Source organism: Zea mays, chromosome 2 (genome assembly GCF_902167145.1).
Source record: "Zea mays cultivar B73 chromosome 2, Zm-B73-REFERENCE-NAM-5.0, whole genome shotgun sequence".
Lineage (NCBI taxonomy): Eukaryota > Viridiplantae > Streptophyta > Magnoliopsida > Poales > Poaceae > Zea > Zea mays.
In genome coordinates, this window is record NC_050097.1 from 82935340 (window position 1) to 83007428 (window position 72089).

The window sequence follows — 72089 nt, forward strand, 5'->3', positions numbered from 1 at the left end:
AATCTCCGTTCGAGCCCTGCTTAGCTCGTCCAGAGAGTGATCCAGCTCAGTGTTAAGCACCGCGACTAGGTTGACTGTGCTGCTCAACCTAGGGTTAGCCTCACCAACAGGCGAGACAACCACACTCTCCGTGCTGCCAGTAGGGCGGCGGGGGTAGTACCGAAGGTTAAGACCATCGGCCACCCCACCGAACAAAGAGCAGTACTGGGAGAGTGCACGCCGTGCTGCATCCTGCATAGCCGCCTCTGCAGTGTCCCTCTCGGAGATGGAATAGTGCTCCGAAACGGCCTCCGCACCCCGGAGGTCATCCTCCGGACGGCGAACTAGGCAGGTAGCCTCCCAGCGGTCCGGGTACCTCCCGCGACTGTGCTGGTAGACTACACAACGATACTCGATCGACCAGGTGTGCCGGTCGAAAGCCTGGCGCAGCAGGGTGTCGAGTGCGTCGTGGAAGTGACAACCGCGAGCGGCGTCACGGGTGATGGGTCGGGCGACCCATCCTTCCGCCTCCTGCGGCTCAGAAGACTCCGTGCTGTGGTCTGAGTCGTCGTCGTCGGGGTCTCCTCCAGGATCTCCTCCAGTAGCTCCTCCAACAGCCGGGACGTCCCGCGGCGGTGCAGGGGGCGCCTCCAGCTGGGCCACAGAGGAACGGGGCCTCACAGATTCCACCTCTTGCTGGGGTGGGGAGGAAGAGCCCTGCTGCTCTCTGTGCTGGCGCCGGCGTTCCTGCTCCTCACGCAGGCGGTGGTGCAGTCTCTCCAGGTGACTCGACTGACCGGACACGGTGCGGTGCAGAGGACGCTCCGCAAGTCGAGACGGCAGGAAAGGAATCACCGACTTACGTGCAGTGTGTCTAAGACGAGCCATCAACAAAAGACACCGTAAGCATAAGAGTAAGAGCAGAACTAATATGACAAGTGAATGAACCATAAACAGAACCAGATAAAAATTTTAACAAGGTATAGTATAGTATATATATGTAGTAAAACATAGGGTTGGTCGAGGTGACCGACTTTTGAAGTAACATCAGAGGTCAAGGTGGGAGGGAAGGTCAATAGTCCTTAGTACGACCAGTGCTACTCTAGGTCAGCGGTCCTACAGTCAGCACGGCTTTGATACCACTTATGTCACACCCGGTTTTGGAAGGCAAACCGAATGCGAACTATGTACGTGCCAGGATCAGAACTCACGTACACAGCGATTACATAAATGAACATCATCACACAATGCTCGAGTAATATCATAAAAGAGTACTTATTACATCATAGAGTCATAGACATCCACATAGTCATTGTCTTAACAAGTAAATCAAAGTACTAGCGAAACGCTATAAAGATAAGGCCTTCACAGGCAGCTGACTGGGGGTTGCCGCCAACCCACACCTAGAATTCGTCGTAGTCTTGGAACTCCTGGAAGTCTCCTTCCACGGCTTCACCTTCTCCTGAGCAGTGGTTACAATGCGGACAACCTGGTGTTTTGTGGTAAAGCAAGGATGAGTACACATCAACGTACTCAGCAAATGTCTCGTTTGGCTGAAGTGGACTAGCTTTATGTGGGGTTAGGCTCAAGCAGTTGCTTTTAGTTGGTCAGGTATTTATCATTAGTAGAAGCCAGATTTTAGCATTGACCAACCCGTAAACCATTTCCTCATCGAGGAAACAACATCATCATAGTCGAACCAAAACCATAACATAATCCTTGTATCTCGAACCATCTGTATCTCTAATCAAAGAGGATCCCAAGGCTGCTCTTAACCGTGAGCACGGCTGATATATCAGTTTTCACTACCCTCTGCAGAGGTTGCACACTTTACCCATGAGTCATGATTCCCTTTCTACCCGGGGAGAGCTAATCCCCATTGACCACTACCTAGGTGGTCCGGCAGGGCATCACTACGTAGCCTTTACAAAGATTCCCTAGAGATCATAGCTGCCCGTTAGGTTTCTCCAGTTTGATAAACACAGTACCCCTCCCCGCAGGAGAGTGACTAACAAAGAGCAAAACGAAAGAACCTCGGCACTCAGCCTCGGCAGAGCAAGCACTGTGCCTGGACCCCATTGACGGCACGACGGCTAAGCAACTACACCTCCAGTTCATCTAATTAATCAGCTAAGTGCATCCCATTTCACCCTCATGGTTGTACTGTTATCCCGGGTGGTCTCTCAACGAACAAGTCCTTACGGAGAGGTACTCAGGAAACAGCCTGAGCCCCCTAGAGTATCACAAGATCATCAACATCATCAAGATAACAGTATCATAAATAGTCACATCATGTTCATTGATTAAGTTAAGGCAATAGCAGAGTGCTAACCATAACAACCCATAAGGTCATCAAGGATAAAGTAAAGTGTAAAGCTAGTCAATCCTTAGGTTTCAAGTAAGTAATGCGGGATGGTAAGTTATAAGTAGATAGGACATAATGGGTCAGAGGACACTTGCCTTCACCAAACTGCTGATCAGGGACTTCCTCTGCAACTTCCTCGGGAAACACAGACTGCTCGTTGTCTACGTAAAGTAATCATTCACACTATGCACTTGGGAGGATAACAAACAAAAGCAACATACCAAACATATGCAGCAAAGAGATCACAAGTTCATAGTAGAAAAGGGATAGGCACTCTGGTGTTCCCTAGGTCTGGGTAGAGGACTATACAAAGTGATTCATTATCCCCTAATCAGGTTTAAGTCAGTGGTGGGATTAAATCACTACATGGTTTTAAGTTCCTAAACTTAGGTGTTTAAGTCCATAAACTTAAGTATTCTAACTTTTATTAAAGTCTACCAACTTCTAATTATTTCAAATAGGGTTCCAATAGCCTTAATCCTATCCTAGTGATTAACTATTAATTGGTACATGGAAACAGCAGGGAAACATTGTTTAAATAGATAGACAAAAACATCATGAGCATTTTGCAATTTGAAGCACCTAATTTGGAGTTCATATGACAAAGTTATGAATTTTACAAGTTTAGGGGTTAAAAATATACCCTAAATACCTATTTTGAATTAAATAAAAGGTCCACGGGCCTAACTGAGAGAAACCAGGGACGGCGGGTTCAAATTCTAGAAAACCGGGGGTCTCTTTAAGAAAATGCGCAGGCGAAGGGGTATCGGGCTACTACGGCCGTCGGATCTAAGGCGAACGGCCAGGATTAGATCCTGCGGGCGGGCGCGCGAGCGCGCGGCGGCCTGGGCGGCTGACAGGCGGGGCCGGCGGGCAGAGCGGGGCGCGGGCAGGCTGACAGGCGGGGCCGGCGGGCAGCGCGGGGCGCGGGCAGGCTGACAGGCGGGGCCAGCGGGCAGAGCGAGCGCGCGGGCGGGCTGACAGGCGGGGCCCAAACGGCAGGGAGACGGGGTGCGGGGGAAGTGGGCCTGGGCCGCTGGATCTCCGGCGGACGGCCAGGATTAGGCTTGACCTAATTAAAACGGGACCGCCCGATCTGGGACGGACGGTGGGGATCGGGTGGCCGGCCTGGGCTTCTCCTACGGCTAGCTGGGGCGGCGGCGCTCGTCCCCGCGGCGGAGGACTCGCCGGAGACGAGGGGCGCTGGCGTTTGGCGGGCCTCCGAGGCGACCTGAGCGGCCGGGAAGGTTGGGGAGGGCACGGGGAGTCCTCTGGTGGGGTCTGGGTCGGGGCAGGGGCACCGGAGGGGGGTGGTTCACGGCGGAGCGGCTCGGCGGCGGCATAAATCTACTCCGGCGAGGAATTAAACATGGCAGAAGGCAATACACGGGTCGATAGGGGTCGGGAGAGGTTCCTTACCTCAAGGCGGGCTCCGGGGACTCCTCGGCGGCGGCAATGGCTCGACGGTGCCCCGGGGCGACGGTGGCGGACCTCCGCGGCTGCACGGGGAACGGCGGGTGAGCGCGGGCAGAGAGAAATAGGGAGGGGGAGAGGGAATTGGGGCGCGTCCCGGGTTGCGGACGCCGGGGCGAAGCTCACCGTGGCAACGGGCACGGCGGAGCTCCAACGGCGGCCGGGAAACGGGCTCGGGACGGCGGGGGTTTGTGGCGGCGGTGCTCTGGCGTGCGCGCAGCGAGGGAGAGGTGGAAGAGGGGTCTGCTGGAGCGCAAATGGGGGAGGGGGAGAGGGCGAGTGGGGCTCGGGGCTCAAGTGGCCAGGGGCGGGGCGGTTGCGAGCTCCACGCGCGACGTGGGCGCGGAGAAGGCGGCCGCGCGCAGCTCGGGCGGCGGTTACGCGAGGACGACGGGGCTGACAAGCCGGGCCCGCGAGCAGAGAGAGAGGGTAAAGCGGGGGCGGGCACGCGGAAGGCGGCCGCGCTGACGGGCGGGCCCGCCAGGGCAGAGAGAGCGGGGGGGGAGAGAGGCGCGCGCGGGGGATGGGCTTAGTGGGCCGAAAGGCCGAGGGGGCGGCGGGGTTGGGCTTCTTTCCTCTTTTCTTTTATTCTGGAATTGTTTTCTCTTTTCTTTTTATTTTCTCTATTTGATTCAAATCCAAGTGAGCCACAAATTCAAATTAGACTTTCCAAGAATTATGCACCAAGCAAAAGTGAAATCTAGGGTTCAACATGATGCAACAATTCATACCCCCTAAGGGTTTAACCTATTAAACTATAATTACAAATAAAATAAGCACTTTTCTCCTATAGAAATGAAAAAGAAAAGAATAAGGAAGGATGAGAAAAGGGAAGTAACACCTGAATTTGTGAATATGAGCAAAGAAATTTTATACCCCCAAATTCAGGGTGTTACATTATCCATAGCCTACCTTGTTAACTTTGCATTATTCCTCCCGCTTGCTGAGCCCCGACCATAAGTGAGCTCACCCCTAGCTAATATTTTGATCAGAGGGCGATGATGAAGAAATTGCAGATGACGTTGATGAATATTGAGTCTAACGGCGCCAGTCATCTTCCTATGGAAGAGTGTCCATGTTTAATTCTGTTGTACTTTGATAATGATACTTTTTAAGATACTATGATCTGAATGATGTAATAAAGTTACTCTACTCTCTTTTACACCTTTATTGCATTGTCTTTTGATATATACACTTGTGACGTCAACATATGTGTGGAAAATGGATCCTGGCACACATATGCTATGCATTCGGTTTTGCCCCTAAAACCGGGTGTGACAGAAGTGGTATCAAAGCTATGTTGACTCTAGGTCGTTAGACTAGTTAGAAATGGAAACCCTAGTCTGTTCAAAATATGCCTATTTTGCTCTTACAAATTTATTTTATTAATCTGACCTCTTTAAAATTCAACTAAGTTAATATTTTCTCTTGTAGATGCTGCGTACAATCCAAATCACCCGAGTCAACACCAACTACATCCCTCTGCCACGGCAGGCTCCCATCTACCCAGTGGTAGTCGAGGAAGTCCCTGTGGATCTCCCTCGCCTTCATGTGGAGAACGGAGTTGTTCTGGAGGACAGCTCAAATGAGTTTCTGCGACGCCCACCCCGTTGGCAGAATCACTAGCCTTCGCAGCTGGTTCGTCATCTTCAGCTCCACCAGCACCAGCAGTCCAAGCACCTGCTCGTGGAGGCGACGATCTGGATGACTCTGATGACGATGATAAAGACGATGAAGAAGAAGAAGAGGAGGAGAACGTCAATGAGGAAGCCAACGGTGAGCAGCAGGACCACTTCATGGCGATATGGCCTGTCACCGAACATTATACTTCAATGTTCGAGACGGGGCACTTCCCTAACCTGCTGCAGGAGGTTCTGCATGCTTTGGGAACATATGTTCGACCCCTGTATGAGACTAGGCAAGTGTCAGAGCCCCCACGGGCTTGCTACTACATCACTCACATTCATGTCAGGGTGATGGATGCAGGGGATAGAGGGTTCAGGACTCTATCAGCTCATGAGTCTCTGATGCCGATATCCACCTACAATGCTTCGGTCAGCGATGTTGCTAGGCGAGCTCTATGGCCTCTCAGCCACACTTACCAGCAGCAACTGCATGACACGAAGTACAGGCATCTTCCTCTACATGTTCGTGGAGAAAGCCAGACCAGCATTATTCTAGGTGGAGCCGGAGAAGATCGCCTCAACACCCTTGTTGGTGTGGTGGCAGGTCTTAACACCGACCTGGACAGTGCTACCCTGGACCTCTCCTGGGTACATTTGGAGCTGGAGGATGCACATGCAAGGATTGCAGCCCTGGAAGCTCAACTAGAAGGAAGGGATCCTCTGAAGCTCAAGTCCCTGCCATGGCTTTGTCCCCTCCTCGCAAGAGGATCTTCTATGGAGAACCAGGATCCATCACCATGCTGCTATAAATTTTTCAATTATATTGTAATATGTTAGTTTTCATGTTAGACGACGAACATTTTCCTTTTTATAACCTTATTCTTATAATAATAACAACCATTTGATGGTGTTGTTTGCAATGTTTGATTTGGATTTTTGCTTGAGTGCAATGGTCTTATGGAATGATGGCCATAAGAACACTTAAAAATAACAAATAAACTTAACTTTAATAATAAGCTATTCCCCCTAGAATCTTTCTCTAATTCTCACTTACCTAAGAATTGCACTTTCTAACCAACCATATGGTGAACGCTCGTTTAGGTCCCACGAACAACAGAAACCAGCGTGTTGGTCAGCAGTTGCCACCACCGCCACCAAATCCCCACATGGAACAATTCATCGCAGCGCAAATGCAGCTTCTGCAAGGACTCACTACTTCTGTGCAACAAATACAACAAAATTAGCAGAACCAGTAGAACCAGCATCAATAGCAGAATGCACCTCAAGCTAGAGACAAGCACCAGGATTTCATGAGCCACCACCCGCCTGCTTTCTCTCATGCGGTTGACCCCTTGGATGCCGATGACTGGCTTAAGGTCATTGGGAAGAAACTGGACATTACCCAATGCATTGACCGGGAGAAGGACTGTACGCTTCTAGAAGACTCGAAGGTGCCACGTCTGATTGGTGGAATGCCTTCACCGCGGCACATGCTAATGCTGACACCATAACTTGGCAGGAATTTCAGGAGAACTTCTATGCTCATCATATTCCCTCAGGAATAATGAAGCTTAAGAAGGAGTTCTTATCCCTCACGCAAGGGAATATGTCCTTTAGTGGGTACCATGATCGCTTCACCCAGCTTTCATGCTACGCCCCAAAAGAAGTGGACACTGACGAGAAGCGCCAAGAACGCTTCTTGGAAGGCTTGATTGGGCCTTTAAACTATCAGCTGCAAAGCCATAGCTTTCCTAACTTCCAGGCTTTGCTTAACAAGGCAATTGGCCTTGAAAGCAAAAGAAAAGAATTGTTTGATCATAAGAGAAAGTTCCAAGGGCAGTCCAATAGGAATACCCGTCCAAACAACTCGTAGGGTTCTCAATTCCGCTCTAGAAATCAGAGTGGGAACAACAACTACCAAGTACAATGCTCTGAACAACATGGTCAGAGGAGCAACCAATATCAGAACCAGCAGAGGAACAACACTCAGACCGGTCAAAGGTCTAGTGGTTATCAACAAAAGAATCAAAGAAGCACTGTGAACACACCGACAAAAAAAAACAGCACAACTACTCCAGTCCAACCCAATGGTTGTTTCAAGTGTGGCGAACTTGGCCACTATGCTAACAACTACCCAAGGCGCAATCAACAGACACCCTAGAGGAATAGGAACCAAAGAGCTGATCAGAATACACCTGCTCATGGATCTGCATAGAACAAGACTCTGCAGAACCAGAGTAACGGAAGAGTTAATCATGTGATAGTAGAATAAGTTCTTAAGGATGCCGACATGGTGTATGGTATGTTTCTTATTAATTCCATACCTGCATCAGTTTTATTTGATTCTGGAGCATCTCACTCTTTCGTAACAAAATCATTTGTGGAAAAGCATAATATATAAAACTATCTTTTGAAGAGGAAACTATTAATTCGATCACCAGGAGGTGAACTTAGAGCCACTCACTCATGCCCTCAGACTAAGATTGAAATTAGAGAATAAGCTTTCTAGTAGAGCTGATAATCTTGGAATTGATGTGATACTTGGAATAAACTACTTAACCAAGTATGATGGAGTAATATCTTGTGCTAAGAGGATGGTTACATTATCCAGTCCACAAGGAGAAAGAATTGAAGTCAATGTCAGTATGCCAGCAACAGTAGAAGCCATGGTAAATCAATTGGAGGAGAAATCTTTAGAACACATCAGAATAGTGTGTGAATACCCAGACGTATTTTCGGAAGAATTACCAGGTATGCCACCTGATTGTGATATAGAGTTTATTATTGAATTATTACCCGGAACTACACCGATTTCAAAAAGAGCTTACCGAATGGATGTCAAAGATTTAATTGAACTGAAGAAACAAATAGAAGAATTACTAGAAAAAGGTTTTATTCGCCCCAGTTCATCTCCATGGGGATCCCCAGTTCTATTTGTGAACAAGAAAGCTGGTTCAAGGAGAATGTGTGTCGACTATAGAAGCTTGAACGAAGTAACAATTAAGAACAAATACCCATTACCTCGGATTGAAGATTTGTTTGATCAGATGAGAGGAGCTAAAGTATTCTCAAAAATAGATCTAAGATAAGGCTATCATCAATTGAAGATTCGGACTGAAGATGTACCTAAAACAGCCTTCACAACAAGATATGGACTATATGAGTTTTTGGTTATGTCATTTGGATTAACCAATGCATTAACATACTTTATGAACCTGATGAATAAAGTATTCATGGAATATCTTAACCAGTTTGTTGTGGTACTCATCGACGACATACTTGTATATTCTCAAAATGAAGAAGCACATGAAAATCATCTGAGATTAGTTCTACAGAAGCTTCGTGACAACCAATTGTATGTGAAAATTTTGAAGTGTGATTTTTGGCTGAAGGAAGTTGCTTTCCTAGGTCATATCATCACCGATGGAGGAATCAAAGTAGACCCCGGTAAAATAAGTGAAATACTAAATTGGAAACAACCCACAAATGTGTCCAAGATCAGGTGTTTTCTTGGATTAGCAAGATACTATAGAAGATTCATTGACGGCATCTCCAAAATAGTGAAACCCCTTACTTCACTGTTGGAGAAAGTTAAAGAGTTTAAGTGGGATAAAGCATGTCATAAATGTTTTGATGAGTTAAAGGAAAGGCTAACCACTGCACCAGTGTTGATTATGCCTGATATTCACAAAGGATTTGATGTGTATTGAGATGCATCACATCTAGGACATGGATGTGTGTTAATGCAAGAAGAAAAAGTAATTGCTTATGCCTCAAGGCAGTTACAGAAACATGAAAAGAATTATCCTACGCATGATTTGGAATTAGCTGTCGTAGTGCACGCTTTGAAGATTTGGAGGCACTACATGATTGGAAACAAGTGTAAAATCTTCACGGATCACAAAAGCTTGAAATATATCTTCACGCAGAACGAACTCAACCTAAGACATCGAAGATGGCTTGAGTTAATTAAGGACTATGATTTGGAAATACATTATCACCCAAGAAAAGCAAATGTAGTGGCAGATGCTTTGAGCCGTAAAGGTCAAGTAAACTGTATCACTACTCATTTGATGCCACAGGAATTGTGCTGGGAAATGGAACAACTCAACCTTGGTATGCTCAATAATATGGAAGCAACAATTATGGAAGTGGAATCTACTTTGGAACAGGAGATTCGTAAAGGACAAGAATTCGATGAGAAAATCAAGGAAATTAAGGCACATGTTAATTTGTGAAAGACCTCGAATTTCACCAAAGGCGAACAAGGCACAGTATGGTTTAAAAAGAGAATTTGTGTACTAGAAATCGAGCACCTACACCAACTTATCTTGAGAGAAGCTCATGATTCGGCTTATTCTATTCACCCTGGAAGTACTAAGATGTACCAGGACCTGAAGGAAAAGTATTGGTGGTACGGTTTGAAAAGGGATGGTGCTACTTACGTTGCACTATGTGATGTGTGTCAACGAGTTAAAGTCGAACACCAAAGACCAGGAGGATTGCTACAACCTCTCAAAGTACTGGAATGAAAATGGGAAGAAATCAGTATGGATTTCATAGTTGGACTACCCCGTACTTATGATGGCTATGATTCCATATGGGTTATAGTAGACAGGTTGACTAAAGTGGCACACTTTATACCTGTAAAGACAATGTACTCGGGAGCCCAGTTAGCAGAGTTATACATGTCAAGGATTGTTTGTCTGCATGGAGTACCGAAGAAGATCGTATCAGATCGAGGAACCCAATTTACCTCGCGCTTTTGGAAAAGACTACATGAGTCCATGGATACCAAGCTAAACTTCAGCTCAGCCTATCTTCCGCAAACAGATGGACAAACGGAAAGAACAAACCAAGTGTTGAAAGATATGTTAAGAGCTTGTGCTTTAAAGCATGGTAGAAATTGGGATAAGAGTTTGCCTTATGCAGAATTCTCGTATAACAATAGTTACCAAGCAAGTCTAAAAATGGCACAGTTTGAGGCACTTTATGGACGGAAATGTAGAACATCGCTTTATTGGAATCAGACCGGTGAAAGTCAAGTATTTGGTCCAGAAATTCTCCAAGAAGCAGAAAAGCAAGTACAGATTGTCAGAGAGAACATGAAAACAACACAATCGAGATAGAAAAGATATGCTGACAATAGAAGCAGAGAGTTGATCTTTGAAGTTGGAGACTTCGTATACCTTAAGGTTTCACCAATGAGAGGAATGAAAAGATTTAAGGTTAAGGGTAAACTATCTCCCCGCTACATTGGCCCATTCAAAATTTTGGAAAGAAAGGTGAAGTAGTGTATCAATTAGAGCTACCCGATAGTTTATCGGACGTGCATGACGTATTTCATGTGTCACAACTTAAGAAATGCTTAAGAGTGCCTAAGGAACAATTACCTATGGAAGAACTCAATGTTAATGAGGATTTGACTTATTCGTAGTATCCTATCAGAATTTAGGAAACGTCCCACAGAATTACCTAGAGTAAAGTAATCAACATGTGTAAAGTTCAGTGGAGTCATCATTCGGAAGATGAAGTCACTTGGGAAAGAGAAGATGAACTCAGAGCAGAATTTTCCCAGTTACTGTCAGAAGTTCCTTAATCTTGAGGACGAGATTCTTTTTAGGGGGTAGGTTTGTAACACCTTAAAACCATCAACTAAAAATAATACATTTAGAATATTAGTAGTAATAATAGTAAAGAATTTTTATTCAAGTGTTTGATTTTATTTGCCTTTAGAATAATTTTTGTTTGCTCATATTTAATTTATGGTTGTTTTGTAGAATTTATTTTATATTAAAAGCACAAGTAATTAATATGAAAACATTGGTCCAAAAATTAGTATTTTAATTGTAAATAATTTTGGTATAATTATTATTATTTTTAAATATAATTAAAAATGTATTTATTTATATTTTTAATGGAAAAAAAGACAAACCCTAGCCGGATCGGTTGAACCGGCCCAATAAGGCAGTTGAACGGGCCCAGCCCAGCAGTCTTTTCCCTCTCCCTCTCACTTGCCCGTGGGCCCCACCCACAGGGGGGCCTTCTTCCATCTATGGCCGCTCCGCCACGTGCCTTAGGTACGCGCCCGCGCCGTGCCCCCGGCCGAGCCCGACCCCGCGCCCCTAGCTGAACTAGACCGTGTCCCCTCATCTCCCTCACGCGCCTGAAACTGCCATCTCCTCCCCTTCCTCTCCCCCTCATAACCTCCCTCAATCAAAGGTGTAACCAGCGCCATTAATGGCTGATTGATAGAGCCGTCGACGCCCCTTTACCTCCCCTGGCGTCTCTCTCTCCCCTCCCCTCTCTATAAGTAGACCGGCCAAGATCTGCTCCCTCCCTGCCAGATTCGCTCAAGCTCTCCCTCTCCTCTCTCCCTCTGCCCGCGCTCGCGCTCTGCTCATCAAAGTTCCTGCGCGCCTCGCCATAACCGCCGGAGCCGCGCCCTGCTCGTCGAGCCGCCACGCCGGAGCCCCGCCCGATGCCGAGACCCCATGTCCCGCTCCCTGCTCGGCCGAACCCCCCTGCCGCCGTCGAACCTCCCTGTCCGTCGAGCTCCCTGCACACGAGCACGAGGTCAAGGTAGAAGAAAGCCATTTTTCATTTTGCCCTCCGGTTTTCTGTAAAATATTCCTATATTTTCTGCAGTACAAATGTTTTTAAAAGAAGTCCAAAAATCTTATGTACTACTCCTCGAAGTATACGTGTAATTGTGAATCAACACCGGAAATAGTATTTTGGATATGGACATTATTTTTATAATTCGAAAAATAAATAGGTTATGTCACGATTCTTTAATTTTGTGATGTAGAACTAGAAACGCATGCGACTAACTTCTCATGTTAGCACATAAAACGATATTATGTTAATAGTGGTTTAAGTAAAATTTTACTGATATAAGAAAATGAAAGAGTTACTAGCCACTTCTTGTCGGTCAGGTTAAAATATAGACTTTCACTAATTAGGATATAAGTATTCGTACGTATATCGATTAATCACTTAGAATTAGTAAAATATCTATTCATGACGAAATAACTACGATTATGCTACTAAAGTCCAAAATTAGTAATTTACATTAATTCTTAGAATATTAATGTTATGTGATTTATAAATAAACATTTTAGCAATGCGTATAATTTCTATTTAGAAAGGAAAGGATAAAACCGAAAAGACTATTATTAGTCATAAAGAAAAATAATTAATTAGTATTTATTTTCTGTAAAATTTGTAAATCATTTTATCTATGTTATGTTAGATAAAATAGCTTCGTAGTCACATGCCCATATAATTTTCACCCATCATAACTCAAAGTGGAAAATTTAGTGGATTAATAAAATAGTTTTGATTTAGACATTATTTATAAGTATAATTGCGTGATATGTGATTGTTTATGTAATGGTGAATGCTACCCATGTAATGGTGTATGTTTATTTATTTGGCGTATGTATTCTTTTGTATGTACGATATGTGAATTGATGTTAGAAGCTGAATGTGAGGTAGATGAACCAAACTCATTCGAGGACGACCCGCAAGACACGTTCGAGCAAGGCAAGTGGATTCTCCCTCTGCATTTATTTTTGTACCCATGTAATGCATATAATAATGTTTACTTTTCGGATGTTGCATAATTTGCTGGGATTTTCCTAAATAGGATTTTCCTAGAATTACCAACCCTATTCCTTGATTACCCTGGGATAAATACTATGCTTAACAATTTTTGCTATTGCTCAACTTGACAATTAAGATGTCACTCTTTTAATGATACTATGTTTTGGAAATGAAGTTTATATTATGATGTTAACCCGATGGTTAAACAAGATCATTTCGTATTAAATGGAACATGGAGTGACCACCTAGGATAATCGTGCAACCACGAGTGCTATAATGGCTCTGGCTTTGGTCATTAGCTCTATAGACTTAGTGCTTAGAAACCATACATGAAAGATGGGCAAGCGGGGGCGGCAGTGGTTTGGTGGCAGCTCATGTTAACATGGGGTGATAGTCTTGGCTAAGTTACCTCACCAAGAGGGCCATCAATACTGACGTGGAAACCTTAGCGGGTGGCTTTGTACTAAGGATATTTTGTGAAAGCCTCATAGTGGATCCCTAGACATTCACCTAGGAAGTGTTTATGGGTCCGATCAACCTAGGCTAGATGGGATACACGGCTTGTGGGTAAAGTTGTACCACCTCTGCAGAGTGTAAAACCGACATGTCAGTCGTGCTCACGGTTAAGAGCACCTTGGACCCTCACATGATAATTGAACTTAAAGATGGAAAATAAATTGTGATTCGATGATCCACAAGTGCTTTGCTTAAGTGATTTCACTTAAGTGTTTAGAGATATAATCATGTACTTATGTTTAATTGGGAATTTTTGGATACACTTACAACTAGTAAGTCAGGTGTTGTTAATAAAATATTGACCAACTAAAATGCTTACCGCTTATCCATAGCCTACCTTGTTAACTTTGCATTATTCCTCCCACTTGTTGAGCCCCGACCATAAGTGAGCTCACCCCTTGCTAATAGTTTGATCAGAGGGCGATGCTGAAGAAATTGCAGATGACGTTGATGAATATTGAGTCTAACGATGCGCCAGTCACCTTCCTGTGGAAGAGTGTCCATGTTTAATTCTGTTGTACTTTGATAATGATACTTTTTAAGATACTATGATCTGAATGATGTAATAAAGTTACTCTACTCTCTTTTACGCCTTTATTGCATTGTCTTTTGATATATACACTTGTGACGTCAACATATGTGTGGAAAATGGATCCTGGCACACATATACTATGCATTCGGTTTTGCCCCCAAAACTGGGTGTGACAATCGGACACTCTATTGTTCACTGTCCGATGAGTGCCACGTCAGCTGACCGTTGGGGTTTGGAGCTATTGCTCGTTATAGTCTTATGTCCTTGTGGTGCACTAGACAGCCCGGTGGCACACAAGACAGTTCGGTGCGACCTATCGTCACAAACTATCATCTGACTTCTGAAGTTGTAGACTGCTCAGCAGTCCACGGCAGTCGACCGTTGGGCGAAGATGACCATTGCTCGTGGTCACACCGGACAGTCCGGTGGCACACCGGACAATTTGGTGATCTTTAGTGGATGAGCACTGAGAATTCTCGAGAGCGGCTAGTTGACGGAGTGCTCCAGCCAGGGCACCGGACAGTCTGGTGCGCCACTGGTTGCAACAAGTCTGTTTTGCTCCAAACTTGTAGAATTGCCCCAAAGTCATTTTCTTTGTATGTGTATATGAACTTTATGCACTTGAGAAAAATATCAACTAGGAAAACTAGTTAGTCCATACGGTTTTTGATGGACGTCAAACACCAAAATCGATTATAGGAAATGTTTAGGATATTTCCCTTTCACAGTGTTTTATAACAATTCGTGAAATATCAAATTCATAGCCCTATGATAAGTGGCACCAACATTTTTCTAAACCGAATGTCATGACAACCCATTCAGCTAAACTAATGAAGCCTGGGCATATAAATACCGTTTTAGACGCATCTTCTTCGGCCATGAAAATTTGATTATATCCGGCATTACCATTAAGAAAGCTAATAACTCTATATCCTAATTCGTTATTAATTAACATGTCGGCTACAAGCATAGGATATTCATCTTTAAGAGTTGCTCTATTTAAATTGCGAAAATCAATACACACTCTGAGCTTACTAGACTCCTTCACTGACACAATATTAGAGACCCACTCTACGTATCTGCAAGGCCTAAAAATTAGCTTCTAAGAGTCGGTGAATTTCATCCTTAATCCTTAGGAGTAAGTCTCGACGAAATGATCTCGGTACCTGCTTAAAGGACCTGAAATCGGACTTAATAGGCAACCGATGCTCCACTAGCTCTCAGCTTAATCCTGGCATCTCATTGTAACTCCAAGCAAAGCAATCAGAGTATTCTTTTAATAAGTCAATCATTTCATTCCTAGGATCGTCTTTCAGGGCCGTGTTCACAAAAGTCGACCTTGGAGTTCTACCATCTCCTATGTCAATCTCCTCCAAAGGATCAGTCGATGTAAATCATTGTCCTAACTTGTCGAGATCCCTAAACTCACTATTGTGGTAACTTCAGAGGACTTGGATGCTTATAAAGCTCTACCTTAGGGGCTGAACTGTCCACGGGAGGGGCTGAGCTCAGCGGCTGTCTCTGTTCCACCTCGGACTGTTTGGCCTTAGGGGTCGGACTGTCCGTGACATAGGATATGTTCTCTTTGAGTGTATTCATCATTTATCCTTTACATGGGATTTAGCCGATTCTCCATCGACTCTAGCATTACAGGAATGAAGCCTTTCCTATCTATACTTATGAACTGATAGTCAGAAAAATCAACCCCTATGAGACATGTGGCGGTATCACATGTTGTCAAACCCGGGTTTCAGGGGCAACAAGACCCGGGCGTGAGATAATCACCAAGTGTGATGGGACCAAGTCTCACACATATGATAGCTCATGGTATAGAAATGAATGTCACATCTTTACTATATAATAGGAGTTCTGTATAAAATAGATAAATAATTACATCATATGAAGACAACGATCCAGCAACCCAAAGTTGACTGGAGACGACAGCCTAGACCTCTCACGATCTCATACAGCGTCCTTCTTGCGTCTCATCCTAGGGTACCTATTTTTGACCTGGGGGATGTGAGTACAACAAGGGTGAGCTCACATACGTTCATCGCTCAACAAGTTGTGGGGAATAATGTGCATGAACTCACCAAAAGTGGGAGCCCATGTGAAGTGTAAGGCTTACCAAAGAGGATGGTTAAAGCTGAGCATTGCTTTTTAAAGTTGGTCAAAATTTTATTAGCAGTTACTAGGTATAAGTAGATATCAACCCAATTAAATAAGAGATCAAGATTAATAACAACACCCACAATGCAATGCAAATGACAAATTGAGTTTAATTCCATAAGTTAATCATGTGAGGGTCCGAGCTGCTCATGACCGTGAGCACAACTGGTATACTAGTTTTACCGTCTGCAGAGGTTGCACATCTTTACCCATAAGTCGTGTTACCCATTTGCCACGGAGTTAATCAGACCCCATACACCTCTACCAAGGAAGCAAGGCAGGGTACCACTACGAGGCCTTTACAAAGTTCCACTAGCTTCAGAAAACCCGCTACAGTTTCTAGGAAGCGCAGTATAGGAATCCCCCATCTGAAAAGCCATCGCAACAAAATCAGCCTAAGAACCTCCCTATACGGACCACTCCCCTACTGCCCTTTCCCCTTTCGGGTAAGGTAGTCCTCCACTAGCTTTCCTAATTAGTCAGCCAAGGGCGTCCTGTCACACCCGGTTTTAGAAGGCAAACCGAATGCGAACCATGTACGTGCCAGGATCAGTTATTCACGTACACAGCAGTTACATAACATGGACATCATCACACAGTGCTCAAAATAGTATTAAAGGGGAATAATAGTCGATTACATCATACGTCTGAGACGTCCATATAGTCCTTACAATAAATCAAAGTGCGAAAACGAAACGTAGATAACACGGCCTTCACAGGCAGCCGACTGGGGGTTGCCGCTAACCCACACCTAGAACTCGTCGTAGTCTTGGAACTCCTGGAAGTCTCCTTCCACAGCTTCATCTTCTCCTGAGCAGTGGTTGCAATGCTGACAACCTGGGGGGGGTTTGGTGTGTAGAGCAAGGGTGAGTACACATCAACATACTCAGCAAGTATCCTGTTTGGCTGTAGTGGACTAGCTTTATGTGGGGATAAGTCAAGCAGTTGCTTTTAGTTGGTCAGGTTATTACTTACTAGTAGAAAGCCAGGTTTTAACATTAACCCAAGTTATTAACCCAATGTATCCTTTCCAAACGGAAAGAATACCACTTACCAATACCATAATCATAACCAGAACCATCAATCTCATTGCCACCTGTACCAAAATATCTCTGATCAAGTATCACTAATCTCTGGAGCTCCCTTGGCCGCTCATAACCGTGAGCACGGCTGATATATCAGTTTCATAACACTCTGCAGAGGTTGTGCACTTTACCCACAAGCCGTGATTCCCTCTTGCCTCGGGCCGATCAAACCCTTAAACACTACCAAGGTGAATAGGCAGGGTTTCACTACGTAGCCTTTACAAAGATTCCCCGGGGCTGTAGCCACCCGTTAGGTTTCCTAAATGCACCGCACTCCTCCCCAAGGGGCGAACCCAAACTTGGCAGAGCGAGCCGCATACACCGAGCCCCATTGACGGCACGACGGCTAAGTGAACTACACCCCGGATCCTCTAATTATTCAGCTAAGGGCACCCCATTCCACCCTCATGGTTGCACTGTTTTCCCGGGCGGTCATCCATAGAACAGGTCCTTACGGAGAGGCACTCGAGAAACCGCTCGAGTCCCCTTGAAAACCACAAGTATAATCATAAAGAAGAACGGGAAAACAGCGTATCATAGATAATCACATCATGTTCATTGATTAGAGTTGAGCAATAGCATCAGACTAAGTAGTAATAATCCGACCCAAATAGGTAAACAAGGACATGGATAACAAAAGCTAGTCAATCCTTAGGTATAAATGTGTAATGCGGGAGGTGAATTAAAGAATGAATAGGACAGAGATAGGTCAAAGGACACTTGCCTCCACCAACCGACTGCTGCTCAGGGGCTTCTCCTGCGAATTCCTCGGGCTCTTCGACCGGATCGTTCTCTATGCGAGCGCAAACATACATACATCCATCCACATATTTAATACAAAAGAACAGTACACCATACAAGATAACAAATAAAGTGAATATGCACCAAGTATGACATTCGATAACGCATTTGTTATGGTTAGAAAGAAACGGGAAAGGTCTCGCAGGGGGTTAAATCTTATGCACTAATGACACAATTGGTTTTTAACAAAATAATTCTGTTATATATATTTATATATACTAATGGAAACCTAATCACTTTTAGTTGATCAACATTGCACAGGGTAAACAATTAACTACGTGAATCAATAACATAACGGAATTTTAAATTAAACTTCCTATTTTCCCATAGCATGAACAGTGATTAGCCTACTTAAAATACAGTAATTATGATCACAGAAAGTAAATAAAATAAAATAAAATAAAATAAAAAAATAAAAAAACAGAGGGGGGCGGTTGAACCGGCCCTAGGCGGGGCGCGCAGGGGCGGCCGAGCCGGGGCGGCTGAGCCGGCGGCGGGCGGCCGGGCTGGCAAGGGCGGGCGGCGCAGGGGGCGGCCGAGCCGGCCGAGCAGGGGGGCGGGGCGGCCGAGCCGCTGGGCGCGCAGGGGCGCGGGGCAGGGCGCGGGGCGGCCGAGCGGCCGAGCCGGGGGCGCGCTGGGGGGGCGGCCGGGCTGGCCAGGCGGCCGAGCCGGGGGCGCGCTGGGGGGCCGGGGGCGCGGCCAAGGGGCCGAGCGGGCGGGGTGGGGCGGGCGGCCGAACCGGCCATGGGGCCGAGCGGCGAGGGGAAGGGGAGGGAGGAGAGGGGGAGGGAGGAGAGGGGGAGGGGCCTCACCGGGGACGGGGACGGGGCGGCCGAGCGGGGCGGCCGATCGGCGACGGGGAGGGGCGGCGGCCTAGGCAGGGGCGGCGGCTAGGGCAGGGGTAGGGGCGGCGGCTTAGGGAGAGAGAGGGAAAATGAGAGGGAGAGGGAGAGGGTTTTGGGAAAAAGGGAGATGGGGGGCGGCATGGGCCAATTGGGCCCAAAAGGGGGGCGCCAGGGGCGGCTGGGCCGGCCGGGGTCGGCCCACGGCGCGGGAGAGAGAGAAAAAGAGGAGAGAGAAAGAGAGAGAAAAAGAAAGAAAAGATCTTCTCCTCATTTTCGAAATCCGATCTTTCTACATGCATGCATTTGCACTTTCAAAGCAATCAAAAGAAATGCAAGGTTCGGCATGGTGCATCAAACAACATAAGGTATTTAGGGTTTTTCCTACACGGGAGATCCAAACCGAATCCCGCTAAACTTTGAAAAAGGTCAAGGTTTAGCGAGGGGAAAAAGAAAAGGGAAAGGTAACGCCCGAATTTTGGCGAGTAAAGAAAAGAAAAAATTCAACTGCAAAATTCGGGGCGTTACAAACCTATCCCCCTTAAAAGAATCTCGCCCTCGAGATTCAGGGCTGGCTAGCAAAGAGCTCCGGGTACTTGGCCATCAGATCATCTTCACGCTCCCAGGTTGCTTCTTCTTCAGAGTGGTGATTCCATCTGACTTTGCACATTCTGATGGTCTTCCTTCGGGTGACTCTATCTGCAACCTCAAGGATCTGAGCTGGCTTCTCAATATAGGTCAAGTCCTCCTGGACTTCAAGACCTTCCACTGGCAACTGCTCTTCTGGCACACGCAAACACTTCTTCAATTGAGACACATGAAAGACATCATGCACAGCAGACAAATTCTCTGGCAGGCTGAGCTGATAAGCCACTTCTCCACGCTTTGAGAGAATTTGATACGGACCAATGTAGCGGGGTGCCAGCTTGCCTTTGACTCCGAATCTTCTGACTCCTCTGATCGGTGACACTTTCAGATAGACAAAGTCTCCGACTTCGAAACTCAGCTCTCTTCTTCTTGTGTCTGCATAGCTTCGCTGCCTTGATTGCGCTATCTTCAGATTCTCTCGGACCATCTTGATGTTCTCTTCGGCTTCAAGCAAAATATCTGGCCCAAACACCTGCTTCTCTCCAGGCTGATCCCATTGCAACGGAGTTCTGCAACTCCTTCCATACAGCGCTTGAAACGGTGACATCTTCAAACTGGCCTGGTAACTGTTGTTATAGGAAAACTCCGCATAAGGCAATCGCTTGTCCCATCCGGACTGATCTTGCAACGCACAGGCTCTCAACATATCTTCAAGGATTTGATTGGTTCTTTCAGTCTGACCATCTGTCTGCGGGTGATAAGCTGAACTGAAATTCAGATGCGTGCCCAAGGCTTCATGCAACTGCTGCCAGAAATGAGAGGTGAACTGCGTTCCTCTGTCTGACACTATCTTCTTTGGCACACCATGAAGACAAACGATCCGAGACATATACAATTCTGCCAATACTGCACTGTTGTAGTTGGTCTTGACAGGTATGAAGTGGGCTGACTTGGTCAAGCGGTCCACTACTACCCAAATGGAATCGTAGCCGGCTCGAGTGCGAGGCAATCCGACTATGAAATCCATACCAATTTCATCCCATTTCCACTGAGGGATCTGCAACGGTTGCAACAATCCAGCTGGTCTCTGGTGTTCTGCCTTAATTCTTCGACAACTATCGCACATAGCCACATGCTCTGCGATTTCTCTTTTCATTCCGTACCACCAGAATTTCTTCTTCAGATCCTGATACATCTTCTCACTGCCAGGGTGAATCGAATAAGCTGTCTCATGAGCTTCCTTAAGAATCAACTCCCGAATAGACTGGACATTGGGAACACACAAGCGGTCTTTGAACCATACCACACCTTCTGCATCTTCTCGAAAGTCTTTGCCTCTGCCATCTAGAATCAATCGCCGAATCTCACTGATCTTCTCATCATTTTTCTGCGCTTCTTTGATTTCGCGCTCCAAGGTAGGTTCCAATTCAACTGTGACTCCTCGCGAATTGTTCAGAAACCCGAGACTCAACCTGTCAAACTCTTTGGCCAACTCATAAGGCATCGGACGAGCGACCATCAGATTGACTTGACTCTTTCTGCTCAAAGCATCTGCCACTACGTTCGCTTTTCCTGGATGGTAATGAATCTCCAACTCATAGTCTTTGATCAATTCTAACCATCTTCGTTGCCTCATGTTCAATTCTGACTGAGTGAATATGTACTTCAGACTCTTGTGGTCTGTGTAAACATCGCATTTCTGTCCATACAGATAGTGCCTCCATGTCTTCAGTGCGTGAACCACTGCTGCCAACTCTAGATCATGGATTGGGTAGTTCTTCTCATGAACCTTCAGCTGTCGGGACGAGTAAGCCACAACTCTTCCCTCTTGCATCAACACACATCCCAAACCTGTGTAACAAGCATCGCAATACACCGAGAAGGGCTTGTGCACATCAGGCAAGACTAGGACAGGCGCTGTTGTCAACTTCTCTTTCAGCGCTTCAAAGGCCTCTTGGCATTTCTGGGTCCACTTGAACTCAACCTTGTTGCCTAGCAACGCTGTCATTGGCTTCGCAATCTTCGAAAACCCTTCAATGAATCGCCGATAATATCCGGCCATTCCAATGAAGCTCTTGATTCCTCGAGCATCCGTTGGCGCTTTCCAGTTTAGAATGTCTGCCACTTTCTTCGGATCCACAGCCAATCCTTCTTTGTTGATTATGTGACCCAAGAACAGGACTTCACTGATCCAGAACTCACACTTGCTCAACTTTGCATACAACTGGTGCTCTCGCAATCTCTGCAATACCATCCTCAAATGATCTGCATGCTCTTCTTCACTTTGAGAATAAACCAGAATGTCATCAATGAATACCACCACGAACTTATCAAGATAATCCATGAATACACTGTTCATCAAGTTCATAAAGAATGCTGGCGCATTGGTCAAACCAAAAGACATCACTGTGAACTCATATAAACCATACTTGGTAATGAATGCCGTCTTCGGAATGTCCGAAGGTCGGATCCTGAGCTGATGATAACCTGACCTCAGATCGATCTTGGAGAACACACTGGCTCCTCTCAACTGGTCGAACAGATCTTCTATTCTGGGCAAAGGATACTTGTTCTTGATCGTGACTTCATTCAAAGCTCGATAATCGATACACATCCTCTTGGTGCCATCTTTCTTCTCCACAAACAAGGCAGGGGCGGCCCAAGGCGAGGTGCTTGGCCGGATGTAACCTTTCTCTGACAGCTCATCAATCTGCTTCTTAAGCTCAACCAACTCTGGTCCAGATATTCTGTAAGCTCTCTTAGAGATGGGGGCGGTTCCAGGAAGAAGCTCTATAGCAAATTCAACTTTCCGCTCTGGTGGCATACCCGGTAAATCCTTTGGAAACACATCTGGGAATTCAGACACAACCTTGATACTCTCAATTGGGTCTGCTTCACTGCTATCGACAGCCATCTGATAACAACTTCCTTTCTTTGGCTCAGGCGGGACTAACTCGGTCACCACTTCCTCTCCTAGTGGGGACACCAACTTGATTGTCCTTTTATCACAACTGATAACTGCCTGATACTTATCTAACCAATTCATCCCTAGGATGACATCTATTCCCTGAGTACCCATTACTATAAGGTTGGCGGGAAACGCTATCCCCCTTATTTCCACACTTACATTTAAACAAATGCTATCAGCTCGAATTCTACCACCAGCTGAGTCAATTTGAATAGGGGTTGACATGGTAGTAATTGGAAGATTATGTGCTTCTACCCATGATGCAGTAATGAAAGAATGTGTTGCTCCAGTATCAAATAACACTTCTGCAATATGGGAGTCGACTGGGAACATACCTACTATCACGTCGGGGGTCTCCTGAACTGCTTCAGCCTCCAAGTGGTTCAGCCTTCCATGATTATAGCGCGGCTGAGGGCGATTGCCTGCTCCAGGCTGAGACACATTCTGCTTTGCTGGGGCATTGGGGCCTGACTGCTGCTGGGCTGCCTTCTTCGGACATTGCATCACCCAATGGCCTTGCTCTCCACAGTGGAAACATGCCCTGTTTCCAACCTGAGCTGGTGCTGCCTGACTGTTCTGCTGATTTGCTGGGGCAGTAAGACGAGGTGCTTGCTGATTCTGCTTCTGAAACTGACCTCCTGACTGATTGCTCTGACGGTTCTGGTACTGATGCTGAGGATACTGCCTTTGGAACTGCTGATACTGCTGACGCTGCTGATGCTGCTGAGGTGGACGCTGGTTCTGCCTGAACTGCTGAGGTTGATTGCCTGAGAAACGGGGACGGCTGCTGCTTCCAGGCTGGGGTCCACTGATCTTGCGCTTATGATCTTCCATCTCCTTACGCTTCCTTTCTGTCATGATCGCTCTATCAATCAGGTGCTGGAATGTCGGGAAGGTGTGATTCATCAGTTGATACTGCAGGGGGTCGACCAAGCCTCTCAGAAAACGGTATTGTCGCTTGGCGTCAGTGTTGACATCCTCAGGAGCATAGCGAGACAATTGCAGAAACCTGTCTCGGTACTCACTGACAGACGATGACCCTTGCTTGAGAGCCAGGAACTCCTCCTTCTTCACTGTCATCAGACCTGCAGGAACATGGTACTGACGAAAGCTACTTCTGAACTCTTCCCAGGTGATGGCGTCGGGGTTGGCATGGGTGGCGAGGTAAGACTCCCACCATGATTGGGCTGCTCCTCTCAACAGACGGGGACCATACAAGACTTTCTCCCTGTCATCACACTGAGCGGTATGCAACTCCCGCTCCACAGTGCGCAGCCAATCTTCAGCATCCATGGGGTCAGAAGAGTGAGCGAACGTTGGGGGATGACCTCTCATGAATTCAGCACGCTTGTCTCTAGGCATCTGAGGCATCTGAGGCTGGGGTGGTGCTTGCTGCTGCTGCTGCTGCTGAATGGCGGCCAGAGTCTGACCGATGGCTTGAACTGCCTGAGTCTGCATCAGAAACATCTGCTCAATCGACATCAGGGGCGGGGGCGGCAGCTGCTGCTGCTGGGGCGCCTCATCTTGCTGACCGGCTTGCTCCTGCTGAGCACGCCTTCCTCCTCTACGCCTGTTCTCTGACATCTGCAGAACGCAACCACACATCAGAACTGATCTGGCAAAGCTTGCAGCATAAGAAAAGAGTATAGAATTCTCCAACAGCACTGAACAGATGAGCATCTTCACTGATCTCCAACACAGACCACACAGCTTCTCAGATAAAGAGGAAAGTAGAATAAAGGTTTTCCCAACTATATAACTAACTTTATTGACATAGTATGTAAACCAAAATGCAGGGGATACCCACACTCTGGTGACAATCATTACAAAGATCCAAACCAAACATAGTTCATCATGACAAACATAAATGCACAGGATATAGCAAACTGCCATGTCTAACTAAAACTAACTAAGACCGAGACTAACGCTAAGACTGAAGCTTCCATGTATATATTTATTTCGTATTAATTACAAGATCCAACTCTAACGATCTATGGTTCTAGGTTTATCTTGGTCTTGCAGGCGGGATTGCCATAAGACTGGTGTCCACGCTGAGGTGAGCGGTACGGGTGCTGAGTCCCAACGGGAGCGGGGGAACCACCGTCCAGGTGACGACGTTCCGCGCGCTCAGCCCGCAGCAGGGCGATCTCAGCACGAGCCCTACTCAGCTCGTCTAATGCATGGTCCAGCTCCGTGTTTAGCACGGCGGCTAGGTTGACTGTGCTGCTCAACCTAGGATTGCCCTCACCGACAGGTGAGACAATCACGCCTCCTGTGCTGCCAGATGGACGGCGGGGGTAATACTTCAGGTCAAGACCGTCAGCTGCCCCACCGAAAACCGAGCAGTAGTGCGAAAGCGCACGCCGTGCAGCATCTTGCATGGCTGCCTCAGCTGAGTCCCGCTCAGAGATAGAATAGTGCTCTGAGCAGGCCTCCGCACCCTGGAGACTGTTCTCCGGGCAGCGCACCAAGCAAGTTGCCTCCCAGCGGTCCGGGTAGACCCCGCGACTGTGCTGGTAGACCACACAGCGATACTCGACGGACCAAGTATGTCGGTCAAATGCCCGACGTAGCAGGGTGTCGAGCGCATCGTGGAAGTGACACCCGCGAGCAGCGTCGCGAGTGATGGGTCGAGCAACCCATCCTTCCGGCTCAGGGTTAGCAGAGAAGTCGGTGTCGTGGCTCGAGCTGTCGTCGCCACCTCCGTCGTCTGGGTCTCCTCCAGCAGCTACTCCAGAAGCTGGGACGCCCAGTGGTGGTGCAGGGGGCGCCTCCAGAGGAAGCACAGGGGAGCAGCTCCTCACAGACTCTATCTCCTGGTGGAGCGAGAAGGAAGAGCTCTGCTGCTCCTGTCGTCGACGTTCCTGCTCCTCACGCAGGCGGTGGTGTAGTCTCTCCAAGTGGCTGGACTGTCCGGCCACAGGACGGCGAAGCGGACGCTCAGCAAGGCGGGAGGGTAAGAAGGGGATGACTGACTTTCGTGCAGTGTGTCTAAGTCGAGCCATCTACAAAAGACATCGCAAGCAAAAGGGTAAGAATAGAATTAATATGACCAGCAAGTAATGAATCATAAATAAATGAAGGATCAGAATAAAACATAATTTTCAGCAAGGTATAATATGTAGTAGAACATAGGTTTGGTCAGTAGGACCAACTTTTGAAGGGATATCAAAGTCAAGGCAGGGACAGAGGTCTATAGTCCTTAGAACGACCATTCTACTCTAGGTTAGCGGTCCTACAGTCAGCACGGCTTTGATACCACTTATGTCACACCCGGTTTTAGAAGGCAAACCGAATGCGAACCATGTACGTGCCAGGATCAGTTATTCACGTACACAGCAGTTACATAACATGGACATCATCACACAGTGCTCAAAATAGTATTAAAAGGGAATAATAGTCGATTACATCATACGTCTGAGACGTCCATATAGTCCTTGCAATAAATCAAAGTGCGAAAACGAAACGTAGATAACACGGCCTTCACAGGCAGCCGACTGGGGGTTGCCGCTAACCCACACCTAGAACTCGTCGTAGTCTTGGAACTCCTGGAAGTCTCCTTCCACAGCTTCATCTTCTCCTGAGCAGTGGTTGCAATGCTGACAACCTGGGGGGGGGGGGGGGGGTTTGGTGTGTAGAGCAAGGGTGAGTACACATCAACATACTCAGCAAGTATCCTGTTTGGCTGTAGTGGACTAGCTTTATGTGGGGATAAGTCAAGCAGTTGCTTTTAGTTGGTCAGGTTATTACTTACTAGTAGAAAGCCAGGTTTTAACATTAACCCAAGTTATTAACCCAATGTATCCTTTCCAAACGGAAAGAATACCACTTACCAATACCATAATCATAACCAGAACCATCAATCTCATTGCCACCTGTACCAAAATATCTCTGATCAAGTATCACTAATCTCTGGAGCTCCCTTGGCCGCTCATAACCGTGAGCACGGCTGATATATCAGTTTCATAACACTCTGCAGAGGTTGTGCACTTTACCCACAAGCCGTGATTCCCTCTTGCCTCGGGCCGATCAAACCCTTAAACACTACCAAGGTGAATAGGCAGGGTTTCACTACGTAGCCTTTACAAAGATTCCCCGGGGCTGTAGCCACCCGTTAGGTTTCCTAAATGCACCGCACTCCTCCCCAAGGGGCGAACCCAAACTTGGCAGAGCGAGCCGCATACACCGAGCCCCATTGACGGCACGACGGCTAAGTGAACTACACCCCAGATCCTCTAATTATTCAGCTAAGGGCACCCCATTCCACCCTCATGGTTGCACTGTTTTCCCGGGCGGTCATCCATAGAACAGGTCCTTACGGAGAGGCACTCGAGAAACCGCTCGAGTCCCCTTGAAAACCACAAGTATAATCATAAAGAAGAACGGGAAAACAGCGTATCATAGATAATCACATCATGTTCATTGATTAGAGTTGAGCAATAGCATCAGACTAAGTAGTAATAATCCGACCCAAATAGGTAAACAAGGACATGGATAACAAAAGCTAGTCAATCCTTAGGTATAAATGTGTAATGCGGGAGGTGAATTAAAGAATGAATAGGACAGAGATAGGTCAAAGGACACTTGCCTCCACCAACCGACTGCTGCTCAGGGGCTTCTCCTGCGAATTCCTCGGGCTCTTCGACCGGATCGTTCTCTATGCGAGCGCAAACATACATACATCCATCCACATATTTAATACAAAAGAACAGTACACCATACAAGATAACAAATAAAGTGAATATGCACCAAGTATGACATTCGATAACGCATTTGTTATGGTTAGAAAGAAACGGGAAAGGTCTCGCAGGGGGTTAAATCTTATGCACTAATGACACAATTGGTTTTTAACAAAATAATTCTGTTATATATATTTATATATACTAATGGAAACCTAATCACTTTTAGTTGATCAACATTGCACAGGGTAAACAATTAACTACGTGAATCAATAACATAACGGAATTTTAAATTAAACTTCCTATTTTCCCATAGCATGAACAGTGATTAGCCTACTTAAAATACAGTAATTATGATCACAGAAAGTAAATAAAATAAAATAAAATAAAAAAAAACAGAGGGGGGGGCGGTTGAACCGGCCCTAGGGGCGGTTGAACCGGCCCTAGGCGGGGCGCGCAGGGGCGGCCGAGCCGGGGCGGCTGAGCCGGCGGCGGGCGGCCGGGCTGGCAAGGGCGGGCGGCGCAGGGGGCGGCCGAGCCGCTGGGCGCGCAGGGGCGCGGGGCAGGGCGTGGGGCGGCCGAGCGGCCGAGCCGGGGGCGCGCTGGGGGGGCGGCCGGGCTGGCCAGGCGGCCGAGCCGGGGGCGCGCTGGGGGGCCGGGGGCGCGGCCAAGGGGCCGAGCGGGCGGGGTGGGGCGGGCGGCCGAACCGGCCATGGGGCCGAGCGGCGAGGGGAAGGGGAGGGAGGAGAGGGGGAGGGAGGAGAGGGGGAGGGAGGAGAGGGGGAGGGGCCTCACCGGGGACGGGGACGGGGCGGCCGAGCGGGGCGGCCGATCGGCGACGGGGAGGGGCGGCGGCCTAGGCAGGGGCGGCGGCTAGGGCAGGGGTAGGGGCGGCGGCTTAGGGAGAGAGAGGGAAAATGAGAGGGAGAGGGAGAGGGTTTTGGGAAAAAGGGAGATGGGGGGCGGCATGGGCCAATTGGGCCCAAAAGGGGGGCGCCAGGGGCGGCTGGGCCGGCCGGGGTCGGCCCACGGCGCGGGAGAGAGAGAAAAAGAGGAGAGAGAAAGAGAGAGAAAAAGAAAGAAAAGATCTTCTCCTCATTTTCGAAATCCGATCTTTCTACATGCATGCATTTGCACTTTCAAAGCAATCAAAAGAAATGCAAGGTTCGGCATGGTGCATCAAACAACATAAGGTATTTAGGGTTTTTCCTACACGGGAGATCCAAACCGAATCCCGCTAAACTTTGAAAAAGGTCAAGGTTTAGCGAGGGGAAAAAGAAAAGGGAAAGGTAACGCCCGAATTTTGGCGAGTAAAGAAAAGAAAAAATTCAACTGCAAAATTCGGGGCGTTACACGTCCCATACCACCCTTATGGTAGCACTGTTTTCCCGGGTGGTTCTCCATGTTCCAATTAACAATATTATCTTATCATGAACAATAATTAAACAACGACATAATTGGAACATGACCATAATAAAACATTAGTTTCCCAAAACCACGTAGAGCAATAGCAAATCTACCCAATAATTCATCTATTTACAAGGTGAAGGATAAACAATGCTAGGGGAAACCTATTAGGTCCCATCAAATTAACATGAGCATGTCACAATGATTAACAGGAACATTTTTAGGTAAAAGGAGTGATCAAGGGCACAACTTGCCTGGGACTCGAGATTTCAAGTACCAAGATGATCTTCATATTCTCGCAGCCTCAATACTATTCGTAGCAATACAAACAAACACGGTATAGGCAAAATCAACATCACATCAAACATAAGCCCAAACTTCATAATAATATTCTATGCGATGCTCTAGGATTGTGGGTTCGATAATCACTAAATTTGGAGTTACGGTTGAAAAGATATGGTTTTTTAAAGATTTAGCAGTCAGGTACGAAAGAAATTAAGCACATAATTTTAATTTAGGTTTCATAACAGAATAAAGTTACCAGGGGATAAACAATATTATTATGGATTTACTGCAACTGGAATGGATCAATTTGGAGTTAAAATGAATTAACTATGAATTAAACAAGTTTCTAGATTTATTTTTATACTAAAAACCCATTTTCTTATTTAGATCTGAGTATTCCTAATAATTCTGGACTGCGCACATAATTACCAGAGAGCTCGGGGTCAAAACTATAAATTCTAGGACCTACTTGTAATTACTTTCGGCTTGAGGTGGACGGCGGTTTGATTCTAACTAAACCCAGGGGCTCTTTTGTGAATCTAGCTCGTCGAAGGGGTATGGGATGTCTAGAGCCGCACGATCCAATTTGGACGTGCAAGATTAGATCTAGTACTTTATGAATCTGGTATGGGACGGAGATCGTCAATCTAGAGATCGACAACTGAGAGGCAGCCACGATTTGAAACCATTCTGCACCCTCCATCCTCGATCCTATGGCCCAGATCAAAACCTACATGAATTGAACCTGTATCCATCGCAGACCATCAGATCTCGATCCTACGACGCACAGGGATGGACCCGAACTGTTATTGCCTGCTCTAATCTGGGCCGCACTGTAACGATCCAACAGCCCAGGGCCCCCGTCCCCGACCGAACAAACACCCACGACGGCGCAGAACAAGGCCACCGCTGTGGCGTACTCTTCCATGCGGCGGCGCCATGGCCCTGAGGCGCCCAAGCTCGCCAGCGAGCATGAACTCATGCCCAGACAGATCCACTTAATCGAGGATAGGCTAAGCACCCAGCGGATGATAAGGTGAATTCAACGGGGGAGGTTTTCACCCAGGATAGCGGCATAAAATCTTACCTCCACGGCGAGCAGTGGCTCGACGACGTTGATGGTCGACGACGTGAAATCACGCTACCTCGCCACGCAATCATCGCCCAAAGGTAGCACCCCCCCCCCCCCGACCTGCTCCGATAGCCCGTGTGGCTGATTCGTCCGTACGACGGTGGCCCAGCAACCATGGCGAAGTCAGATTTCATGGCGTCGAGCTTGCGGGACTGGCGCTGTGTGCTTGGTTTTGGCTAACGAAGGGTGGTGCGGGTCTATGTATTTATGCCCCCCAGGGAGCAAGGAAATAATCTAGCCGAGGAAGGAACGACCTCGGCGAGCTCCCAGGTGGCCCCGCGACGAGAAAATCGGTCCAAGCACAACCACCCGGGGGAGAAGAAAGACCCGGCCTGACCTGTGGGACCCAATCGGCGGTGAGAACGGAGTGGGGCGCGCGCGGTGAGAGCAGCTGACGGCGAGGAACCCATGTGTCCGTGACAAAAGCAGAAGCACGCGGGTCCACCAGAAAATCGCACGTCAGTGCGCGACGGGGTTTGGTTGCCCACAGGGCCCACACGCCAGCGTCTTAGGTTTTCCCACGCGTCCATGTGAGTCGGGCTGTGGCACGGTGGGGTTTTTGGGTCTGGTCATGGGATTCGGCCCAAGCTGGTAAGTCTGTTTTGTTCTTTTTTTCCTGTTTTCTTTTGTATATATATATTTCCAATTTCAATTGGACTTCAATAAAGTTTAAATTCTAAACTTAATTATAATGCACAATAAAAAAGGATACTAGCATGATAATCAAATCATACCTATTTTAGATATTTTATTTATTATTTTCTTTATTTAAGTAGATGCTTCCAATTAGTGATGCACACACATAAACATTCTTTTAAACAAAATTACTCTCTGAATGTATGACCTAATAAAAATATAATTCAATTAATCAATCATTTGGTACCTATTCACTTTTAAGAAGATAACTAGGTCAGTGCCCGTGCGTTGCAACGGGGACATATAATATCTCGATAACTTATATATGCACATATGTGTTATATAGTTATGAGATAGAGGATGACATATATGCAAGCTGTCCGGGATGACATCGAAGAGAAACTTGGACATGTGACGCACGAACACTCACCTAGTGTATATATAAGATAGGTCAGTGCTCGTGCATTGCATCTGAAACATATAATATCTCGATAACTTATATATACATATGTGTTATACGATTATGAGATGGATGACAACATTCGCGAGCCGTCCGTAATGATATCAAAGAGAAACCCAGGCCTGCAACGCACAGGCAATCACCTAATTGTGTATTATATAAAATATAAAAACCTAAATGTCAAACAATATTATTTGCTAATCCATCTTACCTATATAGTGCTTTGCATCTTTCATTGATGAGCGATGTAGCTCATATGTTCATATCCAGCTATTATACCAATGCACCATAGTTGTCAGCTAAAGGGTGGTCCTTAGAGCCACTATCATATGTTGACCTAGCATTTCTACCAAACACTGGTGATGGTGGTGATCTGGTGGATTGGAGGATTTATTTGGTTCTGCTTTCTTGATCTCCACCGACAAGCAAAGCAAATGACCTAAGCCTGGTCAAAGTCTCTTCCATTAATTACTATTAATTTAATCAGTCATGGACCAATAGAAAATTGGTTTGGATTTGTGAGTGCGGTGAGAGGAAAATAACTTATGCATAAATTAAGAACATAACATGATGTTAAAAATGTAAAATGGTATTTTGTTCAAGTTGGCCAGACATGGGCAGAGGAAACCAGGTCTGTGCAAAAACCGGGCCAGCCCGAAACAATTTCTACAATTATATACGTAGAATTAAATAAAATATTGGAAAGACATTCTCTCATTAATCTTAGGACAGATTCGAAATACATAGTTCCAAGAAAACTACAAAACAAGTTAAGTTTCATGCTCTGATGAAACAACTATTAGAGCGAAGATTTCATCGCATCATTCCCTCCACCGATGACCACAATCAGGGCTGCAGCACACAAAGAACAGGGTCATCCCCTCCTCCCCTCTTGCTGCGGCCTGCAAATGATAAAAAGAAGCGCTGGGCTTAAGTTTGTCTCAAAACATTTAAGCAGGTTCAGTACCATCAATTGCAACTACTGAAATACAAATATCACTTTGCTGCAGAAACGGTAAACACGGTAATTTTGAACAATACAGAAAGAGACATGAGCGATACGCTCTGCATCTCCAAATGGCATTTGGTAGTAGTATTTACTGCACAAAAGAGAACCCATATCCTGGCACCAAACAATAATACAAGGCCACGTTTTCTTGGGATCTGACTCCTGACTTGTGAATGAGGACATGCCCATGTCAGTGATATACATGACGACCTCAACATTTAGGATAGACAACGCCAAAAATAAAAAGGGAAGCAAGATCCAACGTTAACATTAACAAGGTGCAGAATTTTGGCATATTTATTTTTAACAAGTTATTTAGATTGCATAACAATATCACATGAAAATGCGATAAGGCAAAACAAGAAAAATACCTGGAAGAAAACAGCCTCTCCATGCCCACAGAGATTGCAGCGGACAATCTTGGTTCTGGGAAGAGTTGGATCAGAAGCTACATCCTGCAAGACCTGGGTTCGCTCCCCAGCAGTGTGGTGCACCTCGTTCCGATAGACACAGTTATTGTCAGAGACCTCCTGAACCAGACCAGGAATAGTACTGTTAACTTGTAAGCAGAATAAATGGTGTTTGAGGGATGGCAAATTATTGTCAAAGACATAACCAACACTATAGGACAAGTGTAGTATATTTCAGTGTGTGCAGAACATAGTTATTAAGGCGGTAAGGCGATGGACCTCCTGTTTATATTTTAGGGGATAAAACATAAGGCGAGGTGACGCTTCAAAGTTAATAAACAAGCTAGCACTTTTATATGGCAGTCGAGCCATCCAGACCTAGCACAAAAACACCACGCTAACTCTGCCCAGGGACATTAATGGACAGTTGGGCACGGATTTTAGGGTCACAAACTATCAGGCTTTTTTTGGCCTGGCTTGGCCTGACCTGCAAAATGTCTGTATCATGAAGAATTTCCATATGTAGTTGGTTGGAACAGTGGTCTAATTTAGCAAATTACTTCATGCATGATATTGAACAACATTTAGAACAGATTTATGTCCCAGATTGTGTTAGTAAAGAGTACCAAAATGGTTCAGGTGCAAACATGTTTCAATTGAAATGATGATTTCCACAATTTGCATTTTGCAAACCACATTTCTTAGATAAATCTTGTCTCCAACAATTACATTCATTAAAACAGTGTAGTAAAAATAAGATTAACTACTGAAAATATGAAACAACCACATATAACTACATCTATATGACATCCAGTTTTAGTCTGCAAACTTGGAGAAGCAAGTTAATATGACTATCAGGATTCATGATTCATGAAGTTTTTTCTGTCACTAAACAATGTGTTTGTTATATTTATGTTTTTATTATAGTAAAGCATCAAATGCAGTTGTGTGTTTGTAATTCCATGTGTATCGCCAAGTGACAATTCCTGACCAATGGAAATGGTCCATTTACAACAAAAAAATGAAAAAATGGAATCAAATTTCTGATGCAAGATATAACCAAGTCATTCCAGGAAGATTATAATAATAGAAAAGGTGATGAACCTGTAGGAGTGTCAAATGCGGGCAACAACCTCTGAGCTATGTCAGCAGCTAAATGAAGTAACTGGTCATCATAAGATTGGATTCTCATACCTGTCAACGAGAAGATACAATAAGAACTGGACCATTTGAACTGTTCAGCCTTAAAAAATCTCTTTGCCCAAGAAGCACTCTTAACACACAATAACAATTAGGATCCAAATAACAATAAGCAAAAAAATCAGTCTACAATATTTTTTTGGTTGACCCCCTATAGGCATTATGCTAATTTTATTGCTTACACATAATAACTCTGAAATCTTCTCAAGTCTTAGGCATGAATAAAATGCGATGGCTGAAACACTCAAAATCTATTTAGATATCTGTTGGTTTAACCCTGTTAAGTGTTATAGGTTTAGAATTAGAAACATTCCTTATTCATCTATGCACATACAATAGTTGGCATGATACTGTGGATGAAAATAGCACAGTGAAATGTCCACCATTTCATTTTAAAAAAATTACTGTGGATTATTTCTCTTTCCTACAATTTTTCTACATTCAGTACAAAAAATGTTTAGTGAAACTTGAAAAGGCTCCAGAACCCTTGCAACAATCACAAGGAAAAGGCTAAAAACATCAGGAAAGTGCAGAACTTAATCCAGATTCCAGAGCATTCAGCCATTTCAATATATTAGATAGCCTCAACTATAAAACATAAATTAGTATACAACTATACATAAATGTTTTCAAATAGCTCATGAGGCCTCATCGCAATACCCATATCCATAACGAGTGGAAGAGTGCCAGTTGTTGATCTACTCTTCAAAAAACTCTCGCTCGTGCAGAAGCCATGAAGGCACAACACCTTGGCTCTCTTGTCCTGCTTCATGAGCTCAACTCTCCTAAGCATAGCGTAAGTTTAGACAAACACAAGAAACTTTAGACCCAGAGGACATGTGAAAGCTGGTACCTACCACTTCAAGGCTCCATGTCGCTTTCACCCAACTCTAGTTGTACCATAACTCAAGCACCACATGACAACATGTTGAAAGAAGAGAAGAGGTTGTGTTACCTAAGTCTGGGAAGTCCTGCAGAAGTAGATCACTCACATAAGAAATGATTCTAATCCCAGGAACACTTAAAACATATTAAATACTACATGCTCCATGGTTTGTTGACTTTGCTTCTTATCTTATAAAGATTAAAAAACTGGTGTGTACTGAATACTTGTTAATCGAGCAGAAATGGTTACCCAACTCAGAACAATGAAAAGAGCAGATATGTCTTAGTAGCTGGCAGATGAATTATCGTTGTACCTATATGGTTGAAGAAAGAGAAAAAGATGGATGGGTATGCTTGCTCACGGTCTCAAACTAACCTTGTATCCGAGGGGGCAGAAGTGGAAGGAGTCTAGAAGGCTGAAGAATGATGCAGTCATATGCAGACTTGAAGAATTATGGACATAAGCTGCACATATACAGGCAAATGCATTACACAAATAGATACAGGTCTGTAAAACCACATAACCAAACTGCATTTCTTTCTCCGGAACGCAGTCCAAAACAAATAGATACAGGTCTGTATTTCATGGATTAAAACATCAAAGGATGTAGTAAACTCTATAGAACTACTTGTGCGTCCAAAAAGATTCTTGCGCAAGAATATAGGATAATCTGCTATCAAGCACACAGAGACATTGGAAAGTTGCAAACTTGAATGAAGCACCTAATAGAAACAAGAATAAATACAACTAAAAAACGTATGTACTACCTGAATAATCTACTTGCATAATCAAGCATACAGAGACATCTGGTAAATAATAAACAAGAATAAACACCGCCTTCAAACAGTAGAGACATTTGGCAGTCCTAGAATCAAAGTAAACAGTGTAACCCCTATCTGTATTTTGGTAGTCCCAGAATCGAAGTAATCGAACTAAAATCACAGTCCTAGAATCGAAGTAATCGAACAAGAATAAACACTACAGAAGACCACAAGCAGTCCCAAAATCGAAGTAACCAAACTGAACAGTGTAACCCCTATCTGTATTTTATGGATTAAAACATCACACGAAGTAATCGAACAAGATGTTGCTAGCCATAAACCTTTTTCTTGAAGCATGTTTCTGCGCTCCTGGACCAGTCTTTGCTCGACGATATGACAGTGGAGACAATGCCGATCTCGACCCCGCCTGATAATATGCCCTTGAACACGATACATGTACGAAAAGTGTTGATGTTGCTAAAATCTTCACAAGCGACTTCAAGCTCAGCTCTGTTCAGCTTTTGGGCACCTGAATACAGGAAATAGACCGGTGATCTCTTCCTGTGATGTAGTAGGCTATAATCTTAGCTGAGTGGCTAAAACCAATTCGTCCAATGTCATGTTCCTTAACCCAGAATCAATTTTGAATAATTCAGTGGTTCGCAAGAATAGGAATGTTAGAAGCCTGTGATGTTTGTACACTCGAGCAAAAGATTGGAAAAAATCTCTATCAACTCTCCACTCAATTTTGCACCTCTCCCAGTAAACCCTCTTCACCCCTTTTACGTGCCTAGCACTAACTGCCTAGAGAATTACAAACACCAGAATGTTAGCATCGCCTAGCCCCCACAATATCTTAAAAGGTAGAAATGCTCTGTGACTTGCACTACAACTTTCAACTACGTAGCAAACATCACTGTTTTACGTTTAAACCTTTAACCAAACAAACCACTCCATATGGCAGGAAGCATTATGTAAAATCAGTAACCTGGCTACGCGATAGATTGAGGACGTCATCGCCCTGTGAGCCAGCCGTGTCACGAGGAGGAGGATCTCGTACAGATCCATGGCACACAACCTGTCACCCATCGCCATCGTGCTGCGGATCCGGTCTTCTCCCTCGTGCGTGAGGCGTTGGTGACCATCGATAGTAGTAATAGAATAGAATAGCGCCTTAGCTGGACCAACAAGCATCTCGCCTGTGAAAATTCAACAAGACATGAAATCAGATTTTTTTCGAGCAGGGCCAAAGAGTATGATGCACAATTCTTAATTTAACTGTAGATTGCATATACCGGTTGTGACATGCTTCTTTTGTCCTCCTGAGATACCTCTGATCATAGAGTCTCCAACCATTGTATCCGCACAGATCTCCAGACCCAGAATCTGCAAAAGAAATACAATTACTGTTAGGGGGCATATATATCCATTTTACGTATTTTCTTTTTCTGCAGTATATTTTTACTTACCTTGAGGATGTAATCTGTAACCACGCTCTCCTGACCTTCCACGGAGATAGCCTGTTTGCACAGAAGCACAAATAACTTTGAGTACCCTTTGTCACTTCCAATGTAAACACAGGATTTGGTTAGAATTAAATGGATTTTTACCTTCATGTAAACATCGACATCAGGATCTGGTTTAATGTTGGCTTCTTTCTCCCTTCTTGAAAGCTCAGTAAGCATGTCTGCGTAATTTGAAAACACCATCAGGTTCACTTCACCGAAGGTGAATAATTATCTGTGTTCCTTTCCAATGTCTGTGTTTACATACCATAACGCGTTCTGACTCCTTGACATCTTGCAAAGAAGGCAAGTGTTTCCCGGACTGTCATTTCGCCGACGTGAACATCGTGCTGCCCAATGTATGCCGATGTCCTCTGAGGGACAAATTCATCCATGTCATGACCATTGTAAGTCACTCTTCCTGAGACCTGAAAATTACCATTGCAAGTTCACCTATTCAGTACAGTTTACAACTATCTCTCTCTCTCCCAATATATACCCTTTTTGCCTAGAATTCAGAAGTTCACAATCAAGAAATTATCGCAAGATGTGATACCTTCAGATTGGAGTCAAGTTTCCCTGCCAAAGCCAGAAGTAGACTTGTTTTCCTGGATCCAGGAGGTCCAAGCAGCAAGGACATTCTGAACGAAGTGCCAGTTAGTAAGTACAACTACAGAAAAACTGAAAACCTTGCACTTTAAAATTCTTTGGCTTCTTACCTGCCGGGTCTTATGACCCCACTGATATCGTGAAGGATGGAGACATGCCTCTTCCCGCTAGAGACGATGTGCATAGCACTTAGTACATCCTATGATGGGAGCAGCTCACGAGAGTTAGTAGCCGAAGGAATTCCTTCTCCGTGGCTGCCTAGGAAGCATGGAGGGGTGCCCGCTGCTGCAGATGAGATGCATACCATGACTTTGTTGGAGAAGAAGTTGGTCATCGCGGGGACACCTCGGTTGCCGACGTAGGCCTCGGCGTCGATGTTCAGGTTCTCAAAACGCACCTCTACCGTCGGATTATCGATCCCAACCCTGCAGGTCAATTTACAATCGCTTTCTGAATTTCTCTTCACTTCACCGGTGACCAAGGATTCAAATAAGAGCTGAACTTTTTTTCTTTCTTTTACTCACCGCTCCATGCGGTCGCGGAGCTTGAGCAGGAAGCGCTCGTTGTCCTCCTCGGCGGTGCGCACGAGGCGCTCGATGAGGTTCTTGCGCTCCTGCATGCCGAGCCCCTGGATGTCCACCTCCTCGACGCCGGCCGCGGCCCCCGTGAGGATGCCCTTGCGCATGCGGGAGATCCTCCAGCTCCAGCGCTTCGTAGTCGCCGGTGCCACAAATAAAATTCACTCTCTAGCCTTCTGAAATTTAATGAAACTGAAACCACAATGTTTACTTATTGTGTTAAATGCCTTATCACATTCACATATTGTAGAAAGAGACATAAGCAGCATACCCGCGCAAAACCAGGTTGTCTAATGGGTTCATCTACAGGATAAAAATTCAATATATCTTTTTCTGCCTCTCCATTTAGCCATTTGATCTACAGGCTGATCGATGCATGCATATATAGCATAGTTACATAGTTTCATACTCCTCGTGGAAGTACCTCGTGTGTGGATGGTTCGGGGTATCGTCTTCCTTGGGCCGGCACACGGTAATGCTTGCCTCGCTCGACGCCTTCTCCAATGCGGCCACCCGCTCATGGATGACCTTTAGTCGGTCGTCTCCTAGAGCTCCCTCCCCTTCCGGCGTGACCAGCACCAGCTGATGGAGGACAGGGGACTTATCCAGGAAGAAGCTGAGCAACTGCAGCTGGCACCATGTCCCACTAAAATTCACAAACTTGACGAACGTCAGTTGGTCAAGGACGATCTCCTCCTTGGGTGCCATGTCTTCGCTGTCATCGTTCTCGACGCTCCACACTGCTGCCGATGAGCTGCCTTCTCCCTCCCGCTTGTGATCAATATGGAGCTGCGGATGGAGTTCAGCTCCGGTAAGCAGCAGCAGCTAGAAAAACGAGTTTTACCTGCCCAAGAAATGAGAGAGCCTTACACGCACAAAGAGCCGTTGAAGGACTGGAAGTGGGATGAGCTTGAAGAAAGCGGACACGGCCTCAAGGCAGTAACCTTCGTAGTTCATCAGCAGCTGCAACTCTTCTAGGTTCGGCATGTCTTTGAATGGGTCGAGCCAGCTGAGTGAATCAACATGCTAATCCGATCCACAAGAGTATCCCAATCCCATTCACAGGAAGCGTCGCGGTTGGTGACGAAGACGTTGCAGTGCAGGGCGAACGACTCCAGCGCGGGCGCGTCGACGCAGAGTTGTTTCAAGGCCTGGCAGCCCACGAGCTCCAGCACCCGCAGCGTCTCGCTGGCCACGCTCACCATGGCGAGGCGGGAGCAACGCTTCAGGCTGAGGCGCTCGAGCGCCGGGCAGTTGGCGACAAGGCCCCGGAGCGCCTCGTCGGTGACGTCGACGTGGCTGAGGGAGAGCGAGCGGAGGCCGGCGAGACCCACCGCGGGGAGCGGAATGGCGCGGAGGCTGAACCGATCGAGCGCCAGCCGCTCTAGTGAGTTCCTGGCCTGGAACAGATCGGCGGGGAGCTCCAAGAGCGGCGCCTCGTGACCGGCGTGCGGGTCCTCCTCCTCCTAGCCCTCCTCCTCCTCCTCCTCCTCCTCGCCCTCCTCCTCCTCCTCCGGTAGCGGCGGTGCCAAATCCACTTCGACCGCTCTGGCGCCCCTCCGCAGGCCAGCCGCGATCCACCCGATGACGTCTTGCCTGTCCAGATCTGATGGGCAAACCAACGCCACGCATGAGTCTGCTGACCGGTTGGGTGAAGGCAGCCAATGGGGAGGAGTTGGAGGACAGCAGTGCGCTGGAGGCCGCCGATGGGGAGGTGGAGTCCGACGGTGCGGTGGGGGAGGATGTGGAATGCGATGATGGGGTGGAGGAGAGGGAGGGGAGGCCACCGGAGTTGAGCGCAGTGGAGGAAGCGCGTGAGCCCATGGCTGGAGCCGCCGGCGGAGATTAGGTCGCGGCCGTGGCTGGAGATTAGGTCGCACGGTAGGCTACACGCTGGACAGTGGGCTGCACGATGGGATGGGCCTCAGATCTACACAAAAATCATTGGGCCGCACGAACCGCTGCCACATGCGTGTGCCATCTATTTTATTAGTGCCACATTGGCCATTGAGAGTGATGGAACATGGCTTATAAGGGCAGCTGTGGATTCTATGTTGCTCACTGAGGGAGATGGAACGGAACGTAGCACATAAACTTGTGCAGGTATTGTTTATTTTGTTGCGCGGGACTAACGGAGACAGAACAACCGTTGGCAGAACGCGTCAGAGGCAGAACACGTCAGAGGCAGACTACTATTGCTTACTTAATAAGTAGTAGAGATTTCTGATGTTTAATCTTTATTAAAAGATATTTTAACTTAAGTTTCGTATTCAACAATATCTCTAAATTTATTATTAAAAAGAATATCTTAATAATAATTTTAATAGGGTCTATCTATTCAAAATCTTATAGAAGGGTTTTCCCCAAATATCAAAATAGGATATTAGGGTGTTACATACGTCCAAAGTACATGGACATCAGCTATAGCAATGCAAGCTGATGCATCAGCGTGTACCATTTCTACATCGTCGCCTACCCCATTGGAACAACATCTGGTGCAAAGTAGAAGTTATACATTAATTTGTGTGGATCCAATCTCTGACTAATATCAGACTATAATTCCCTTCTACATCGGCGACCAAAAAGGAACAACAATGATCTTTGTCCAAATGGTTGATTCAATGGACGTGACTCCCTTCGCCTTGATCGAACTTTCGCTCCCAACGCCACTGAGAGTCATATTAGTATTGACTAGTTCGTCATCCTGCTTCTCTAATTTTATGTACAATGAGTAAGAAATTAAATTCACGGTCGCCCCACCATCTACTAACATTTTAGCAATTGGTACTCCATCAATATGACGACGCATAAAGAGCGGCTTCAAATGGTTGACCGATTCTTTTGTCTTGGTGAAAGCGGCCTCTTTAGGACCAAAATCAAATTAAGCAACAACATGTTCATCGTCACCGATAATAGTGTAATCGGCTAAAAATGTAATTACATTAACAGCCATACCTACGTGCTCGGGCGAGGCTCTATAGTCGACCAGATCCTCTCCTAGTAGATCATCTTCCTCGATGTTTTTTTGTCCATAGGTGCCGGCACGTTGCCGGAGGCTTCCTGGCGAGGCGCGAACAGTCCAGACTCAGTGGTCGGATGGTTCGCACTAGGCTCAGATGGTCCGGCTGCTGGAGTCGGACGGTCCGCCATACCTGCAGAGAGCTGTGTAGCTATTGTTTTGTCCTATGTTTTTGTGACCATTTGATTTGCTTTGATGACCTTTGGTCTCTACCTCTTTTCTGGTGGTGGCTACTGCGGATGTGTATGATTAAATATTTTTTCTGCCTCTTTTTCCCTGCTCTATTTTGCTCTCAGGCGCTGCAACTTGCACTTTTGAGGCCGTTTAGTCCCAATGGGCACCATCGGAGCATGGAGTATTTCAAGTCGGCTGCTTTGCTGGTTGCTCCTGTCTTTTGTTTCATCTGTCTTGACTGATTTACCAAAAATCGTCAGTCCTTCGTTGTTCCCCTATATGACAACAATTGTTGTGCTTATTTTGGTGATATCTCCTTTTGTCGTTCTTTTGGTGCATGTATACATTTCCTCGCTATGCCCCTATTAGATTGGTTGGCCCTTGCGACCGAGTAGTCCGGCAAACTCGTTGGACCTATGCCTAGTGACCGGATTGAGGTGAACCCAATCGGTCTTGCACTGGGGGTGTCAGCCTGTCAAATACAAAAGTTTGGGGTGTCGTCCAAGCGGGGTACTGTGGCATCCCATATGGATATGGTGGTATGCCCCACATTTGAGTTGGGACATAAGGTGGAGGTTGGTATGCATATTGATAGGGCACAGGTTTGTATGGGGGGTGGAAGTGTCCATGCATATTGATAGGGCACGGGTACATTGGGTTTTAAATGAGTATCGTGATGTGCTGACTCCTCCGATTGGTGAGATGACTCAATCAGTCTTACCTGTCGTCGCTCTTGGGAAGGTGAGTGAGGTCGCTTGTTGGCCGGTCACTTGGGCCTGCCTTCTTTTTCACATATTTAGGTAATAACTCATCAAAGGTCAGGTCGACTTTGATCAGTCGACCGAATTCCTTGAACGTGTTTCTCTTCCACGTACCTATTTCTGGTCATCAAGGTTTGAAGGTATGTAGTCGTCGCTGCTCCTGGGCGCTGCCGAACTGTCTGCCTGACCCACTCAAACTGTCTAGCAGTGTCCAAACCGTCCACGTTTACACGCCGGACCATCTGTGGTGTGCAAAACAGGATGATATGCCTGGCCGCCTGGTTGTGCCAGCCCCCGGCGTTGGAGGTCATGATGGTGTTCTTCAATGTCTCCCCTCCATCTGGGGTCTTTTTTGCCACCAGTTTCCTGTAAGAAATTTTGGTGTTTTCATCGGCCCCTCGTGGGTCGTCGATGATGACCTCCTTGTCTTTGTCCTTATCGGCTGCGCTAGGCCGAACCAAAACTTTTTTATCATCAAAGTTAATCATATTCGTCGGAAAGTGCAATGTGTCCACCTGCATTTCTTGAAATTTCAATTGGCCCTTGTTAATGGCCGATTGGACCTGTCGTCGAAACACATTACAATCATTAGTGACATGAGATAATGAATTGTGCCACTTGCAGTAAGCACGACACTTAAGTTCGTCGGCAGATGTAATAATATGATTTATTTTAATGATGCCGCTTTTGAGTAATTCATCAAAAAAATATCACATTTGTCAATATTAAATTTAAACTTAACCTATTCTTGTCGTTTCTTTTGAACCGGTTGTAAAGAGGAACAAACTGGAGATTTGGCCTGCTTTGTCCAAACCATCTCAACAGCGTACCCTTCTTTTGATTCGTCGTTCGAGCTACTCTAGTCACATTCTACTACATGGACGGTGTGACAAACCACTTTAGTAGTATCTTTGGTTCAACTTTTACAAGCCAAAGCCCTCTAGTGTAACTGAGCTAGCGTGAAAAATTGAATGCATTCTAATCTTTCTTTTAAATAATAATGCATTCCATTAAATGCTAATCTTGCTTGCTGTTTTTCTGCCAGGTGAATTTGGAAACATTAGTTTCTTGTGTCCCAAAACCTCCTGATGTAGTCATTAATCGATTCATCCTTTCCCTACCGCAGAGCTACTAAATCTACTAGGTCTAACTCATAATCGCTGGAGCAAAAATGATCATGGAATTTTTTTCTCTAAATTCCCCCACGAAAAATAGAGTTATGAGGCAGTGTGGCGTACCATGAGAATGCAGTCCCTGTTAGAGACAACGAGAATAAACAAACGCAGAACGTCTCTTTGTCGGTTAGTTCTCCTAACTGTGCTAGGAACTTGCTGTTGGGGGTCTTCTTCCTCTGAAGGTCCTCAAAAACATGACTAACCATATGTTTCTAGTGTGACATGGGTTATTTCAGAGGGGAGCTTCGGCTTTAGGATAAAGGTTTTCTCTTATGACAAGATGGAAATACAACCCGAAGGTGATGAAAATGGACGACGAAGCTATGGCCAAAGAGCTTCGACTTGAAGTGATGACGAAGACCAAGTACGATGATGGAAGAGAAGGGACAAAGACCACTTAATCCCTAATAATTCATATTATGTCCATAGATGAATGTTAAGGGCATAAATGTATTTTCACCCAGGCTGCGTCCCGTGCCTATAAATAGATGAACAATAGCACCGTACTGTTCAAGTTGAATTGTATTCACTCTCTCGCATCCTCACCTTCGAGCAAGCCGAAGGTATCAATGTAATATTAACATTTTTGATATTTACATATGTTTTATGGAATGCAAGAATAAATGAATTATTAAGATATAATTATCATATTTATTCCTTCGCATTCCTATATTTGCATTGATATGATGAAGTTGTGTCTTTCTTGACCTTCGTTTGAGAAGTATTATATTCATAAGGAGATAATGCTTCGAAGGACGAAGGTCCCTAATGATTAACAATTGTGTTGCCTTGTTCTTAACTCACAACATTTGAGAACAAGTGACCAATATTGGCGCCCACCTCTGGTGAATTCACTTCCACAACCTTCGGCAAGCATTCACCTTCGACATGCCACCGAAGAAGGCAACGTTGCCAGGGGCTGCCCTGCAGCCACCGGACAGAAATCAGGACGCACTCTCCCTGCGAGAGGCTAGGAGCCAAAAGAGAAAGGCCACCAGTCCGACTCTTCAGGAGGAGCAGCTTGACTAGGAGATCAGAGATCTAGAAGCAATCCATCAACAAGTACAAAGAAAAAAGGAGAAAATGCTTTGGTTGGCTGACCTTTAGAAGAAGATCGACGAAGCAGCTGAGGAGATGCGTCATCTTACTCAAGATGACCAGGACCGAAGGCCTCAGCACAGGGGACTTCGTTAGGAAAGCCCATTCAACAATGACGAATGGTACGATGACTTCCATCATGGCAATTTTACTTTTGATGATGCTTCTCCTCTGGTAGCAGAATTGCAGGCTACTCCGTGGCCACAATCATACAAGCCACCTCAGTTACCCATGTATGATGGGCATTCGGATCCAAAGCAATTTCTGATGAGCTACGAGGCAACAATATCCTCGTATGGGGGCAACACTGCTGTCATGGCAAAGTCCTTCGTCATGGCAGTCAGAAGTGTGGCCCAGATATGGTATTCCTCCCTTCGGCCAGGGACAATCACATCATGGCAGAAGCTCAAAGACATGCTAGTCACCTGCTTCCAGGGCTTTTAGACGAAGCCAGTCACTGCTCAGGCCTTATTTCAATGCACGCAAGACCATGAGGAGTACCTGCAGGCTTATGTCCGAAGGTTCCTGCATTTGAGAGCTTAAGCGCCTACAGTGCCCAATGAAATTGTTATTGAGGCCATGATCAAGGGACTTCGTCAGGACCTACAGCCCAATATTTTGCAAGGAAGCCACCACAAACCTTGGAAAAACTCCTTCAGAAGATGGATGAGTACATCCGGGCTGATAATGATTTCCGCCAAAGAAGGGAGGAAGCATACAAGTTTTCTGAAATGACCAGGGGCTTCGGAGGAAGACTTCATCCCAGGCATATCAGGTCAATCCATAATTCCAATGCCAACGATGAAAGGGCCAACAATGCTCAGAGCAGCCATCATAGCTCATAGTCTTCGGGCATGCAACAAACCTCTTACAGACCACTAGCTTCGAGAGGCAGGGAGGAAGAAGCTTCAGTGGAGGAAGGTTCGGCAATCAACACAGGAAGTTATTCTGCCTTTTCTGTGGTGAGGACAAGGGTCACACAACAAGGACGTGTCAGGTCACGATCCAAAAGCAAAAGGAAATTACTGAAGCTGAGGCGCGGCAGAATCAGCCGAAGCAGGTCCTCCATACTGCTCCGTGCTACTCTCCATACATCCCAAAATACGTAGGCAATCAACAGCCTATGGCTTCTGTAGCTTCAGCAAGTCACTCACAAGCCTCTTAGGCTTAATTACCACCGCCCCCACCAATGGCGCCCGCCCCAAATCATGATCATTAGCCACAAGGGCACCTTCGGCCTCAACAACAACATGACCTTCAGGAGCAGTCTGAAGCTCGCACAGTTAATAGCACTATGCCCGAATCCGGGCATATCTACTTAAGATGACACAATGTTTTGATCAAAAGAAAGCTCTAATTTGTTCCATTCCTACTATTTTTTACTTTTATATTTCTGTCGCAAAAGACAATATAGGAAGGTTTAACCTTCAACTCGATGTAATAAACCTGTGGTTACACCATCGAGTGTGACAAGACCAAGTTTCGAAGCTCCAAAGATGTTCCTAAGGGAGCATAGAGTAAGTTCCGAAGCTCCAAAGACGTGTTCCTAAGGGAGCGCAGAGTAAGTTCCGAAGCTCAAAGGCTTTTCCTGTTGGGGGCCTTCGTCTTCCGAAGTCCTCAAAAACACGACTAACATATTCTCCAGTATAATATACTATCACAGGTGGCTTCGCCTTTGAGATGAAGGTGAACATAGTATGAAAGGTGTGATCTGGAAGAAGGATGAACCAGTTCCGAAGCTGTGGCTGAAGAAGCTTCGACTCAATGCAAGAACGATGATGAAGGATGAAACCAACTTAAAAGGAAAAGACTGTTCAGTCCTCGACAGATTACCTTTTATCTAATAGTAAATGTTAGGGACATGAATGTAATTTTACCCAGGTTGCGTCCTCTGCCTATAAATAGATCAACAGTAACACTGTATTGTTCACGCTGACTTGTATTCGCTCACGCGTCACTCTCGGATTTTTACCTTCTGTCAAGCTGAAGGTACCAATGTAATTTGATATCATTAATGTTTGTTCATGATTATATAATGATAATATGAATAATTTGATGACTTGATATAATTATTCATGCTTTTTCTATGTTTCATATGTCCCTGTTTATATTCTACATATTGAAATGATGAAGGCATGTCCTTCACGACCTTTGTCCGAAGATCATTATATCTTAAGGGAGATAATGCTTCAAAGGACGAAGGTCTTTAACCATTAACATTTGTGTTGCCTTGTTCTTAACTCATTGCATTTGAGAACAAGTGACCAACATTGGCGCGCCCACCTCTAGTGAACTAACTCGACCGACTTCGGCAAGCATCGACCTTCGTCATGCCGCTGAAAAAGTCGTCAGGGCCAGGGGCTGCACTGCAGCCACTGGATATTAATCAAGAAACACTACATGAATCTTAGAGCCAGAAAAGGAAGGCTACCAGTCCAACACCCCAGGAGGAGGAGTTGGACCAAGAAATCAGGGACCTTGAAGCCATTCATCAATAGGTCCAGAAGAAGAAAGAAAAAATGCTTCGTCTCGCCGATCTTCAGAGGAAGATTGATGAGGCCGCTGAGAAAATGCGTCATCTCACCCAGGATGACCAAGACCGAAGGCCTCAATACAGAGAGCTTCATCAAGACAATTCGTGCAACGATGACGAATGCTATGATGATTTCCATCATGGTAATTTTGCTTTTGATGATGCTTCTCCTCTAGCAGCAGGGTTGCAGGCTACCCCATGGCCCCATCATGCAAGCCACCTCAGCTTCCTATGTATGATGGCCACTCAGACCCGAAGCAGTTCCTAATGAACTACGAGGCATCCATATCTTCGTATGGGGGCAATATTGGAGTCATGGCGAAATCCTTCGTCATGGCAGTCAAAAGTGTAGCTCAAACTTGGTATTCAACTCTTAGGCCAGGGACAATCACATCATGGCAGAAGCTTAAGGATATGCTAATCTTAGCTTCCAAGGCTTTCAGACGAAGCCAGTCACTGCTCAGGCTTTGTTTTAGTGTACACAGGACCATGACGAGTACCTTCAGGTGTATGTCCGAAGGTTCCTGCGTCTAAGATCACAAGCGCCTACAGTGCCTAATGAAATTTTCATTAAGGCTACGATCAAAGGGCTTCGGCCAGGACCTATGGCTCAGTATTTTGCCAGGAAACCCCCACAAACCCTGGAGAAGCTCCTTCAGAAGATGGATGAGTACATTCGGACTGATAATGATTTCCGCCAAAGAAGGAAGAAGCATACAGGTTTTCTGAGATGACTAGGGGCTTCGGAGGAAGAATTCACCCCAGGCACGTCAGATTGATTCACAATTCCAACCTAAGTGATGATAGAGGAAGCCAACCTCAAAGGCAGCAACACAGCTCTCAATCCTCAGGGCAACAACTAAGCTCTTTCGGGCCACCAGTCCCAAGGGACAGAGGTGGCAGGGGCTTCGAAGGAAGATACGGGGATCAGCCCAGAAGGCTATATTGTTTATTTTGTGGTGAAGACAAGGATCACACCACAAGAACATGCCAAGTCACAATTCAGAAGCAAAAGAAGATTGTCAAAGCTGAGGCGTGGCAGAATCCGCCAAAGCAGGTCTTACATACTGCTTGATGCTACTCTCCCTATGTACCAGAGTACGTAGGCAATCAACAACCTATGGCTTCTGTCGCTTCGTCAAGTCACTCTCCAGCTTCCTGGGCCTAGCTCCCATTACCACCACCATTACCACCTACTCAAACCCGAAGCCAGCAGCCAGAAGGGCACCAACATGCACAGCAACAGCGTGATTTTTGGGAGGAATCCGAAGCTCGCACAGTCAAAAGCATTGTGCCTGAATCCAAGCACATCAACTAAAAGAATATCCTACCCTTGATGTATCATTTTCTTTTCTGTCATCTTATTTTTCTTGTACAAAAAACAAGTCACGAAGGACTAAATTTTGGTCTCATGTAATAATTGTGCATGTATCATTAAGAGAAATGCTTCTTCCTAATAGACTTCCGAAGCTACAAAAAGTCATTCCTAAGGGAGCGGAGTAAGTTCCGAAGATACAAAAAGTCGTTCCTAAGGGAGCGCAGAGTAAGTTTTGAAGCTACAAAAGTCGTTCCTAAGGGAGCGCAGAGTAAGTTTCGAAGCTCAAAAGTAATTCCTACGGGAATGCAGAGCCAAAATACCACCGAAATAAAAGGTGAAGAAGCTCCAAAGTCGTTCCTAAGGGGATGCAGAGCTTAAATACCACCGAAATAGAAGGTGAAGAAGCTCCAAAGTCATCCCTAAGGGGATGCAGAGCTTAAATACCACCAAAATATAAGGTGAAGAAGCTCCAAAGTCATTCCTAAGGGGATGCAGAGCTTAAAGACTCCAAAGACGTCCCTAAGCGGACGCAGAGTCTTGTGTGTTCCAGTGTGGGCGTGTGTGTGTGTGTGTTCGTCATCACTATCATATTGCATCATGTCATCGCATCACTCCGCATAACATTACATCGTACATCATATCGCATCAACAGCAAAAAGATTGGGTACGAAGCAAATCTTCAGCGAAATTTTGTCGAATGAAAATGTGCCGAAGCACGAAGCAAACCTTTGGCCAATACAGTTTTATCACAACAGATTCGCCATTAAAAAGGGCTTCTTTCTTTACGAAGCATGAAAAGAAGGAAAGGTGTTTTTCACCGAAAGCTCAAAAACGGTATGTGCGTAAATTTCATGCATCGCAAAGAAATATATTACAACAATTTACATGTCTAATTAATTGCTCCATACACCAAATGTTACATCGTATCATTACAATAAAATTATAATCTTCTTTAAGGATTTTCTCAGCGGCTTCATTCAGCAACCTATCGACGACTTCGTCGACGATGGAGTTGGCAACGCTCATTACATTCAACGTTTCTTTCATGACGGGATCGGCTAGGGGGTTGTACGGCTCAGGTAGCGGTGAGAGTTCATCTGTAATAGACAAATTGTTAGTTCGAAGCCAGAAAATAAACACTGAAGCTAAAATTTAAAAACAATACCTATATGCCTTGCACGCTCGGCAGCCTCTTCGGCTCGACTAGCTTCTTCTCGGGCATCATGGGTTTCTTTTTCATTTTTCTTTATGATTTCGTTGGCCAATTCTCGGCCATCGTTCACCCAAACATAGGAATAAAACTTTCCACCCACCAAAGTAGCTTCGGCCGAAGGGTCTCTCGTGTCGTCTGTGGAGAAGGTGGCTTCAGTCTAGGCCGCAGCTTTAACGTGGTCGCAACTAGCCTTCTTCGGAATTGCCGCAATCCCTCGAGCGCCAGTGAAAGCACATATGTCCCCACGATCGGTCGGGATCTCTTCAAAAGCTTCGGCTTCCCCGCTTATCCAATCAATAACACCCTCGGGGTCACCTCGAATGAAGTTCTCTTCAGAAGAATAAGCACCCACCCTGGCAAAGCTGGTCTTCAATTTTCTTACGCAATCCAAGGATTTCTCGAAGCACCTCTCCTTGGATTCGCGAAGCTCCTCAACATTTTTCTCCAGCCTAGTGTTCTACCATTCACTTATTTCTCGACTAGCTTTTGCAACTTCAAATTTTGCATTTGCTTCGGCAAGCTTTTTCCAAAGGTCTTCAACTTCGGCTTTATGAGCTTCGGATTGAGCGTTAAATTTCGCTTCACCTTCCTTCACTTTATCCACCAATGAAAGTAGAATTTTATCCTTCTCCAAGGCTTCATTTCTCAGCTTGATAACTTCTGATCGAAGGTTGCCGAGGGCTATCACGCAGCTTTCATCTTCAACATTCTTTTGCGCCCTCAAAGTGTTGCTAAGAATTAAGTCCTACAGAAAGATAGGATCAGCACGAGAATACAAGACAAGATAATTTATTTTTAAGTTCATCGCTTCCGTACCTTCAGACTGTTGTATGCAAGGCTGTCTGCAAGGTCATTCTTTGACATGGCAGAGAGGCCAGCTTCAAGCTTCGGAAATCCCATATTTTTAACCATCTCACGGCAGACGGATACTTCCTTATTGTCTGCGAGACAATATAGGAAGTCATCTTCGTCTGTGCCATTGTACACCAAGCCCCCCTTCGGGTATTTTAGTTCCCGGGCGTAGTGTCTAGCTTCTGCAATTTCTTCTTCAGATAGTCTTTTTCCCGAAGCATGTTGAATAATAAAGTCAAAATCTTCGGACGGTGCTTCGGGAATAGGAGTGTCGGAGAGGGAATTCTCCGGCCGGGTGGCAGAATGCACCCGCCCTAAATCCTGTACACGCGAGGATTTAGAGTGCTTCGGGCCGCCGGAGCGTAATTAGAGATGGCAATGGGCACGTGTCCGCTGGGTATTGCTTACCCAAACCCGTGCCCGTTAGGATAAAATACGCCCGCTAAGAAACCCGTACCCGGTGTCGGGTATAGATTGTTTCCCAAACCCGTACCCGCACGGGTGGCGGGTACCCCCGGGCTACCCGTGCCCGACAACCAATAGAATATAACATGCATAAGACTGAGGCAATAATACATAAGAAACATCAACAATAAGACTGATAGAGTGGTCAATGTTAAGTGTTTCACAAATCATAACACCATTGATCACATCAGACATCAGATGTTCACAGCTAGATTAATATCCAGTTAGTGTCCACCACCCCTAGCATGGCGCCACTAGTTCACCACATTAAACATCCAAATTTCCAAATTAACACATACAATGTGCTTACAACATAGGTGCGCATCAACAGATGTGCAAACCGCTCCCAAAAGCACATCTGTTACAAGTTCATTACAAGTTCACCATTGAGTAAAAACATGAGAACCAAAAGATCCATATCAAGTGTTCATGAGAGCCAAAAGGTTCTTGTGATCTTGTCAATTGCTACTTGTACTTGACTTGTTCACTACATGTCAACAGCCAAAAGATTAACGCCACCTAAATCCTTGAAATGAAAATGTCAAAGTGCAAGTTCCTATTGACCAAAGAAAGCACATGAGTTATTTATCAAATATCAAGAGATAGAGTACATAAAGAAAGAAAAATATTGTTGAACATGAAATCACCTGGAGGCCCTCTTGCATGTCTTGGAGACAGGACCAAAAGGTGGCAGGTTGTTTAGTTTTCTCATCAACTGTAAAGCATAAATAAATTAGTTTATATCCATAACATTACAATTTGCCAAAATAACATGCACAAATTAACACATTTTAGATATACCTTTGTATTTGTTCCTAAGCCAATCTTGAGAGCACATGAGAGCCTCCAACATCTTTGAAGTAAGCCTACTGCGATGCTCACTAAGTACTCTACCACTAGTGCTGAAAGCAGCTTCTGAAGCAACAGTTGTAACAGGGATAACATATATGTCTCTTGCAATCCTTCTTAAAATAGGAAACCGAGTTCCAGCTACCTTCTACCAATCTAAAACATTGAAGTTTTTGGTTTGCATGTTCACCATTTCTTCATCCAAGTACCGGTCTAGCTCAGATTTGAGCCCCATGCTTGTTGGCCTTCTACTTGCAATACGGGCACTAATGTCAGATAAGAAGTCATCACTGTTTCCAACTGATGGTGTTGATGACTCATTGTTCTCAATATTCTCAGTTATATGGTACTCATTCATCAAATCAGCTAGCAAGTTCTTCACATTAGCAACTCTATCTTCACATTCACTACCGGACACAACAAGTAAGTCCTCATAACATATCAATAGGACTGCAGTTTTGAATCGAGGGTCAAGAATAGTTGCAATGCCCATGAGCCCTTGAATGTCAGTCCAGTACTTGTCAAATTTGGCTACCATATTCACTAACATTTCTTCTACCAACGGATTGCCACATGATGACCACAACCTAATCTGATTTCTAATCTTAGCAATTCTAGTGAAGTAGACGTTAGCAGTGACATAATCAGTTCCAAAAAATAGTGTAGTAATGTCATTAAACAATCTAAGCCTCTCCACAACATCCTTAGCAAATTTCCACTCATCCTCAGTGGGCAAACACGTGTACTGCCTATCTACACGACTTGCTCTTATGAAAATAGCCTTGTAAGGCACTGCAGTGGCAAGCATGGTGAAAGTTGAATTCCATCTAGTCCTACAGTCAAATCCTATCTTTGTCTTGATATCAACTTTAACAAATTTAGCTATTTCCTCAAACTTTTCAAACCTTTTTGGAGTGGCTGTCCAATAAGCAACACTATCACGGATGTTCTCAATTGCATCTTTAAGTACTTCTAAACCATCCTTTACTATCAAATTAAGGATATGGGCAGAACATCGCATATGTAGCAATTTTCCATCATTCATAAGTTTGTGCTTTCCAATATTCCTCACAAGAGAAGAGATTACCGCATCATTAGTTGTGCAGTTGTCAAGAGTCACAGAAGATATTTTCTCATCAAGATTCCATTCAACCAATGACTCATACAATTCTTCACCAATGACGTCAGCAGTATGAGGAGCAGGAACATAGATAAACCTAGAGTAGAACAAAACATTGATATAACACCTCACTAAAAAATGTAATCAGATTTATGTGCAAAATAATAACTAAGCAAGCTCACATGAGATTACCTCATTATAATATTTCTAAGAGTCCAGGATTCATCAATAAAGTGAGCTGTTATGGCCATGTAACCTCTTTTTTGGTTGTCAGACGTCCACAAATCTGTGGTGACCGCTACCCTGGACTGGATTCCAGCCATGTATTCAATGGCTTTTTTCTTCTCCACCTCATAATGCTTCATAATATCAGATCTGAAATAATACAACAAAAGTGATGTAAATATGATTGTCATTTAGACACTAACATAACTATAGATCTTCTCCACCTCATATGCTTTTATACCTTATCATGTTTCTGGTTCCGATCTTGAAAAGTGGTTGAAGAGCACCAACAAATCTTCGGAAACCCACATGATCAACCATGCTTAAGGGGTATTCATGCAGAACTATCATCGCAGCAAGTTCATTTCTAGCTATTTCTTGATCAAATGTGTAATTCTCTATTGAAACTGTTCCACCATCCGTTCTACCAAATCTCAAAGAAGCTTGTGCCAATGTCTTCCCGTTCAACTTAATCTTCCTTTGCACACAACTTTTTAAATGAACATGAAGATGTTTTGTCCCATTATTACTTGACGCAGAAAGTTGCTTGAAGCAATAGTTGCACTTTGCCCGGACTGTGCCATTGAACTTCACTCTCTTGAACTCTTTCCAAACAGTTGAGGTGAGCTTTCTCTTAGAACCAGCTTCAGCGTCGTATTCTTCCTCTTCTACTTCAATGTTGTCATTGTCATCTATTTAAATTGGCATCGAGTCATTATCTGACTCAGGACGAGACGATTCAGGTTCATGAGATGGAGACATCGGTGCTTGTGATGCTTGAGATAATGGGGATTGACTGCCACTTTCGGTAGACATTTTTTTAATCTATACAAGCACAACAAGTCAATAAAATATGTCAAATAACAGAATAACAGAGAAAGATGCATGTATAAAGGAATGCTTAGTGCACGTATTTCAGAAAGCACATTAAATATTCTAATTTATAACTAAAAAGTATTTTGGCTCACAAATAATAGTTTAAAGGATAGATAAAGAAAAATTGAGAGATTTGTTGCATATTAAATATTCTAATTTATAACTAAAAAGTAGCGACATGCATGCGACCACTTTTGTAATAAACTAGCAAAATACTAATAGCTTATTAGCACAACAAGCTAATGAAATCCTACCGGCTGCTAGCACGTATGTGATGAATGATTGTTTAATGGGCAATAAGATAAAATGTATTCTTACCCCAAAGGTGTGCGCACAGATCCACGACCACGATTGACGGCAGGTGCTGGTGGAGACAAAGGTGGTCGGCGATTCTTGTCTGGTGCAGCAGGTGCAGCTTTAATATGCTTTAATTTGGATCCCGCATAGATGAGGTGCTTTGGATCTGAGGGGCCAAGCTTTCCAGCCACTCGGGATTGGGACGCAGGCGCAGCTGCCGCTATCGGTGCTGGCGAGTCCCTAGTGCCGGCGTCCTTGTGCCTAACTTCCAGATCCACGCGGTGCTCATCGTCAGTCGCAGCGGCGCCAGCGTCCCTTCGGGACGGCTCGATGGGTCAGTACTCAGTACCAATACTTCTGGGAGTTAGATCTAAGTGCACTGATGCGCAACTGCAAAAAAACAGTTATGGACAAAGGAGGAGGAGGAGGAGGAGAAGCATCACCGGCCGTTGTCGTTGGGGGCGCCGGAGGTCACCGCCATGGCCGGAAGCTCGGAACGAGAGTGAGATGTGGGAGGCGGCTATGGATTGTGTGTGCGCGTGAGCGTTGAGCCTGTTGCGGCAGCCGCCACAAATGGTTGGACAGCGTTAGACTGGACTACCAGAGAAGGCAACTAGGCAACTGGACTCTAGGGTTACTGCCTTACTGGGCTGAGCTGCATTCTGTTGGGCTGCATTCTTTTATATTATGCCGGGTTTTAAAAACCCGTGGGTTTGCGGGTTCGGGTACTATGATCCCACACACGTACCCGTGTACCCGCTGGGTACAGATTATTACCCATTAATAAACCCACGGGTATAGATATTAGCCCGTACCCATACCCTAATAAAGTAAAAACCCACCAGGTTTCGGGTGTCGGGTACCCATTGCCATCTCTAAGCGTAATACCCTACTCCACTGTGTGTTGGATTGTTGTGGAAGCTTGAGCGTTGAGAGTCTGAGCTTGGTCCAAAAGGGCCTGCTTTGTAACGTTGCATGCCTCCCCTTTTATAACCAAGGGGGCATGTACAAGGATACTGAGCCCCGACATGTGGGCCCAGGAACATAACAGATGTAGTACTTGGCGCTACTCCTATTTGCTGCTGGGGCAATCTTCTTATGCCCTGACGTCTGAGATCAGCGTAGCATCGGTGTGCAGGGGAAGCTTCTCGTATAAGGGATGATGAGCACAGTGTGCCGCGCGGCACGGGCGCACTGTTTGACAATGGACTGGACAGGTGCGCCGTCTGTAGGATGGCCCTGGCGCCACCTGCCAGCGGAGTGGACAGGACACATTAAATGCTGAGGGGGCACATCGCCTGTCAGCAGGGTGGACAGGCGGCGCGTCCTCTCTGCAATAAATGCAAAGACTGTGCGGCCTAGAGGCATGACGTCAGGCTCCGCCTGTTGGCTTATGTCACGGGCAACAAGCCACGTGGCAGCATCGGGTCTCCGCCTGAGCAGGGAGTCGCACAGGATGAGGCCTGGACACGTGTTAGTACTGGACCCTTGCTTATGCCAGGGTCTCCCCTGTCCCGGGACCTCGTTGTGGCTCGGACCTTACTCGGAGGGATCTGGACCCCATCCAAGGGACCCGACATGCTTACTTGGGAGTCCCGGGCCGTAATCGGGGGTCCGGGTTGTGCATACAGGGGCTGGTGCTCCCTCGCGGAGGTCCGGTCCAACTGATACATCCTGGGATGTATCATCTTTTCTCGCCACGTGGTGCCCCTTGAGCCGCCCACATGGTGGGGTCGGGTGTTGCTTACCGTGCGGCTAGGGAACGCCGTACGGGCACCTCGTCTTCATACTGTAGTAAGGGGTACCCCTGATTCAGGGTACCGACTGTGGCCCTTGGGCCCGCCTCAGGGGAGGATACGAGCCTGCAGGCGGGGCCAAAGTCTGATTGGCGATTGGCTCGCTGCCCCTGCGCGCCCGTTGATGCAATTACTGTCAGTCCGCCCATGGTCACGCAAACTGCCATGCCTGTCCCCGCGGCTGACTGACCCATGACCTCCGCACTTAATGTCTTTGTTGGGCCATGTGCGGGGTGCCTCGAGTCGCTGCATTGGTTTTGAAAATTTATCTTCTCAGTCTTCTGCGACGGCCCCGAGGAGACGCGACATTGGAGCGAGCGGCGGTGCGACTTCTCTGCACCCAGAAATCGGCGCGCCAGGTGCATGACACGTGGGCCTAGGCCTCCATGCCAGATGTTGGACCGCTGGCTGCAGCGAAGCCGAGGGGGCGCACAACCGTGGGGCGGTTGCACGCTCCTTGTGCGGTGGTTCGCCTTCTTGATCGCTGGTTGCGGTGAAGATGAAAGGGCGTATAACTGTAGGGCGGTTGCACGCTCCTTGTGCGGCGGTTCGCCTTCTTGACTGTTGGTTGCGGCGAAGATGAAGGGGCGTATAACCGCAGGTCGGTTGCACGCTCCTTGTGCGACGATTAGCCTTCTTCGCGCTTCGAGCCAGCTTGTATGACATGTGAGGCCTAGCCCCCGTGTCATAGGATGCGAACCCTGGTGCGCATCGGGGGAGACCTTGCCTGTGACGCTTCGGGGCGCGAGCGGGGAAATCTGCCTTTAAAAAGTGGTTCACCCCTCAAGTAGCAGCCATGTCTTGCTTCTCTCCCACTCGCGGCGTCCTTTCGCCTCCGAGCTCCCTGCGCCCCTTTGCTTTCAAGGTCTCTGTTTCGCGTTGCCGTAGTTTGCCATGGCCTTGTGACTTCATCCCGAGCACGCCCAGACTGAGTGAGTGCTCGAAATGGTATACCGCCTGCTTGGATGGAATGCGCCGGTGCTCGGCGAAAGGATTTGCGTCGGCGTTATCCACTCCGATGAGCTTGCCGCTAGAGAGTTTGTGCCTTTTGTCCTCCCTAACAGGCCGGTGCTACTGGTCTTGTTTTTCCTCTGCTGGAGGTGCGCGGCCTTGTGGGAGCGGCGCTCTTCCACCGATGCTTGGCTTCAAGGATGTTCATCAGCCTCGCGGTGGTGGGGAACGAGCTGAGCCGCGGCTTCGCCTCCCACATGGGTTGGTGCCCGCCTCTTCCTCCAGCATTCGGAGGAAAAAGATGATCACTAGCCTTGTGAAGGAGGCGAACTTTGGCTACGCGGTCCCGGCTAGACCGCAAGCACCGCCTTCCGCCGTGCTCCCAGCATCATGGCTTGGATGGTCTTGTCCTCACCCCAGTAGGGGGACGGAGGCGAGGACCTCTTCACCATGGCACGCATGCTGAGGTGGTCGCCACCGCTGGTGAGGCTGCTCGTTGCAAAGGTGGTTGCCTCTGCTGGCGAGCCGCTCGAAGCTGAGGTAGTCGTCGCCGCTGACGAGCCGTCGGTGCAGAGGTGGTCGCTGCCGTCGGTGCAGAGGTGGTCGCCTCCGTTGGCGAGCCGCTCGGAGCTAGCTACCCACGCGGCCCTACTAGTGTGGAGGTAGTTCATCCTGTAGAGCAGAGATGGAGCTAGGGCTCCGCTTGAAAGCAGATACTTTTGCTTTTTGTAAGGTACTTTTGAGTACTATTTATCAAGCAGTATTAGCACTTATCTGTGTACCACTTGTCCCTGTTGTGTGTGGTGTAACCGATTCCTCCTTGGTACCTGGCCCCCCTGGGACGTAGGCTCGATGTGTCGAGGCTGCAGACCAGCATACCTAAGAAAGAGTTGGCGATGGCTGTGGCAAAACATCCCAAGTTATTGGGCCCACATGCACCTGTCCTTGTCTCAAAGACCTCAGACGGCTATGCATGTGCACCAGATAACTTAACAGGATCTGTCCAAGTGCCCCAAGGACCTCGGATAAACCACTTTCAACCAGGACCGCAGGATAAAGTAACACAAATCACACACCAACATTTTTGCAGCGGAAAATCTTATTACCAAATTTTACAAGTTACAACAAGTTTACATTGTATTTATTGGAGTGATTACAAAAGTGGTTCAAAGGAATAACTTTGAAATATTATAAATTATTTGTAAGTTTGAAATATATGCTAGCTCAAGTGACCATCCTCAATAAGAAGTATAGAAGAGTTACTTAGACTTATAAGAAGGCCGAGCCCACCGGCACTTAACACCATCAACAGCAGCACAAAGTTAAAACCTGAAAAACAACAGGGAATAAAACCCTGAGTCCGGAATTACTCAGCAAAACTTACCCGACTAAAGAAAAGACTCTCAAGGGTATGCTGGCTAGAGGGATTCAAGGTATGTCTTATCAAGAATCAAAGACTCTTTTTGCAGAAAAGCTTACAAGAAGTGGGTCCTTAAGCCATAATTTTACATTGCAAATTAAGTACTTTTCTTGAATCTAGATTTGCCTAATCTAGAGCATTCACTTGTCCTACACTAGCTTTCTTTTAAAATCCAACTTTTGTTTCGCTTGTTATCTACGATGAAGGGCAGCGATCCAGTCTTCATATCCGAGAAGTAATGGTGATCCGAATCGATTAATACCCAGCTGGGGATCTCCAACCACACGACATATGCTTCTCTTAACTCTTTTGCACATGTCTATCATTCCCACGGATCCTCCACCACATGAACAGGTCCGTGCCACCCCAGAGCACACCACCCCTTTTAGGCGATCCTTTGCCAGGAGGGTACGTGCCACTCTCGCCATCTCTCCACTCCTAGTGCGCGATTGTCTTTTCATGTATGGAATCGCTGGGTTCAAGCTTACCCATGACGAGGTATGTGGCCAGATAAAAGGTCCTAGATCAGCAGGGCAACAATCGGTACGGTCCTTAAACGACTCAGACGAAGACACTACACCGAGACTCCTTTCTCGTGCAAGTCACTCGCCCGGTCTCAGCTTTATTATTTAACCCCAAAGTTTGGTACATGGCAGAGGTACATCTTTTCCGATGTTGAATCCATCAAGGCCCTGATGGATTCACCATCAAGTTTTATTTTTGAAAACTTCTCATCCAATCTGTAGCATCACTTTTGTTTTAAAACAAAACATTTTGTTTTTCTTAAGCAAGGCTAACCATCATAAAATTCTTTTCAAAACGGGTATCAAGGAAGGGTAATCAATTTTAAGGAAAGAAATGCATCAACGATTTAGCACACAACTCCTATCACCTAATGCATCAAACAATGTGATAAAGATTTAAAAACACAAGGAGGTGGCAAATGCACTGGGGCTTGCCTGAATAACACTAGGTTAGTGTTGTTAGACGACATCTGCTTGACGATCTTCTTCAGGTTTGTCCATCAGCATCATCCTGCGGAGTAGCCCGCGCTTGGGGTCGACTTGGGTCATCTTCCGCATTACGCGATTAATTAACGTACCTGAATGACATGCATTATGCACATGAATGCATATAGACAAGAATATTATAAACCTAAATAGTGCTACGCGATAGCGAATTTACACACCTAGCGGCGAGACGTTGTACAATTTTATACGATAATACTAGTTATCGACATCACATGAAAACTATAGCTATGGCATTCTAACTTAATCGGATTTAATTTTAACAGCATCCAATAGTAAATTATGTATGGGCATTTTACTCTCTAAAATCTACCCCTCGATATTCAAACTGGGGATAAGCATAGAAATTGTTTAATCAACTTTTTAAACTAATTCTTTAGATTACTTATTTAGTGCAATCGACAACGACAAAATTCATCAGATAGTTGTATAAAATACTAAATCTATCCTTTACGTCGTCACCTCGCCTAGATATCATCTAAATTAATCTACCTTTCGCATTACTAAACCCATCGTACCTCACTTATTTTTAACACTACCACAACGCGCATGCGCTAAATACGAGGATTATTACGACTAATAGTTTTAGTTAATCCAATCAGCAGATAAACTTATAAAAAGTATAGATCGGCTTACCAACATCAAATGCGACCCAATACTCGTACGAATGCGGATAAATCCTGGCTCGAGGTTGTCGTCGAACATCTGACGGTGTTGTGCGACTTCGCTTCTTTCTCCATCAAATAAACTTTGGATTTTCTCTCCAAACTGCATCATAAGCGCAGCAAGCAGGGAGGTCGACCACGTGGCTCACAGCAGTGCTATGAGGCAAATTACTTGGCGTGCTGACGCAGGGGAGGATCGAGACGCTATGGGGGGGGGGGTTCAGCGAGTCCTATGGCGAGCTGAGAGCAGCGTCCGATGACCTGGCAGCTTGCACGGCAATAGGAGTGAACAACCGATGGCGAGGTCGAACGAGGAGCATGACCTCGCGACCAGTCCAAGCTGCAGCGAAAGGGAGACCACATCTAATACAGAATAAGCGGTTTAATGGCGTGGTTGGGGCGAGTTGGAAGAGAGGCAGATGAGTTCGACAAGGCACAAGAGCTGAGTGACGGCATCCGCGACAGCGCACCGGGAAGCCGGCGAGCCCCACGAATAAGGGCACGGTCAGAGAAGTGCTGAAACCGACAGCTTCCAAGGCTAGGACAACGACAACGGGCTAGGGCAACGTCGAAAGAGTTCGACACCATGGCGAATGGGAGATCGACGACCGGCACAAAAGGCACGACGCCAGACGTAGTGAAACGACGAAGTACGTAGACTGGGACGGTCTAGTTAGGACAGCAAGGGCATTGATGGGGATTCCACAGCGGCGCGCCCAGAGAGAACTCGCGAGCATGATCTCGAGCAGGGAGAAAGCAACGGCTATGGGCAGAGGCACGCGACAATGGGAGCAGACGCGGCTGGGCTAAATCCGAGCTGGAGCTCGCGGCACAGGAGCAGGGCGCGGCCCACAGGAAGCAGCACTGGGAACAGAGAACAAGGAAGCAGGGGCGCGCGTGGGAGCAACTTCGACTGGGCGCCATGGGCGAGCAGCAGCAGGGCAAGCATAGGTCGGGGTGAGCTCGGCACGGTGCGTGCGCAGGAGATCCACGGCGTGGTGTAGGGAGGATTAGAATAACAGAGAGCAGAACGCGTCGGAATGGGAGAGAGAGCTCAGGGGAGCCGCCATGAACGAGATCCGATTTGGCCGAGCTCGGATTGACGATCCATGGTAGGAGGAGTTGGAACGGCGAGCAAGAAGCAAAGCACCCGGGCGCGACGCAGGGAGCTCCGGCAAGCTGCAGAGAGCGTGCGTCCAGGGAGGAAGAAAAAGGAGCACACGACACAGGGACAGCGCGGGAGGACGCACGCGCAGAGGGCGAGCAGCAGGAGGAGCGCGGCGTGCTTGAGGGAGCACGGCGCGGTGGCCACGGGAAGGATGCCGGGGAAATTCCGAGCAGGGCACGCGTCTGTTTGGGAGGACGCGGCCATGGGCGAGCTCGGATGGCGAGCAAGCCAGGGAGGAGAAGAACAGGGCGCGCGGCACTGGAGATAACAGAGGGAAACTGCGCGCGTTTTCCAGGGAAGAAGACGCACGGTGAAAGATAAATACCAAACAACGGCGGCGGCGCGGGGATAAGCACCGGCGGCAGGATTTTTCAGAGAACGGCGGCGGAAAAAAAATCTGCGCGCGATAGAGATCACGCAGGGGCAGGAGATGAGCACAGCGTTGAAAGCTGGGAGAGAGTGGCCGAGCAGGAGGGTGAGGACGAGCGCACGGCGGCCGAAAAATCTGAAGGCGAGGGCGGCTTGGAAAAGACCTGGCGGTGGAGTTTTAGCCAGGTTCGAGTTTTAGCCTGATGTTACCGGATCAAGCTAAACAATATCGGATTCGACTAGGAAACAACTCAGTTTATAATCCTATGCCTGGTTTTTCTTGGGTTCCGGGTGTAGTCCGATTTAATTTTGTATTAACACTTTTGTTGCCGAGTTCAATTTAATTTGCCCGGGATAAAAATTGTAAGAATAAATCGAGCTTCCGATTTCGCATCCGTGCGAGCGATGTATTTTAAATACTCACCGGACGCACCGATTTTCGAAACATGACGTTCCAAACAATACGGAAACTTAGGAAGAGCCCGAATAAATAAAAATAAAAACGACGTCGCATTCACGACAGATGAAACAGATGCGATAAAATCGCAATAGAAGATGACTAAAATTTAGCATCTGTTTTATCCACTGATATTACGCGCTTAAATCCATACTCGTTGTCGAGCGGAATATAAACACCTAGGGTGTTACAATGGCCCCCAGGAGGTAGCCTCGACCGGGACCTGGGCCTGCACACAGCTTCGGCTAGGGAGCATTAGTAGTACACCCACAGGACCCGCCATCTGACACTAGCCATCCTTTGATACATGCTCAGGACCTGCAGGGTTTAGTCTGGGAGGCCAAGTTGTGCGTCTGGACCCCCTGGATGGTGGTTCTAGGTACTAGGACACCCATCGCAGAGTGGTGGAGCGTGCAGGCCCACGGTACGGAACCAGACTGAGCGGCTACACGGGCTCCGGACCACCCCAGGAGACAAGTGTACATTCTCTAGTTCCGGACCCCAGGTTGCCAGACCCACAGGACTTATAGCTCCAAATACTAGGGTACTCGTCACGGAGTGGTGGAGTGTGCAGGCTTTCGGGTACGGGACCAGGCTAAGCGGCCACACAGGCTCCGGACCACCCCATGGAACGGGCTTCCGTTCTTTAGAATCAGCCCCCAGGCTGTCGGACCCTCCTGCTTTCGCAAAGAGATCCTAAACTGCAAGCCTGGCTGTTCAATTCGGATGTCATTATGTCTGATGGAAAGGGAACTGTTTGGGTGGGTTAGATAAAATAATATCTAAAAAACTGCAAGGTAATACCATGGAGCAGTAGGATAAACTATCATAGAGGCACATCTGAGGGGGTAGATCTTTTCTTTATAACCTGTCATGCATGGGTGCAGACCAACAGGTTGGGCTTATGACGACGGACCTCACCGGGTTGGCGTACATGTATGCGTTACCTAGTTACAAAAGGGAGAAAATTTTGACCCCTCAGACTTGCTCCTATGGATAGAACTTACAGAGATGCTCCAGTGGCCAGGAAGAGGTACTCCTTCAGTCATAGCAAGATAGTCATCCCCGGGTCAGCGTATTCCCGTCACCTTGAAGGGTCCTTCCCAGCTGGGGGAGAGTTGCGGAGCCCTTCTTGGTTTGGTACCTGCCGTAGGACTAGGTCCCGACCCTGGGTTCCCATCTACGTTTGATGAGAGAGTCCTCATCCTCGTGTTGTAGCCATTTCTGCATGGACTTGTCAGAAGCCTAGACCCGTGGGGAGTCCAGAAGGGTTTCTGGGGGAAGGCAGGCTTCGGCCCCGTAGACCGGGGAGTTCGGGGTCCCTTCGGGGGTCCACCTAGTTTTCGCCACCGAAGTGGGAGTCTTCGGCAAAGACATCCTTCAGGTCCCCCTCGGGTGACTGATACCCGAGGTCCCGTTCAGCCGCGGCCACCTCGCCGTCGTCAACCTTTTCTTTGCTAGGTTAGCGACGAGGTGGGGAGTCGTCCTTGGAAGACTGTTCGCGCCGCTCGCTGACGCGTTTCGCGAGGTCAATGATCTCACGACACTCCGCGGCGCTGTGGCGACCGTTGGGGTGCACAGGGCATGAGTCGCTGTTACCCCTCTGCGGTCGTGGGCGTTTGTTGCGGTCGCCCCGACCCCCGGTCGCGGCTGCAACGACTAGAGAGGTGGACCGCGGCTTCTGGTAGTTGCGATCCTTCTTCTTTTTCTTTCTACCATCCTGGGGGACGGCACCTGAGCCACCCGACTGGGCAGCCTCGGTTTGTGGGGCCGAGTGCCATGCACGGCCCTCGGCGGCTCTAGCGCATTTGTCGGCCAGAGCGAAGAGTGTGGGGACAGTCTCCACGTCATGCGTGGCCAACTTCTCCAACATTTTCTCATCGCGTACTCCCTGGCGGAAGGCCGTGATGATGGAAGCATCGGAAATGCGAGGTATAGTACCTCGCACCTTGGTGAAGCAGAAGATGAACGTCCGGAGAGTCTCCCTGGGCTCCTGCCTTACCGCGTGGAGGTGGGCCTCCACACCGTGCTGCTGGTAAGCGCTGGTGAAGTTCGCAATGAACCGCACGCAGAGCTCTTCCCAAGAGTAGATTGACCCTGGGGCGAGGTTCATGAGCCAAGTCTGGGCAGGTCCAGACAAGGCAATATGAAAATATGTCACCATCACAGCGATGTTTCCACCTGCTGTTGTGATAGCGGTGACGTACACCTACAGGAATTCCGACGGGTTTGACGTTCCGTCGTACTTTTTAGGCAGGTGCGGCCGGAACATGGGTGGCCATGATGACACGTGGAAATGATCCGCGAGAGCGGCGCAGCCCACGCCGGCCAAGGGGACACCCGCTTGGGACCGGGTGCCCATTGGGGCCTGCGATGCTATAGCAGCGAAGTCTTGATCGAGGTTGCGACCCTCGATGTTTTGACGGCGCTCGCGCGCCCTCTCTAAAGGGACCCGGGCGTCCTCTCCCGCATGCCTGCGATTGAGTTCTGCCCGGAGGTCGTTGGTCTGTGCACCCCTTACTGAGGGTGAGCGCACAGACGCCGACGCCTCATGTTGGTGCCGGGATGACCGTGGCCTCGACCTAGTCGAGGTGGAATGTGCCATGCCGAGCAGTCGGTCGACGTCGTCTCGCCACTGCTTCATGGCCCCTGGTGAGGCCGTGGAGCTTGGAGGGTGATGGAGCAACTCCCTGGCTGCTGACAATGCTCCCGGAGCTACCCTCGATGGAGTCCGGGATGTCTGCACAGTTGTATACTGCCGTGCAGCGTGCACAGCAGCAGTGCCCGGCACTGGGCGGTTGGGAACCTGTGGCATGGAAGAAATAGCTTCTTCCTCCACCAGGAAATCCGTTGAAGTCTCAGCGCGGTGCTCCACGAATTGCACCATCATGCTGAGCGTGGAAACAAGCAAAAAACCTAATGCCTAGCCCCTACCTGGCGCGCCAAATGACGGAGAGGGAATTCTCCGGCCGGGTGGCGGAATGCATCCGCCCTAAATCCTAAGATGAGGAAGGGGCTTAAGCGTCTTGCCTATCTTGCTAAGCGATCACCGAGCACATGTACACGCGAGGATTTAGAGTGGTTCGGGCCGCTGGAGCGTAATACCCTACTCCACTGTGTGTTGGATTGCTGTGGAAGCTTGAGCGTTGAGAGTCTGAGCTTGGTCCAAAAGGGCCTACTTTGTAACGTTGCATGCCTCCCCTTTTATAACCAAGGGGGCATGTACAAGGATACTGAGACCCGACATGTGAGCCCAGGAACATAACAGATGTAGTACTTGGCGCTACTCCTGTTTGCTGCTGGGGCAATCTTCTTATGCCCTGACATCTAAGATCTGCGTAGCATCGGCGTGCAGGGGAAGATTCTCGTATAAGGGATGATGAGCATAGTGCGCCGCGCGGCACGGGCGCACTGTTTGACAATGGACTGGACAGGTGTGCCGTCTGCAGGATGGCCCTGGCGCCGCCTACCAGCAGAGTGGATAGGACGCATTAAATGCTGAGGGGCACATTGTAACACCCCAGGTGTTACCTTGGCTAGAGCCACTTTGGCACTAGAAGCTGTGTTCACAAGGGTAAAGACTTAAGGCACCACATAAGAACCTTGGAGCTCATGTGCTAATCAAGTTGCCAATGACATGAGAAGCATTACTCTAATCCTTGCACACTTACTACCTTGGATAAAGGGGGGAGAAGAACCCTAGACCTCTCCAAAGCCCTACCTTCCAAAACCCTAAGTAAGGGGGGGGGGGAAGAGAGTGACAAGTGGGCAAAGCATGTGTAACTTTTACCCAAACCCTAAGCAACATTATAACCATCATTTTAAGGGGGGGAATATTGCAAAAAGGCCCTAGAGAAACCCCAATTCAAATCTCCAAGTGGAGAGAGAGCTAGAGCTCTCAATTTCCCTCTAAGTCACATTTTAGCCCTAATTCAAAGACCAGCCGTGTTCACTTTGAAGATGGCGCCAAAACCACTTGGGTTCTATACCAAAAATGTGCTATACCACTTAAGGCACCCCCTGGAAAAATTTGAGGCCGAGACTCAGACGTTTGACAACACTTGACATCAGTTTTGTCGCTGAGCGGGCAGGGAGACAAGCCAGATTTGGCGCCCGTCTATCTCCCTATCTAGGGCGTATCATCCCTTGGAACTCACACATGTGAGATAGCCCTAGGTGCCAGGAGGAGGTCTGCGCCGGATTCATGGCGAGATTCGCACGTTTGCGATCTCTGGAAGCGTTTGAACATTGGAAGAAACGCACTGCCACGTGTTCGACGCCGTCTGCCCGCGCCAGAGCACGCTCGCGCGCGCCCTCGCATGCCCCGCGCCGCGCCCGAGCCAAACCCGCGCCGTGGCCCGCGCCCGAGCTTATAAAGCCCTCCCAGGCTTCGGCTACACCCTCCCGCACACCCTCCATACCTCGCCGGAGTTAACTCGTCGCCGTTTGCCCGTGCGCAGCGAGCCCGCGGCTGCCCAACCCCTCTGCCACCGTAGACCGGCCAGCAGAGCCATCCCCGACCCCGTCCTGCCCTCGGAGAAGCTTGTGCACACCTCTGTGAAGCTCCCCGAGCAAGGAATCGGAGTTTCCTTCGCCGGAGAAGCCAGTCCGCGCTCGCCGGAGCTCTCACCCCCGCCGGAGCACGTGGACCGGGTAAGCCACTCCACCATCCTTCGATTCCTTGTGCACACAGTCGTTGCGTGACCCCGTGATGCTCACCGTGCCCTCGGATTGCGCCAGTTCGCCGTAGTTTGGCCGGTACACTCGCCGCCGACGAGGACACCCGCCTGCACGCGTGGACCGGGCGATTCCGGCCACCTCCGACGCCGAGCCGTACCTCGACGTGACCGCCAGAGTCTCCCCAAGCCGACCCCACCCTTCGCCGGACCTCCCTCGCCGCCGGTAAGCCGCGCCGCCCTTTTCTTTCCCGCGGTTACTGTTTCAGTGAAGGGAAGGACTGCGGGTGAGAGGGACGAAAGGTCAGGGGGTTTTGTGTAATGTCAGTGACACAGGGGAATAGTGGCGTGGGGGTAGATCTGTGAAGGTGGATTTCGTTTAAACCCAGGGACCCCAGTGTAAACTGTTTTTCCAGAAACCCTTAATTAAATCTGTTTTAAATTGAACAGCAACTTTGAAAATGCATAACTTCTGTTTAAATCATCCAAATTTGGTCAAACCAATTTTGTCAGACTCAAATTAATGTAACCTATTTAAGAAAAATATAAAACCCCTTGGTACTGTGGAAAACTTAAAAGTTCTGATTTAATGTTAGTTTTGGCCAAAAGCTAAATAATAGTAAGAAAAATAGTTAGGCTATTTGACTAGGGTTAGGAAAATTTGGAGAAGTTTATATTTACCTACTAACCTGTTTAAAAATGTTAAACCTCTCTGTCCACTCCATTTGAGTTAGTTTTACCCCTTATTCTATAATATGCTTAAGGATAAGGAAAATAGAAAATGTAATTAAATTAATGAACCAGAGGGTACCTCTATTTTTGTTAGGCTACTTATTCAATGTAGTTCACTGGAAAAATATATCATACCCTGTTTTAGTGTAAACTAAGTAAGATCCCTGTTGTTTTAATAAAACAAGTGAAACTTAGAAAAACTCTACAAAAATAACCCCAAGGTGAAAACACCCCCACCCTTGGGATAACTATTGTTTTATTAGAAAGAACCTAAGAAAAATATGAAATCTGCTGTTTGACATTTTTCAAATAATAAGGTAGTAGGAAGTGCCTTTTTGGCATTAAACTTAAGAAAATCATAACTAAATAACCACCCCTTAGTTTTCTGTGATTTTTAGCACAGAGGCCTATTATTACCAGAGGATGCCAACAAAAATAACCTTTAGGACAGAACCTACCCCTAACTAGGAGGTGTAGTGTAAAGTGGCCCTTTTTGCCTAACTTTTGTTATTTTTGTTTAAGGCCTAACTTTTCTACTCTAAGCCTCAAATTCTTAAAACAAGCTAGAATAGCCAGTGGCAACCCACCGTAATTTTTACAGAATTTTTGAAAATTATTAAAACCCTGTTGTAGTTCAAACCTACCCTAGAAACCCTAAATGGAAATCAAGGAAAGGAAAAGGGATAATGTGAATTAATGTTATCCCAAAACCCTTGTAGTCCGTCCACTAAAAATGTATCAAGGTAATACCAATCCACTATGTTATCCTCACTGAAAACCCAAGCCTAAGGAGTATTAAACCTAACCCACTGGAAGCCCCGCATGACTAAGAACTCTAAGTTACTTCTTGACTTAGTTTCTTTTACAAAATGTTGTTAAATCATGCATAATCATGACATACATGTTCATTGCATTCGATAGACTGTAACCTTGCTGACGGAGAGTACATCCTCGTGCCGGAGCAAGGAGCTGCTCAGGAGGTAGCCCCAGATCCAGCACCCGAGCCTGCACCAGAGGACCTGCCTGCCACTGCTTTGGAAGGCAAGCCCCGGTTTTATGCATAACCTGTTATTTATGCTATTTTACCTCACTTAATGATTGTAGGATTGATTGTGCACTTAGGTGTAGGACTTGTTTGAAACCCTAGTTGCATGATCTCAGGAATCCTTTTGAGATGAATACTAGTATGACAGGTCGAGTAGTTGCTTTATTTAATTAGGATCTCGGTAGAAGTCGAGTGATTTTTCTAGCACTCGCGCGAGGTCAGGACATTGATTGTACCCACTTTCATATCATACTGATGTTGGTCTGTGGACACGGATCCATGGGGATGCGTGGTCTACGAGATGGAAAATTGGAATAAGGATTAACGTGCGGATACCTGTGTCAAGCGTTTGAACGTACTAAACACATGCCGAGAAATATGGTAAATCGGTAAGCCTAGTATCTGAGTGAACCTGCCCGCAGACATATCCCCTCACGCGACCTGAGACGAGGTCTCCCATTCCGGTTATGGTGGGTACAAGTGCGGTCACTGCACGACGGCCAGTCGGGGTCAGTGGGGCATTGTACGCCAAGGCGGTGAGCCCTGATCTGTTGCCAGGGAATCGATGGGGACGGTTGATATGTGTGGGGACGGAGTGCCCCTACGTGTCGTGTGTTTAGGTTTACCTTGCAAGGATAAAAACTCGATTCGAATCGTCTGCTTCTCGCAGCTAATGAGACTGCTTGATCCATTGTACTGCATTGAGTAATAAGTGGAAGTATGATGAGTTGAGAAAAGATGTTGAATTGTTAATAATGCTTGCTACCATGTATGAGTAGATAGTTCACTTTTAGCCTTAAGAGAGTCACACTTAACTTTGATTAAGTTAAAATCTTGATTTAGAAACTCAGCTAGTGCTTTTGGCAACCAAACCCCACAGCCAAACAGCTGCATGTCTAGAGGTAGAGGAGTAGACTCCTCACACCGGGTAAGTCTAGCTGAGTATTAGTATACTCAGCCTTGCTTGTGGCATAATTTTTACAGGTTCTCTGGAGGAGATGGTTGCTGGGATAACTTGGCCGTCCACCTTGCCACCGGGTTGGACTGTTGAGTGGGACCCTGCCTCGGCTGAGGAGGAGCATGAGGAGTGATGGGACAGGCTTCCCCATCCCTCTGTTTTATTTACCGTTAGTTTTATTCCGCTGCACTTCGAATAATGATGGGTACTTTTGCAAAACTCCGATGATGATGATGGTGATGTAATAATTTAACATTGTGACATGTATGGTTTTATGCTTTATTGTATTTGCTCTGTGACTCACCTTCGAGTGAGCTTGTGGTACTTGATCCTGTCCGTGGCCGTGTCGGACTAGATCCGAGGGATTGACGGGTTATTCCCATTTAAGTGTGGTCTAGCCTCTAAGGCGGGATCTGGACACTTAAGTTGGAATAATTCGGGCAGTTCCGCCACAGCTGGTATCGGAGCTTGTACCACCACAGAGGAATCAATAAAATGTAAATACCATCAATTTTCTAAATAAAACTTGATAGAAACAAGGTTGGATAGATAGTAGGACGAGCAGGATAGACCTAGGACGTGAAGCCTTAGGGTAATAGAAGGGTAGCTAGGTGGCTAAGTAACTAGGCCCTACAGGCCACTTTTACAGGATGGGAGTTCCTCCCAATTCCTTTTATCTTGTTGTGAGGCCGTTCAGGACGAGCATGCATGCATTCATAATTAAGCAAATGGATAATTGAGTAAAGGACTTAAAAACAAGATAACAACCAACTAGGTCCCTAGTGCCTTTTTACTTAACTAGAGAAAGGCTGAATTTTTTTTACTTTTCCTTGTTCTTTTTATAATTCTTTTTCTTACTTACGCTTAACCGTACACAGATGACTTCCCACGGATCCTCCGATGACGGAAATGCACTGACCCACACTGACGGACTTGCACGAGAGGGCTTTCCCCGCATTTTGTGGGAAGTACTTCAGGGGGTCGGATATACGACACCCCTCAGTACGCGGTGCAACAGTTCGAGAAGCACCGGGTGCCCCGCTGTAGGGTGAGGATGACTTTGGAGCCTCATCCCCTGCAGCCAGGCTGGCGCTCCTTGGACTCAGAGTCTTTCGGGTACCGGGCATAGGACACGATCGAGGCAATCGCTCTGCATGGGTTGACTACCTTCTGCGGATTCCATCCCTTGGAGCTGGCTACCCACCCCATTGGCTTGTTCCCCGCTGAGAAGGAGGACGACCCAATGTGGAAGGATCGGGTGGAGCATGCCAAGGACATCTGGGCCATTTACCCAGGTCAGACTGCGCACTTGACAGTACGGTGCATGAATGCTCTGTACCGTCTGCAGGTGATGCGCGGTGAGGCAATGTCCCATCTGATGGCACTGCTGGAAGCAACAAAGATCACGCTGGATAACAGAGAGGAGCTCGTGGTTGATTTATCTCAAGAGATGGTGGAGAAGGACTTGCAGGTGGAGCAGCTATCCACTGATATTCAGGAGTTGGAGGAGCTGGTGGGCACCAGGGAGAACACCATCGAGGTTCTCGAGGATCAGCTCATTAACACTCAGCAGCAGCTTGCTAAGGCTAACGAGCACCTGGACATGCACCACCAGGAGATCCAGGACCAGGAGGCCAACGAGGACGTCGACATTGAGGGAGGAGATGATCCTGCCTCCAGTGTGGACACCGCTGGCTCGGGAAGACCACCTTCCCCCGAGTCAAGTGTTGCTTCGTTCACTCACTAGGTGTCCAGGGTAGGCTTAGAAGTTGGACAGTCGGACTCCTCGCAGCTAGCTTAGCTTTTGCACCCTTGGGGTACTAGGCTAGTTAGAGTTGAGTCATTTTGGAACAATTTGATGTCACCGTGTTAAACTCTCTTGGGAGCTTGTGTGATGGATGCTTTTATCAGTTTAAAATTGGAAGGAAGAATCTCTGCCTCTTAAAATCCCTGTTGTTGAAGTCGGATCTTTCATGCTGTTTTTAACTTGTCCTCGTGATAAAAATCTTGAATTTTGGAATTGTGGTGTTAAGTAAGTATGTGGATTTTTCAGATGGCCGGGAGGCAGCGTCGTGGCCAGAACGAGCGCGTTCCTCCACCGCCACCACCACCTCCCACTCTACAGGAGCTCATGGCTCAGCAGAATGAGATCCTGAGGCAGCTGGCTCAACGTCAGCCACCACCTCAGCATTATGGTGGGGACCACCAACGTCACCCCGCGGCGGCCACCTATCAGGAATTCCTCAGCACCCAGCCTCCACTGTTCACAAGGGCGGAGGACCCACTTGACGCAGATGTGTGGCTGCGAGTGGTGGAATCCAAATTCCCACTACTCCATGGAGTTTGCTCAGAGGTCACCAAAGTCAGGTTTGCCACCCAGCAGCTTCGCGGACCTGCAAGGACTTGGTGGGATCACTTTCTTGCTATGCAGCCAGAGGACCGAGAGGTGGAGTGGAGGGAGTTTAAGGCAGCTTTTAGAGGACACCATATACCAGTCGGGATCATGGACAGGAAGCTCAATGAGTTCTTGGCACTCACTCAGGGCAGCAGGACAGTGTTGCAGTACGCCCAGGCCTTTAATGACTTGTGCCAGTATGCGGGATATCATGCGGATACAGATGAGAAGAAGAGGGACAGATTCAGAAGGGGGCTCAGCACTAAGCTCCGGGATCGCCTCAACACCGTCAGGGCCAACAGCTACAATGAGTTGGTCAACATGGCTATCTCCCAAGAGGACTGCA

General features: G+C 47.0%; 1 protein-coding gene, 2 long non-coding RNA genes and 1 pseudogene across 4 annotated transcripts; all 4 read right to left on the bottom strand.

Moving 5' to 3' along the window:
• Window positions 1-31846: 31846 nt before the first annotated feature.
• LOC118476329 (uncharacterized) lies at window positions 31847-32689 on the bottom strand. Its single transcript, XR_004856252.1, has 2 exons — window positions 32531-32689; window positions 31847-32052 (listed from the first exon to the last, which is right to left on the bottom strand). It is a non-coding gene; the product is annotated as an uncharacterized lncRNA (long non-coding RNA).
• A 770-nt stretch (window positions 32690-33459) lies between these two features.
• LOC109944516 (uncharacterized) lies at window positions 33460-35860 on the bottom strand. 2 transcript variants are annotated; one of them, XR_002267578.2, is made up of 5 exons: window positions 35031-35860; window positions 34627-34740; window positions 34430-34554; window positions 33674-33763; window positions 33460-33555 (listed from the first exon to the last, which is right to left on the bottom strand). It is a non-coding gene; the product is annotated as an uncharacterized lncRNA (long non-coding RNA). The 2 variants fall into 2 exon arrangements; XR_002267579.2 differs by lacking the exons at window positions 33460-33555; window positions 33674-33763 and having other exon boundaries at window positions 34334-34554.
• Window positions 35861-36311: 451 nt separating this feature from the next.
• Window positions 36312-38215, bottom strand: LOC103648757 (ABC transporter G family member 39). Its single transcript, XM_008673167.1, has 10 exons — window positions 38055-38215; window positions 37835-37955; window positions 37641-37729; window positions 37478-37562; window positions 37190-37349; window positions 37027-37103; window positions 36886-36936; window positions 36712-36802; window positions 36405-36615; window positions 36312-36315 (listed from the first exon to the last, which is right to left on the bottom strand). Exons 1-10 carry the CDS (start codon window positions 38213-38215, stop codon window positions 36312-36314), a joined length of 1050 nt encoding a protein of 349 aa, XP_008671389.1.
• Window positions 38216-38501: 286 nt separating this feature from the next.
• LOC103648758 (uncharacterized) lies at window positions 38502-42583 on the bottom strand (annotated as a pseudogene).
• Between the last annotated feature and the right edge of the window lie 29506 nt (window positions 42584-72089).

What these genes read in the sequence shown, in the direction of transcription:
- LOC103648757 (XM_008673167.1), bottom strand. Translation starts at nt 38,215, where the DNA reads ATGCGCAAGGGCATCCTCACGGGGGCCGCGGCCGGCGTCGAGGAGGTG. An exon ending in GGGGTCATAAGACCCGGCAG is followed by an intron (nt 37,563 to 37,640) that starts GTAAGAAGCCAA and finishes CACTTCGTTCAG; the next exon opens with AATGTCCTTGCTGCTTGGAC. An exon ending in AAAGAAGCATGTCACAACCG is followed by an intron (nt 36,616 to 36,711) that starts GTATATGCAATC and finishes GAATTTTCACAG; the next exon opens with GCGAGATGCTTGTTGGTCCA.